The sequence below is a fragment of the Mustela putorius genome, unplaced genomic scaffold (assembly GCF_011764305.1).
Source record: "Mustela putorius furo isolate JIRA1106 unplaced genomic scaffold, ASM1176430v1.1 tig00003845_pilon_pilon_pilon, whole genome shotgun sequence".
NCBI classification, from domain to species: domain Eukaryota; kingdom Metazoa; phylum Chordata; class Mammalia; order Carnivora; family Mustelidae; genus Mustela; species Mustela putorius.
Window position 1 is genome coordinate 24,304,301 of NW_025421998.1, and position 72,089 is coordinate 24,376,389.

Genomic DNA, 72,089 nt, shown 5'->3' on the forward strand with positions numbered 1-72,089 from the left:
GAAATAAGAAACAACAAATCTACGACAGATCTAGAAAAGCCAGAAAACTATTAATAAAATGGCAATAGGAAGTCCTTAACCATCAGCATTTACTTTAAACATAAATGGATTAAATTCTCTAGTCAAAAGACACAGAATGTTTGAATGGATAAAAAACAAGATCCGGTTATATGCTGCCTACAAGAGACCACTTTAGCCTGAAAGACACACAGACTTAGAGTGAGGGATCCTGATACTAAAGCCAGAAAATGACATCACTAGGAAGAAAAAACAAACTACAGTCCACTATCCCTAATGAATACAGATGCAAAAATTATCAATAAAATACTAGCAGACCCAATTCAGTAGCACATTTAAAGAATTATTCATCATGATCGAATAGGATTTATCCCTGGGATACAAGGATTGTTCAACATAGATATATCAATGTGATGCATCATTAATAGAATAAAAGAAAAGAACCATATGATTATTTCAGATGCAGAAAAGACATCTGATAAAATTTAACATCAATTCGTGATAAAAACTTTTAACAAATCAGGTAAAAAGTAAATGTGTCTCAAATAAAAAAAGCTATATTTATAAGCCCACAGCTAATGCTATACTTAATGGTGAAAGGCTAGAATATTTTCTGTAAGATTAGGAACAAGACAAGAATCCCCATTCTCCATTCCCATCCAACATAGTACTGGAAATCCTATCCAGAGAAACTAGGCAAGAAAATGAACTGGAAAAGAAGTAGTAAACCTGTCTATTTGTAGATGACATGATTTTATATATAGAAAATCCAAGAAGACTGCACCAAAAAACTGTTAGATTTAATCTACAAATTCCAAAAGTTGCAGGATACAAAATTAACATACAAAAAGTAGTAGCATTTTTATATACTAACAAACTATTTGAAAAATAAGTAAAGAAAATAATCCCACTTATACTAGCATCAAGAGCTACAAAATACTTAGGAATAAATTTAACCACAAACATAAAAGTTTGCTACATGAAAACTATAGGACATTGATGAAAGAAATTAAAGAAGACACAGATAAATGGAAATAAATCCTGTGTTCATAGATCAAACAATATTAATTCTGTTAAAAAGTATTAATTCTGTTAAAATGTCCATGTTGCCCAAACCCATCTATGATTTAATGCAATTCCCCTCAAGATTACAGTGACATTTTTTACAAAAGTGGAAAAAAAAAACCCTAAAATTTTTCTAGAACTCCAAAGACCCCAAAGAGCCAAAACAATCCTGACAAAGAACAAAACAGGAGGCATCACTCTTCCTGATTTCAAGTTATAATATAAAGCTACAGTAATCAAAATTTCATGTACTTGCATAAAAACAGACACATACATCTGAGGAACAGAATGGAGCCTGGAAATAAACACATGCATATAAAGACTACTAATATAGGACAAGAGAGCCAAGAATACTCCATAAAAAATATAGTCTTGTCAATAAACTAGATATTCATATGTAAAAGAATGAAACTCAACTATCTTATATGACTCACAAAAATTAACTCAAAATGGATTGACGACTTGAATATGAGATCTAGAACCATAAAACTTTCAGAAGAAAACATACAGTAATCTCCTTGACATCAATGGTGGCAAAGATTTTAATATCGCACAAGCAACAAAATAAAAAAAAAATTAATGAGTGGAACTATAACAAACTAAAAAGTTTTTGCAAAGCAAAAATATCCATCAACAAAATGAAAATACAACCTACCTAATGAGAAAACATATTTGCAAACCATGGAACTGATAGATGAGACCCAAAATATATCAAGAATTCATACAACTCATTAACCTCCCCCAGTAATCCAATTAAAATGGGCAAAGGACCTGAATAGACTTGTTTTTCAAAGAAGATATGTAAATGATCAACAGGTACATGAAAAGGTGCTCAACATTACTAATTATGAGGGAAAAACAAATTAAAACCATGACAAGATATCTTCTTACAACAGTTAGAATGGCTATTTTCAAGAAGAAAAATGCTGGCAAAGATGGGGTAAAAAGCTAACCTCGGTGCATTGCTGGTGGGACTGCAAATTAAACAAACACTATGAAAAACAACATGGAGTTTTCTCAACAATTAAGTATTGAACTACCATATGATCCAGAAAGTCTACTTCTGGAAATATATCTGAAGGAAATGAAAACACCATGTGAAAGAAATGTCTGGAGCCCCATGTTCATAGCAGTATTATTTACAATACTCAAACATGGAATCAATCTAAGCAGCCACCGATGGGTGCATGGATAAACACAATGTGGTTGGCAAGTGCGCATACACATGTGCTCGTGCGCGCGCGCATACACACAAACACACACACACATCGCAATGGTGTATTATTCAACCATAAAAAAGAAAGAAATCCTGCCATTTGTGACATAACCTTGAGGTTATGATTAGTGAAATAAGTTAGAAGGGGAAAAAAAAGAGAAAGGCAAATACCTTGTGATCTTACTTACATGTAGAATCTTGAAAAAGAAAAACATTTGAAAAAGAGATCAGACTTGTTACTAGAGATGAGCAGGGAAGGGAAGGGGAGTTAGATGTACATGGTCAGAAGGTAGAAACTTCCAACTCATTAGAAGGATACATAATTACAGGGGTGCCTGGGTGGCTCAGTGGATTAAGCCTCTGTCTTTAGCTCAGGTCTTGATCTCTGTTCATGATCTCCCCTCTCTCTCTGCCTGCCTCTCTGCCTACTTGTGATCTCTCTGTCAAATAAATAAATAAAATCCTTAAAGAAAAAATAAAATACATAATTACAGGGAATTTAATGTGCAACATAATGACTATAGTCAACACTGCTGTATGTTTGATAGTTGTTAGAAGAGCAGATCCTAGGAATTGTCATGGCAAAGAAAAAAAAAAGTTTTAATTTAAAAAACATGGTAAATATGAAATGATGGAAATTAACTAAACTTATTTTAAGTTGTTAGCCATTTCACAATATAGGTAAATTGAATCATTATGCTATATGCTTTTACAGTGCTGTATGTCACTTATGTATCTTAACTGGAAAATAAAAATTCATATGTTCCTTCTAGTGACTCCTATTTCCCCAAGTCAATTCTAATAATTTCAATTGACTTCTTAAAACATCAGGGGCAACATCTGTATGGATAGCTATTTTAATTTGCCATGGAGGTTTTTAAAAAAATATATTTTATTTATTTATTTGAGAGAGAGTGAGAGAGAGAAAGAAAGCATGAGCAGGGTGACAGAGGGAGAAGCACTCTCCCTGCTGAGCAGGGAGCCCTCCATGGGACTTGATCCTGGGACTCCAGGATCATGACCTGAGCTGAAGGCAGACACTAAACTGACTGAGCCACCCAGGTGCCCCATGCCATAGAGCTTTGGATAGAACACAAATTATTACATTGAAATTCTTTGTTGCCCAAACTCTTTTTTCTATTAACAATTAGAATTAGGGTTGTATTTGTGCCAAATTCTGTGTCCTTCACCTTTCAAATGACTACATATACTGTGTTGGTGAAAAGTCCTACTTGGGGAGTCAAGAGCGATAAAGAAGCCAGCCATCTACACCTGCCTCCTGGTTCTGCCATTTCCCACTCTGTGACCTTGAGCATATTGCCTAGCTTCTCCCTGCCTCGATAATAGTTCTATAAACTGAGGAGAACATCAGTGACATCCTGCCCAGCTGTTGCCAGGGCTGACTTACCACGTTTGATGCACACAGTGTGTCCAACACGTAGTGAGTATGATGGGAGTTGTAGCTATTATAATGATCAGGACATCGAGGGTTATGATGCTGATAAATACATCACGGAGAACAGAGAAAGAGGAAAACTTCCCTTATCTCCGACAAAAGGACTGGTGGTGAGAGGGGCGAGTAGTGGCGGGATAGACAAGTGCTTAATTGTCGTTCAAAAGTGTAATTCAAAAGTGCGGTGAGCACTGTGGTGGAAATAGAAGCTGGGTGACCACCTGTCCTAGGACAGTTCTAGTTTATCCCTCTTTCCCCAGCATAGTCATTAATTTCACCCATTGCACCTTCAGAATGGACCTATGGTCCCTTGAAATAAAAGCATCCTGGCATGAGAGGCCAGGGGATGGGCTTAAGGCCTCATGGAGGAAAAACTCTTGAACTGATCCATTAAGAACAGTTAGAAAGCGGCGCCTGAGTGGCTCAGTGGGTTAGGGCCTCTGCCCTCAGCTTGGGTCGTGATGCCAGGGTTCTGGGATCTAGCCCTACATCAGGCTCTCTGCTTAGCGGGGAGCCTACTTCCCTTCCTCGCTCTGCCTCTCTGCCTACTTGTATTCCCTGTCAAATAAATAAAATCTTAAAAAAACAAAACAAAAACAAAACAGAAAATGAAAGCCATTTCTCTGTTCCTTGCCAAGTGTCTCCTAAAAGGGACCTGGATAGGGGAAAGCTAAGTTTTCCTTGCATTTTCAGAACAGAAAACAGGAAAAAAAAAAAAAACTAAACAAGACTGTACTGGTTTCCTTTTGCTGCAGAAAATTACCACCAAATTTTAGTGGGTTCAAGTAATACAAACTGTTCTACGGGTTTGGAGTCAGAAGTCTAACATTGATTGGTCCATGGGACTGCATGTCACTTGGAGGCTCTAGGGGACAATCTATTTGCTTACCTTTCAAGCTTTTAGAAAGTACCTGTGTTTCTTGCCTCACAGGCCCCTGCTCCCTGCAGCCCAACCTCTCCTCTCTGACTTTGGCCTCTATTTAAATATTTTGACCCTTCTGCCTCCCTAAGGAACCTTATGACTACATTGGGCCCACCTGGGTAAACTAGGATACTCTCTCCTATGTGAAGATCCTTGACATAATCTCATCTGCAAAGTTCTGTACACTGTATAATGTATCCACTGATTCCAGGGATTAGACCATAGACATCTTTGGGGAGCCATTATTCTGCCTACTGCAGAGACTTATTGTTTTCATTGCTTTGGTGGCAAGAGCATAGTACTTGGAGCCAAATACCATCCTATTAAAAATGAAAAGTTCAATATTTTAGCAACCTCAGGCACATGGCTAAGTCATCTAACTACAATTTCCAAAACTAGAATTAGGAACTCACTTACTGAGAAAATAGGGCTCTAAACTTCAGTGTGACTTTTAGACTTATGTTTAAACGAGAAGAATACCAGTGTAGGAAATCATCATATGAGAATAATAGACAGTGGAAAAGGCTTTTGAAGTGAATCCTTTTAAAACAGGAAGAAAAATGAGTAATAAATAATGATTAAGTTGACTGGATGTGTTCCTGACAGATGAAATTTAAGATTCTGAATAAAAAAACATAGCTTATATTTAACAAGATTTAGATTGCATTTCAACTGTGCTCTAATTTGTTGAACAAAGAGTAAAACAATATATACTTTCGGCATAGTACTTTTCCAAATAAGTAAAGAAGACAGAAGGGAGTTGGGGGAAATTGGAGGGGGAGACAAACCACGAGAGACTGTGGACTCTGAGAAACACACTGAGGGTTTTGGAGGGGAGGGGGCTGGGAGGTTGGTGAGACTGGTGATGGGTATTAAGGAGGGCCCGGATTGCGTGGAGCACTGGGTGTGGAGCATAAACAATGAATCTTGAAACACTGAAAAAAAAATTAAATTAAAAGAAAAAAGTTAAAAATCGAAAAAAAAAAAAAGAGTCTGATTACCTTCATAGTTGGCTTTTACAGGATGATCTCAAAAAGGTATTCTGAATACTAGAGGGCTTACACTATTTCTCAAGCATCTCTCTTAATAATTTACCCCTGAATAATTCATTTTGGTATCATTCTTATAATTATTTTTCTTTGTTAACATTTCTTATTCTGCCAGATCTTTTCTGTATCAGATTTGATTATAGTATTTTTCTATCATTATTTTCATCAGTTGTGTTAATTCTCATATTCTCCGTGGCATCAGTAATTTGCCTTCACAGTGGATTTGAGTACATTTGCTAGAACTTCAGGTAATAAAAGGCAAAGACAATAATTAAAAGCCTGGATGGATGAAGGTATTACTGTCCTATGGCGCAATGTGCTCCTATTAACAAAAGAGAGAGGTTTGAGCAGGGACCAAGTAAATCAAAAGTTCTAAATCAATTTTTATGACAGGATGACTTTTTATTCCCTATGCAATAGTTTTTACTTTTAATAGTTACTTGAGTAGAGTCATAATAATTTAAAAAATATATTGGGGGCTAAAAATATCACATTAAATTTGCCTTCAAATTGTATTCCTTATTTTACTTTAAGTGTGTTTAAGAGAGAGGATTACTTTCTAACTATTTATTTTTCTTACATAGAAGCTCCATGAGGACAGTAGTTAGGTCTATGTTTTTCACAATTGTGTTTCCAGCACTAAGATAGTACCTAATGTAGAACAGATACTCATTCAGTATTGGGGGAGAAAGCTTGATGTAAGTTTTTTTTAAGGTGATTATGTTGAGAAAATATTCACTAAACTATAGTATTTACCATAGAAAATTTGCTATCCACCTAGCAACAAAGAATCCAGGAGAATTAAAATATTTTATTACTAATATTTCATGTAGAAAATATTTGACTTCTTTTCCTTTTACCATGAGAACAGTATTGGTCATAATTCCAACTCAGTATTTCCCATAATTTCTCCACAGGACATATTATTATTCAAGAAAGACAGGTAGAAAAGAAGGGATGTTTTTGGTCAAATTTGGAAATGAATAGCATACCAGATCCTCCCCTTAGAGTTTTAAAGACACTGATAAGTCCTGATGCAAATTCTTTACATTTGCTATACTTCCCTAATAAGGAAGGCTCTGTTGCTTTCAAACACCTACAAGGACACAATGAGTATATTTAGAACATATTTGGGGAAAAATTTATTATTCTATAAATTTCTCACCCCATTTCTTCTCTATTAGTATGTGCTTTAAGAATTTGGCAAATAGAGAGTGAAGGTTTTAATTTAAAAAAGGAATGGGAAAGGTGAAGAAAGAGAGGAGAAGAGCAGGAAGGGAACAAACATTGAACAAATGCAGAGTACATGGCTACTTGGGAGGCTGCACGCTAGAGCCATGGTCTGGAGGAGACCTAGAGGTCTGGAGAAGGAGAAACCTGGAGGTTAAAGTGCTGGGAGAGGTGAGTGGTCATCATCCACAGGAAGGCTTTTGTGTGAGGAGACTCTCCCAGAGTCTTGTGATCTGATCACAAGTATTTGTGGTTGTTTGCAGAGAACAGCTAAGGAGGAATTGGTATTTTGGTCTTTTCCACTCCCAGAAAGCCCCTGGGGTTCTTATGCAAATGATCCTTCACTGCCATAGAGTTTTGCAAGACAGGGAGCCAAGAAGATTTTCTGACTGGTCTTGTACTTCTGGAGCTACAGAGCCCACTTAAATGATCCTTTTAGTTTTTTTTTTTTTTTTTTAAATTATGAATGTTTGTATGTAGATAGGTATGCACGAAACATTGAGCATAGTCTATGGTTTAAAGAAGAATAAAACCCATACTTGCGTCACCTGGGTTATATAAAGTTAATATCTTTGGAGTCCCCCATATGGCTAACTCTGACCATGGCGCGCTCCATCCTCTCCAGAGCTAACCTGGATCCTGAAGTTGGTATTTACTAATCTTTGCATTACTTTATTGAATTAGCACACATGTACCTCGTCTTTATATATTGCTCAGTTTTTCATATTTTTGAAATGGTATGTCATATATGACGTCAGATTGCACGTATTCTTTTAGGACTTGCTTTTGTGTTGTTGCTCAAACTTGTTTGAGGTTTATGAATGTTGACGTGTGTAGCTCTTGTTCATTTTCACGATTTTTAATCCACTGTAGGACAGTATCAATTTACGTACTCTTCTTTGCTAAACATTTTGGTCATTTTCCCGTCTTTCATCAATACTGCCATGAGCATGCTTGTCTTGAGCTGATCCTTAGGAAGGAGAATTAGGGAGTACAAGCATAGTCACATCTCCAAGCAGAATTACCTAGGATAAGCACAGTCACATCTTGAACTCTACCAAATGTGAAATTGTTTTTTGAGGTGGGTGTAGCAATTTGTACGCCTACCAGCATCTTATAAAACTTGCTGTTTATTCACATCACCAAGAGCACTTGGCATCATTCAACCTGTAACCAATTTGCAGCAGGGCAGCAAAATGTACTCTATGATCAGCTGCTGGGAGGCAGAGCATGTGGAATTTTGAGTTTACCCTCAAAGAACATCCCTGTACTCCAGCTTTCTTGTGAAACAGTGAGAATTCAGACCCCGCTACTGTGGTATACGGGGACCTGTTTTGGGGAAGTGTCTGTGAAAATAAGTATTTCAATGATCTAGACCATTGAAGCTGAAAACTGGTCACCACTCCATCCTGGGCAGGTATGTGGACCTGCAAGGGCACTTATGAAGTGACAAGAAGCATCTGACAGTGGGAGATGCCCATGACCAAACCAGTGGTGGACATGGGCCAGTCTGACCTTATAGATCTCTCTCCCTGTGTGATACGTGGAAGCAGAACTGATTTCCTTCGTATTGAGTAAGCCCTTTGGTTCCTCAACAATTTGTTGTGGGGTTGGGGTGGGTGTGTAGCAGAACATGTCAAAAAAAGTAAAGAGAGGAACTTATACTGTAGAAGGAAACTTGAAAACTCAAACAACTAACTAGAAAATAAGTGTGATTATATTTATGTTGCAAGCAAATGAAACAGGTGAGGCTAAATTCATACCATTTGGTGATATAAAACCCCTTCTCTTCTCCCCTATTTGATACTAAGTCTGATTTAAACTTCTGAGAAGCTGCACCATAATCCAGCCTTCCTAGAGTGAACCAGCCTTATTTCTCATGACCCCCTCCAAAACGGTCATCTTGTCTTATCAGTCTGTGGTTCTCACAGTTGTATGAATGTCAAGATTTTATTGTTTTCCTTCTCTTTAGAATAACCTCTCCTCACTTCTTTCTCTATATAAATCATCTGAGGTTCTACTTAAAACTGTAACTTAAACCAATTTTGTTTACGGAAATTACAATATTTGTATGGACTTCTGTTTTTCTAGAAATTTCCAACATTTGCTTTAGGTAAATTATGAAATATTTGTCCTTGGACTCACCCTTCAGACTCCAAGGGAACGATACCTCAAGTAAGGGTCCTAGAGGTCAAACTCCATTTCCAAACCCCTTTTTGCCCTTCGTGGAGCATGGCCCATGTGACAGTGCCAGAGACCAATGGCAGTTCTTCCCTGGTACAACAGGACATAACCCATCACAGCCCACTTTGTTGGAGGCCCTAGGAGTTCAAGTCTGTGGCTCATATGTACATCAGACACCTCTTCCTAAATCCCCAGTGCCATGCTCCCCAATGTCCTGATGAAAACTTCTGCCACTTCCTGCCTCCTCCTTGTGAAAAGGTCTATTAGTAAAAGCCTCTCTCTAAAAGAAACCAAAAGGAAATTCAAGCTGGCTTAAGTAAGTGAATAAATAAGTAAATATTGATTCATGCACCTGAGAAGTAAAAGCATGAGGTAGACTTTGAGAGCATTTAGATCTAGGGTCTCCAACTAAGTTGTCGGACTCGGTTTCCCTATTTCTGGGCTCTGCTTCCTTCTACATGACAACTTCATTGTTATGGAAGCCTTTCTATGGGACAGGAAAGAGGAATATGGTCAGCCTCAGCTCCTTATCTCCATAGTTCATGAACTAAAAGAAAGAGAGCCTCTCTTGTTCCTGATATCTAGCTAATCTCATGAAGGACTAAGATGTGCAGGTCTACCTGTCAGATTATCATACTCATTGCCTGGATAGGTTATCCTGAGGAGCTAGGCCAAACCCCGTGACTAGGAGAGGGTGGGATTTTGTGATTGACAGGCCGCCTCAGAATCACCATGAAAGAAAGAGGAATATTTCCTCAGTGGAAATAGTGATGAAGTGTAAACACATGTGCATGCATGTGTGGACACACACACACACAGTCCACTAAGCCCCTCTAAGATAAACCAAGTTAGGGATCCTACACTGAACACTTCCATGTCTCCATGTATAAAAGAAACTTGAAATGGTTAGGACATGAACCTCTCAAATGGTTGGTCTCTAAATTTTCCCTCAGTGGCAGAATGACTGCTTAGAACAGTTAAAAAGTTAAGAGGACAATGTGCCTGAAAAGATAACTTTCTTCTGATAAATGAGATCTTGGCAAATTCAAGTGTTTGTTCCTGGCTCAGCCTCCCTTACTGAGAGGAGTTTCTTTCTGAGGAACTCAGGCCTGAGAATAATCGAGATTCACTCACCTGGTTCCACTCGGGTCAGTCAATTAGGGTTTCATTCCTTGAGATCCCAGTCAAAGCGTCAGCACCTTTTCTCCTAAGAAAAGTATAAATGCGCTCACAGAGTAAAGATACCTACTAAAGCTACTCACTGACACCCAAAATCTAACTTTGGAAATGAATGGTGCCTCATTCCACTGTATTCAATATAAACTCAACCCCAAGTTCCAAGACTCCAAAAAGGTCTCATACTATTCTCTCTTAGGGCCAATTAAGGTCTCTCCTAAATCTTTATTTTCCTTATCCATTTTAGCTGACATATTGCTAGCTTTTTCTCTGAACGGGTATATATTTATAGTCCTTGCAAGGCAGAACATCTTTGCCCAAAGTGAATTGTATGTTCCACAAGAGTGTGTAGTTATAGAAAGATCAATATCCTATACTTATCATATTGTATGCTGCATACACTTAATGCATACTTTTTAATAGCCTTGAAAAAATATATATATAGGTCCCTATTTTTATATGTAGATGTTTGCTTTGAGCTCACAAAGTTCACATAGTTCAGAAAATGATTGATCAGATTCCTAAGGGATGGAGGCAATCTCTCTGCAACACCTCCTTCTCTTTTTTCTCTGAACTTTTTGGAGTGAAAAATTTACTCGTACTTTTAAGCCAGTGTTTCTCAAATTGTTTCAGTATATCAACAATTAATTCTGTAAGCGGTCTCTCAAAAAAATTTTTTTTGAGATTTACAAAGTACTTAAGCATAATAAACATTCTGAATGTGCCTATACTAAAGAAAACAGCTTAATTTGAACTAGTACCTCCCAAACATATTTGACCATGGAACAGTTTTATAGGACAGATTTATTAAAATTTTACAGATCTAGTGCTTAAGGAACAAAGTATGGGAAATACTGACAAGTAGGAAAGATGTGGACTTGCTTTAAGAGACAATGGCATCTCTGAAGTGTTTTGCCAAAAGATAGTATTTTCATGGAAGGTGAAGAGAAAAGGGTTAATGTGTCATGCTGGTATAGGAACAAGGCCATTTACATGGGAGGTCTGCCATCTGGATCCTAGGTCCATCACTGCAGCTAATGCACAACTTTCACTCTGACTCTATATTACCTTTTTGTTTTTTCTTTGCTGTATTTCTTGTCTATTTCTAATTTGCTATTTGGTTGTGTTCACAATCTTTAAGTTGCTTTAAAATCATTTTTTCATTTACTTAATAAAAGTTTATTGAAAACACTGTGTGATTGTGTGTAGGCTCTGTGCCAGATGTAGGAATAAAAATTTAATGATAAATATATGAACAATACCTTTTTTAATTTTCCAGTCCACTGGGAATTTGAGATAAGTAAGCAAGCTAGATACCAAAGTACTATAAGCAGATTCTAAGGAACCTCAGAGTGTTATCCCAAGCTTCAATGTCAGTTTTCTTGAAAGACATCGTATCAAAGACTTGGATGAATGCGTGATGGTGAGGTGACAACCCATCAGAGAGCATTGTTCAAAGTAGAGAGAATAGCATGTGATCTGCTGATAGGAGAAAAGTTAGTTTGAACCCAGCATGTTTTCTAAGAGATTAAACATTTAGTATGTCTGCAGCACAGAAGGAATTTGGGGAAGAGAATGGTGGATAGAGGAAGCAAGAACTTAGGCACAGCCTAGCAAACCATTTTTAAGAGTTTGGACGGGAATTACTCATGGAATGGAAGAAGAAATATTGTTAAAATGTCTATACTACTCAAAGCAGTCTACACATTTAATGAAATCCCCATCAAAATACTGAAAACATTTTTCACAGGCTTAGAACAATTCTAAAATTAGTATGTGACTACAAAAGATCCAGAAGAGCCAAAGCAATCTATAAAAAGAGAGACAAAACTGGAGGTATCACCATTCTAGACTTCGAGTTATATTACAAAGCTGTAGTAATCAAAGCAATATGGCACTGGCATAAAAATAGACATATAGGTCAATAGAACAGAATAGAAAACCCATGGGGGGCCTGGGTGGCTCAGTGGGTTAAAGCCTCTGCTTTCAGCTCAGGTCATGTTCCCAGGGTTCTGGGATCGAGCCCCACATTGGGCTCTCTGCCCAGCAGGGAGCCTGCTTTCCTTCCTCTCTCTCTGCCTGCCTCTGCCTACTTGTGATCTCTGTCAAATAAATTAAAAAAAAAAAATTTTAAAAAGAATAGAAAACCCAAAAATAAACCCAAAATTTTATGGCCAATTAACTTTTGACAAAGGAGAAAAGAATATGCAATGGGAAAAAGACCGTCTCTTCAACAAATGATGTTGGGAAAACTGAACAGCCATACACAAAAGAATGAAACTGGACCACTTTCTTAGATAATACACAAAAATATAAACTCAGAATGGATTAAAGACCTATATATGAGATATGAAACCATAAACATCCTTACAGAGAACAAACAGTCAGAAATTTCTCTAACATCAGGGCTAGCAACATTTTTCTAGATGGGTCTCCTAAGACCAAAGAAATAAAAGCAAAAATAAAGTATTGGGATCACATCAAAATAAAAAGCTTCTGTACAGTGAAGTAAACAATCAACAAAACTAAAAGACAACATAAAAAATTGGGTGAAGTATTTTCAGATGATACACCTGATAAAGGGCTAGTATCTAAAATATATAAAGAATTTATAAAGCTCAACACTCAAAAAATAATCCAATTAAAAAAGGGCAGAAGACGTGGCCAGACGTTTTTCCAAAGAAGACATCTAGACGGCCAAAATACTCATGAAAAGATGCTCAATATCACTCACCGTCAGGGAAATGCAAATCAAAACTACAATGACCTATCACCTCACAACTGTCAGAAAGGCTAAAATCAAAAATATAAGACACAAGTGTTGGTGATGATGTGGAGAAAAACCCTTTTGCTCTATTTGTGGGAATGCAGACTGGTACAGCCAAGTTATGGAAAGAGCCCAAGTGTCCACTGATGGATGGATAAAAAGGTGTTTTATATGTGCAGTGGAATTTTATTCAGCCATAAAAAGAATGAAATCTTAGCATTTACAAGAACATGGATAGAGTTGGAGAGTATAATGCCAACCAAATAAGTCAGAGAAAGACAAATACCATAGTCTTTTACTTATATGTGGAATTTAAGAAATAAGACGGGGGGGGGGGGGAGAGAAGGGGGGAGGGGAAGGAGAGGTGGGGAGAAGGGGATAAACCAAGAAACAGACTCTTAATTGCAGAGAACAAACTGATGATTACCAGAAGAAAGGGGGTAGGGGTCTGGGGGGAATAGGTGAAGGGGATTAGAGTACACTTATCACACTGAGCACTGAGTAATGTACAGAATTGTTGAATCACTATATTGTACACCTGAAACTAATGTCACACTGTATGTTAACTATACTGGAATTAAAATAAAAATCAATGTGAGAAAGGGTTTGGACATGATCAGATTTGTTTTAGAAAGATAATGTTGACTATACTGTGGAAAACTGATTGAAAGGGTTAAGACAAAAAGCAAGGACAGCTGGCTAATTTTTAAGTCAAACATAAAAGTTCTGCAAATAGGAGCAACTCATGTAAGCTACTCCGGCAGCCAATCCATGCTCTCTTCAGATCTCTGTAGGTTCAGCTAATGGGATCAGGAGGAAAAGCAAGCAAGTAGGGTCAACAGTAAAGGGCAGCAGGATTAACCACACATTAGTCTATGCTGCAGATACAGCCCATGCTTGACCTATGGAATAAGTACACGTAACTCATCACAGTGTTTCTCAGTCCTGCTGCTCATTTGAAACCCCGAAGAACTTTTAAAAATACTGATGCTGAGGCTGAAATTTTGATTCCATTGCTCTGAACTGGGGTCTTGAGAACAGTCTTGAATGGTATCAGTAGGCAGGACTGAGAGTCAGAGAACCAATGAGTCTACCCAGAAATTCAGACCTATCTTAGTTAATTTACATTCCATAGTCTAAGATAGTTCTTCTCAAACTGTAACAGGCATCAGAATTTTATGGGGGAGCTTGTCAAAACTCAGACGGATATGCTCTACTCTGAGTTTCTGAGTCGGTAGGTGTGGGTGGCACCTGAGAATCTGCATTTCTAACAAGTACAAAAGGGATGCTGGTCCAGAGACCAGACTTTGAGAACCACTAGTCTTAGGCAATCATTTTGGAAATGAGATTTTTTTAGAAGAATATTTTTTTTCCTGGAGGAACTAAGTTTTATTGCTTTGTTCTTTTATTAATTTATGTATATGGAATCTTTTGTTTCAGAATAAAGTCTTAATAATTATTATTTCAGAATAAAGTCTTACATACAGCAAAGAATTTCGATAGAGTAATTTATTAAAAATACAAGTTTTTTCTTTTCTTTTCTTTTTTTTAAGATTTTATTATTTATTTGACAGAGATCACAAGTAGGCAGAGAGGCAGGCAGAGAGAGAGGGGGAAGGAAGCAGGCTCCCTTCGGAGCAGAGAGCCCGATGTGGGGCTCGATCCCAGACCCTGAGATCATGACCTGAGCCAAAGGCAGAGGCTTAACCCACTGATCCACCCAGGTGCCCCCAAAATAGGAGTTTTAAAATAAGTTTGGCACGTTTTGTACAAACTATATATTTCCTTGCATCACTATTATTTTTAACAATGAAATCTGCTCAAAGGCTAAAAACAAATCATTATAGTCTTTTATTTCTAAAAATATACCAATATTAAATATCACAGGAACTATACATATAAAAGTAAAGCCATCAAAATAAAATGAAATGATGCAATTTTTAAAATTAAGGAACTGACTTCTTCTCAATTAGGAAAAAATCTGGCTAAACAGATGGATCCTGAACTGAGCCCTGAAGGAGAATAGACTTGGCTTTATTGGACCATGACTGTTGGCCATGGCTTTGCCCTTTCATTGTCATTAACTCTTAGCACTTTACCTACTTAGACTGGAATATTCCAGAAATAAGGTGACTCCTAAATTAGCTTTGGGGAACATCTTAACAACTGACAAGAAAAGCCACCAAAGCAACACCTTTTTTTTTTCCTTCAAATTTTAATTCAAATTCTAGTTAGTTAACATACAGTGTGATATTGGTTTCAGGAGAATTTAGTGATTCCTCACTTACATTTAACACCCAGTGCTCATCACAAGTGCCCTCCCTAGTACCCACCACCCATTTAGTGCATCCCTCCACCCACCTTCCCTCTAGCAACCCTCAGTTTGTTCTCTATAGCTAAGAGTCTCTTATAATTTACCTCCCTCTCTTTGGTTTTTTCCCTTCCGCTATGCTTATTTATCATTTCTGATTAAGTCATCAAACAAACGAGAATTTTTTAAAGATTTTATTTGTTGAAAGAGAGAGAGAGAGAGAGAGTGTGTGTGTGTGTGTGTGTGTGTGTGTCTGTTAATGTGTGTAAGCAGTGAAGGGGCAGAAAGAGAGAGAGAATCTCAAGCAGACTCCCTTCTGAGCATGAAGCCCTACTCAGGGCTCAATCCCACCACCTTGAGATCATGACCTGACCCAAAATCAAGAGTCAGATGCTTAACTGAGTCACACAAGCACCCCTAAACAACAGGAAATTTTAATTAAGTTTAGATGGTTTCTCAATTTTACCTTCACCCAAATTTTTCCTGATAAACCTTTCCTTAATAAGATGGTTCCTGCACCTGCCAAAATTCCATTCCAAAAGCAAGAATGTGGTTTCTGCAATCTGACAGTTGTCACTCCCATGCCCTTAAGAACTCTCAATTATTTAGAGCCATTTCTGCATTTCAGGGCAATGAGAAATTAGTTTAACATACAATAAAATCATAGGCAAAGATAACCAAAGCATCTGTAAGCACACAGATAGACTTTCACTTTTTTCAAATCATGCAAAATATGTTTTCAGTAATCATTTGTGTCAGAAGTAATTTGTGGGGTAACTACTCACTACTGAAGAAACATTTGCTAAACACTAATGGAAGATAGGGTACTAGACAGGTTCCCAACACAGGCTTAGTTTCATCGTAAGCATGTAGATCATGCATCATTACTTATGACATGTTTTAACTCAAAACAATCAAAAGCCAGCATGGTTAAATATTTAGTCCTGTCAATCACTAAGAATATTAGTCAATCACTACTGAATATTAGTATAGATTTTATGTATATTTTAAGTTTATGTATTTGGGAGAGAGTGAGTTCACACACATGAGTGTGCCCATGCATGTGGGGCAGGGGCACAGACTCCCCGCTGAGAGTAGAGCCCTATAGGAGGCTCAATTCCTTGACCCTAAGATCATGACTGAGCTGAAATCAAGAGCTGAATGCTTAACTGACTGAGCCACCCAGGGGCCTCAGTATAGGCTATATTTTTATAATAAAACATTCACTATTAAAACCATACAAGAAAAAAATGGAATACTTTGGATATTACCTATTTTTTGATGTTTAAGTAAGCAATATTTTCATTTGGAAGTATAATCTAATTCAGTCATTTTTTAAGACTGTCCAAGAATGCAATCATTATTTTAAGTATTTTGAGGAAAAGAAGAAAAATTTGTAAGAAATGGATCAAAATATGAACAAGTATTCAGAGCATTCTTCTCTTTCTCCTTTGCTCCGTGCCAACAAGGGGCAATAAAATTTAAATATTTTCCTCTAGCTAATGCAGTAAATGACATTATCAAGTAAGAGACCTATGGAAAACCCTATCATATGGTTCCTTGAAGTGGCTGTTTATAGGTTGATAAGACACAACCTAATTGTATCACTTTAGAGAAGTTAGAGACAATCTCTTTCCACACCCTCACTGACCCACGAGGAAAGAGAGGCCCAGAGCTAACACCGGGAATCTATAGATGTCCCTCTGTCATATGTGCCCTTGTAGCATACAGAGCACGGCTGGTGATACACTCTGGTGTGGTGTCTGTGTCAACAATGGAAAAACTGCTCGGTGGCTCTCAAACGTTAGTGTGCTGCTGTGTTTGTTAAACACGCCCCAGGCCCAGAGAGACAATTCACTAGGACTGAATGGAGCCCAGGTGTCTGCAGTTTCAGCAGGGATGGTGCGATCACTGTGCTGACGACGCAGGTCAGTCTTGGTTGGTACTGAGAAATGCAGAGAACTATAGAATGGTAAGTTTCAGAAAGGGGTTTTATGCTGAATGAGCACACTTTCCCAACCAAGTGACAGCTTTTTCATGAAAACGTAATGGCTTCCCCTTTCCTTTACAACTACAAGGAAAGAGGGAATGCTATTTATACAAGACACCAGAAAAACCACAGAGCAATAATGATCAACTTCTCGCACCTGACAATCAATCACCTGGGGATACCTGGAAAGGTACACATTCACCGGCCCTTTTTTGGAAGAGTCTTATTTATGGGGAGGTATGTGGTAGTCCCAAGGAAACTATAGTTTTCATAATCACTCCTGGTAATTCTTATAATCAACCCCCCTTTTTTTAATTTTTAAAAATTTATTCATGCAAGAGAGAGAAAGAGGGGGAAGGGAGGGAGGGAGAAGCTGGCTCCCCACTGAGCAAGGAACCCAATATGGGCTCTGCCCCAGGACCCTGGGATCACTACTTCAACACTTCTCAACATTGATCTATGAAAGGTGAAGTAAAAAATAGAGTTGTCCATGGTAAGGGGTTTTAAAAAATCATCTGGGAGGCTATTAATGAGGTGGGCCTTAAGCTAGTCATCACCAGGTAAATAATGAACTTCTGACCTGGGCCAAAGTGCAAATACTTCAAGGACTCTGTAGGCTCTGTAAACCAGGGACACAAGCATTCCCTTTTTGTCTTTAAAAACCACTGACTTTTAGGGCGCTTTGAGTGTCTCAGTGGGTTAAGCATCTGCCTTTGCTCAGGTCATGATCCCAGGGTCCTGAGATCAAGCTCCCGCATTGGGGGTCGGGGGTCCCTGCTCAGCTGAGCGTCTGCTTCTCTCTCTCCCCGCCCCATTGCCTGTGTAGTCTCTCTTTCTCTCAATCTTTTAAGAAAAACTCACGGACTTTTGTTCCCTTAGTGGGACATAATTTGCATTGCTCCCCAAGCTTTGCTCCCTGATTTAGAATTCTAAGACCCTAAATAAGTGCTTTTGTTTTCTTTCAGTTCTGCCTCTTTTCTCAGTCAACAGGTATATAAAATCAGCTCGGGGGACGCGGTGAGACACTTACCTCTGCAGCTTCTGAATGCGTAAGACTGGAGAGTGGTCTAAGAACTGGCATTGCTGCAAGTCCCCAGGTGATGCTGAGGATGCTGTGAAACCCCCCGGGCGGGACCACTCTGTGCAAGGTGAGATAGGAAAATGCCCAGAGGCCCGGGTAGGATCCCTGCTGATGCCGGGACGTATGCCCACCGATGCCGGAGTAGCAGTAATGTGGCTTCTGCTGCTTTTCTTGCCTCCAAGACTCAAGCAGGTGTTTCTGGTTCGTGGAACCTAAAGTGGAAACTCCTGGTAGAACTTCTAGACAACGAAGTTCCCAGGCTTCCAGCTGTTACAACCGGTGGTTGCACCCACGGGGGTGGGGGTGAGGCGGGGGCGGTGGCGGTGGGGGGTGGGGAGGACAGGGAAGACATTAGCGGAAGCTCAAAGAGGAGAAATTGTGCTCAACTGCTAACCCAAAAAGTAGCACAGATGTGCAGGAAAGTTTTCATAGTCATTTGTTCCAAACTATAAAAGTCCGTTTATCCCTGCCCATATTCCAAATTTAAAGGGATTAGGAGGATCTGAGGTTCTTGGAAAAACAAGAAAATAAGACCCTAAAAGAGAGGGGCGCCTGGGTGCCTCAATGGGTTAAGCCTCTGCCTTCAGCTTGGGTCATGATCTCAGGGTCCTGGGATGGAGCCCTGCATTGGGCTCTCTGCTCAGCAGGGAGCCTCCTTCCCCATCTCTGCCTGCCTCTCTGCCTACTTGTGATCTCTCTCTCTGTCAAATAAATAAAATCTTAAAAAAAAAAAAGACCCTAAAAGAGAGAAATTTCAAGGTTGAGGTAATCAGACCAGACTGTTCAATGTGACTAATAACATGCACACAGTCAAGAGGCTTACTTAACAAAACCTGAAAGCAAAGTGATCAATGACTCTTTGCTCTGTTGGCACGTACCCAAATGCAAAATCCCACTTGGACTTTGGAAACTATCCTTTTATGTGCAAGTGAGCTATTAATAGGGGGCGTAGGCTTTGGAAGCAAAGGCAAAGAGATCACAAGGAGGGCCACAAATCTGTGTTGGGAGAACAGAATTTTGCCCAGAGTGAGGCATACTTTAAGCGAGGGAAAGGAAGACTGAGAGATGTTCTAAGTATACAGAAGGGGATCTCACAGTCCCTAGGCAAGTGAAGGCACTAAGACGCAATAATAAAAATGAAAATAAGAAAGGAGCTTTGGGGACAAAGTAATAAATGAATGTTAAAGGGGTAACTATAGGGAAAGCAGCCACCAAGGCAATGAGCCTTGCATTAGAAATAAGAGTGGTGGGTATTATGGAGGGCACGTATTGCATGGTGCATAAACAATGAATTCTGTTATGCTGAAAAGAAATTAAAAAAAAAATAGAAATAAGAGTTTGGTGAACAGAAAGAAGCCAGTCATTAAGGTGTAGTTAGCTTGTCTGTCTTCCACCAAATCTGCCTCTGTACAGGCACCATTTTAAAATCAGGCATCAAAACAGAATACTCCTGGCATAAAAGATCTGGTTTCATAAAATGACACGAAACAGGGACGCTGAAACTGTCACCGATTCAGGGAGCCTGAGATCATCAGATAATCACATTAGCACAGAGCCAGACTTTCAAACGCTATGTTTTCTTCAATTTTCTCTTGAATCCTTATGTTGATAGTAACTCTATTTTGCAGAGTTGAAAAGTAATATTCTTTGCTCTCGGTAAATGACACACTCCACGTTGCTGCCATATCTAAAGACATTTTAGGTCCCATGGACAAATTTAGAAATGCTTAGATAGAAGAAATCACAAAGATAATAAACACAGGGTAAATTAAGCATACTTTAACTTGTGTTAAACCATAAGACCTCTTTACGGGAAAAAGTGTACATTGGAAGGAATGAGAGAGATAGTGAGAGAGGGAGCACAAGCAAGGGGAGCAGCAGGCAGAGGGAAAAGCAGGCTCCCCTCGGAGCATGGAGCCACATAAGGGGCTCAGTCCCTGGGCGCTGGGATCATGACCTGAGCCGAAGACAGATGCTTAATGACTGAGCCACCCAGGTGCTCCCTATGATAGATTATTGAATGAACAAAGCAAAAGCAGCATTATATATATGCTTAGGGTCACATCTAGTAAATTTAAAAAATAAACACATTAAACGGATAAGTGGGCATATCTGATAGACATTAATCTAGTAGACCAGGTGAGACAGGCAAAGGAGAAAGGAGGACTTAGAGTTTACAGGCTTTAGTTCCACTCAAGGATTATGAGCCTTTTATTTTTTTTTTTTTAATTTTTATTTATTTATTTATTTGACAGACAGATCACAAGTAGGCAGAGAGGCAGGCAGAGAGAGAAAGAGAGAGAGAGAGAGAGAGAGGAGGAAGCAGGCTCCCTGCTGATCAGAGAACCCAATGTGGGGCTCGATCCCAAGACCCTGGGATCATGACCTGAGCTGAAGGCAGAGGCTTTAACCCACTGAGCCACCCAGGTGCCTTTTGTTTTATAAACATAAAAGATTTATCATTTAAATATCAAAATGCTGGATTTAAGAAAGCTGATTACTTGCACATTTCATGACTTCCCTGGTTTTAGATATCTTCTCAGCATTTCATACAAGAAACCAATGAAGTAATATATGCTGAGTTGTAAGGAAAATAATTCGTTTCACAAAAATGTGACATTAATGTAAGATATCAGGAAGACATTCTCCATTGAGCAAATATGAAAGAGATATATAACTCATGCACTCCTCAGTACATATAGAAATTCATTAATCAGAAGTCACTGTGTAAAAGACCAATTATGTATGAATCTATAACCCATTGGAACACAGAATTAATACTAAAATAATATAGAATCTGATTACAGAAAAGAACACAAAACTTGCAATTCTGGAATTAAAAGCTACATAATTTTCTCTAATAGACCAAACTGCCCCTGAAATGGGAGACTAGAAGTGGAAGAACGCACGCGTGCAAAGGTGGCCTTGTCTTTCATGTAAGGAGTATAGCGCTTTGTCATCATTGGGAAGGCTGCCGGGAGTGCTGCCTGGTCCACAGCATGCTGGGGGAAGGTCACCAAGAAGACATGACCACCAGCTGACCCATGAGCTGGACATGGGAGATCCCAGGCTCCGGACCCCCACCCCTGTCTTTGGAACATGGTTTCTGCTTGCCTTTCCCACTTCCAGAGGCTTCTCCAAGGACAAAGCCTTGAGGCAGTGATGATGTGGTGTTGAGAACACCTGCGTGGGACCCGTGACTGATTCCAGTGAAGGCCTCTATATAAACTTTAAAGACTTGGCCAGCAGGCATGAGGATCGTTTTGCTTTACTGCCTCTACAAGAGAAGCCTCCTATGTAAATTCCCTCTGCTTCTGAAAACTGCCACCTACCAACATGGATGGCCTGCCCCTTCACGGCCTCCCTGCCCTCTGAGGACAGGGGCCATTTCACATCACACCTGGGAGCTCCTGAGGAACCCGAACCAACACAACTCTGAGAATGGCACCATGTGATGTGAATCACCTGGCTTAATTAAGGCCACTCCCCCTTTAGGGACAACCAGCATCTGGTGATGGGTCATCCGATTCCCTGCCACAACTCTGAAGGATCAGGTGAGCTTTAGAGCAACCCGTGGGCAGCTAAGGACTTGACTGTTACCGTGTAATGACACACCTTCCCCATGCACGCAGATGTGTTTTCTTCTTCCTGTTCCTATGGGTGGTCGTGCACAAGAACTCCCCCAAATCTTTGGGGGACAGTATAGTAGGTTCCAGCTAATAAGGTTAACAAGAATAAATATGCTCTAAATTACTGAAAAGAGAAGAACTGAAAAACCCTAAAGAAAATTTTAAAAATGCGGGGAGCCTGGGTGGCTCCGTCAGTTAAGTCTGTCTTGGGCTGCGGTCCTGATCCCAGGATCCTGAGACTGAGCGGCACATTGGGCTTCCTGCTCAGCGGGGAGCCTGCTTCTCCCTCTCCCTCTGTCCCCCACCCTGGTTTGTGCTCTCATTCTCCTGTGGTCTCTCTCTAATAAGTAAAACCCTTTAAAAAGAAAAATTTAAAAATGCAAAAACTCATAAAAATTCCGTAAAGGGATCAATACAAGATCAGTACAATAAAATCTACAGCGCTCCACATCTCAACAAATATTTGAATATATAATGGCAAATTTCTGGATAACAACAGAAAGATAAAACATCTTGGAAATCCACCCCAAAAGTAAAGGAAAACACATGGTATATGTGAAATAAATCTTGAAATTTAAAAAGAAGAGGGCAATGAAGAGGAAAGATTGTCTTATCAGTCATGAAAATGTTATATAAAACTTGAGTGATTTTATTAGTTTAATATTGGATGGCAAATAAAGAGGTGATGCAGAGAAGTGTAAGGACAGACTCATGAACATCTAAGGATTTAGTTTGTGATAAAAATAGCAATTTATGTAAGTGGGAAAAGAATAGTGTTGAAATGAGTGACTAAACATTTGCAAAACATTGAGTGAGATTTACAAGTCCTACTGTACGCTAAAATACAGCTTAGCTTTCCATGTAAACCTCTGACTCCATCCTTCCTTCTACCCCAGCACCTCATTCCATCCCTTTTCCTCACCTTTTTCTGTATGTTCCACCTCTTCCTCTCTTTTCCATCAACAGTTAAGCATATTTAATTTATTTATAATATTTTTATTATTTATATTTATAGAAATGTATTAAAAATATATAAAATATATAATATATATTTTAAAATATATATTTTTAAAAATATATAATTATATTTATATTTATATTATTTATAATATTTATCTTAAACTACCAACCAATTGAACAAAAGAAAAACTCTTATCCCAACCTGCTTCTTCCAGCTACCACCATGTTTCTTGACTTCTTGAAAGAACCCTCCATTGTTCCTGTCTTTGCTTCCCCTCCACTTTCTTACACGGCACACCGTGTCTTACACTGGATCTCTGGAATAGGTTCTGCAACCCGAGAATTCTGTACAAAAGGGTTTTCAGGATGTGCTCTCAGCAGATGCAGTAGAAGGAGGTGAAGAAGGCAGAACTAAGCAGATGGAGAAGGCGACCCACAGTGTAGGTCCTACTGAGTGCTCAGGTGATCCTGGGAGAGGGGGGCTAGAGTTCCAGTTGAAACACGGGGAGCGGGCCTTTCGATCCCATCACAGACAGTCACTGGCCTGGGCTGCCTTGTGCATGGCAGTGTCCTGCCACTGAGGGCAACTGCCCATGGCAGGTGGTGATTCCTGAGCAGAGAATCGAGTATTTGGCCTTCCAGAAGGGACTGGGTGGAGCAAGATGGTGTCCATTACATTAACCACTACATCGACTCGGTGAGGGGTTTACAACCACTGGCTTCTTAAGTGATTTCTCCCCATCAGGGAAAAGCTTGACCCGAATTCCAGTTACTCCGGTTTCCTGGGGGAAATTAGGTGAGAAGTGTTGGTAGAATGAGCTACAACCCCTAAGGCTCCACCTGTTCTCAAAACTACAGGAGACATTCATCTTCTCCTCCTCCACCACCCATTTTAGGTACCCTTTCCCTCGGCTGACACCTCTGCCAGCTGAGGCAGTTTGCTGGGTTGACTGACTCACCACCAATCCTGAAGGATTGGAGCCCCTGCCTCCTGGGCCACTCCCAGGCTGAGGCTGCTCTACTCCTTCCAAGAGGGCCATTGTGAATGACAACAATCAGAGCCACTCCCACTTAACTCTTTCATTTCCAAGCCCCAAATTCTACTTCTGTGGACACAGCTCCACAAACAGGTCCTGATTTAGGCTCCAACTGACATGCAGGAAGGTGACACCTTTCTCACAGAGTATCTTCCCCAAGCTGACACCTCAGCTACTCCTGGAAGAAGCCAATCCATGTCCATCAGGCTGATTGGTTCTGAGTCGTGTAGTAATGTGATAGGACCATCAAATCCCTTGTTCTTGTGCAGGACTGGAACTAGATAAGGCAAGTGAAGTCTTAGGGTACAACATTTAAGGGAACCATTCAACTGGGGTGCCTAGGTGGCTCAGTCAGTGAAATGCCTCATGTTTGATTTTGGCTCATGACCTCAGTGTTCTGAGATAGGTTAGCGTCTGGCTCCACACTGGTTGTGGAGCCTGCTTAAGGGTGCATGAGGGTCTCTCTTTCCCTCTCCCTCTCGTGCTGTCCCACCCTGCCTCTTCTCTAAAAAAAAGAAGGGTGGGGGGAGTAAGGGAAGCAACCTCAAGGGTGTTGAAGCTCAACCTCAAGGGTGTGACATATCTCTCAGACAATGTCTCTTTCCTGCAAAATGGCTGACCAGGCCCACTAACAGGAGGTCTACCTATCCAAAATTTCTTCTCACCAATTTCTTCTTAGGCCAGCCCTGTTACTTACAGTACAGATACAAACATTTTTGCTTTGCCCCCTGCCATACCAGCTGACTCAGCCATTAATCCTGCTCCCTTTTTTCTCCTGGAGAGAAGCCATAAAGAAATTTTGATGAGGCAGTAGGAGTGATCTGAGCAAGAAGGGCCAGACAATAGCAGCAAATGAGTCAGTATGGGATCCTTGCGTTCATCCTCTTTACTGGTACTATCCTGCTCTGTTCATGCTCAATTCCAGATGTACTCCTTCTGTCTTACCATGGGTTTCTGCTGGGCCTTCCCCTACTATGATTCGATGATTATAGTTCATGAAAGAAACTGGCCACTTAGTTACTTGATGCTATAGGGTCAGATGCTCACTCCTATTGCCCTTATAAGATCCACATAGTATTCATTTTCACTACAGATAACACAAGGACTATAGTGTCCCGGATTGTATGGCCAAGTCATAAATCATTTGCATCATACCCTGGCCTTGTTCTTCCTTGCAAAGCTCTTTTCTGTTCTTGTCTTCATTCAAAGATGGCAGTTCCCCATGTTCCCTGATAAATGGATTCCAGCAATATTTACAGTTACAGAGTTCTGGAAGTTCTATCAAATGTTGTTGTTTTTTAAAATGTTGTGAGAGATGTAAGATGCAATACGTTTATTTCGGAGAAGATGGGCCTTTTGCCAGCACATATTGTTTTCATTCTGAAGCTCCTTTAGTGTTTGGTTCTCTTTCCTTAGAAGGGGCAGCGTCTATCACTGAGCTGTGCTTGGATTTGGCCCTTGGTGTGGTAGCTTACAGGGGAAATAAGAGTAAAGGCTAAAGAGGGAAAGCACTGGATTGCGAGGCACCTGCCTTATTGGAGTCCTCAGCATAATCTTCAAGCAAAGGGACAGCCACTATCTTTTAGCAACAGGTAATGGACCATGTCTTCTGGTTTGGTGGTTTCATGGGACTCTGGGGGTTCAAGTCTATCAGCAGCATCTCCTCCTCTTTTCCTCTTAGCCCACCATGGTATGGAAGAGCTTTCAGAGCTGAGAATTCAACCTGTTTGAAATTTTCCTACTCTTACAAATAAATTGCGAGTCTGCTCCTGTCTGACTTCCAAGATTCTTACAAAGTTTCCCAGTTCTTTATTATCTGACCAATCCTTACTTTTGAAACTTCATTTCTCATCACTCATCAAGCTTTTTATTTACTACGGTCTTTAACTAGACAATTATTTCTCAGCTCTGAAGTCTTAGTTAATACTCACTGTTGAGGAAATGCTATCAACCATAAGTGATATAATATAGTGTGTTGGTTAATAGAATATGGCCTTAGAGACTGAATCATCAGTCTTTCTTAGGCCAGAGGCTTTACTTTGTACGGCCTGTGAATCCTCGGCCAAACTACAGATCTCTTTGTGTTCAGCTTCCTCTCCTGTAAAACAAATATAGGTATTCTTCTTCATGGTATTGTGGTGAGAATTAAATAAGATGACATGTGTAAAATATTTGTGATATGTGAGATATAGAAGACTGAATAAATGTTAACTATTTAAAAATTTTCTCTACGTTCTATAACTACTTTTGCTAAAGTTCACATACAGTATTATAATCGCCTATTTTTCCCTTTACGTTCTTCCCAGGATTATGACTTCCTGGGAGCCTAAGATATAATCTGTACAGTCTAGTAATAATTATACGAAGTTTGTAAAGAAGGCCATGGTGATGCTGTGAGTACATCTAAATCATTCTGAGAATTTAGGGAGCATTCAGGGAAGGAAGGCATGAAAATTTGAGTTCAGTTCTGAAGAATAAACAGGAGAAATGCAAGGAGAGCATCTGAGAAGAGAGAAAAGGGCACTCTCTGGATAGAAGACAGGATTGGTGAGGGTTTGGACGCAGTAAAGAACATTAGAAAAGACATTGCTAAGACAGGGGCAAAGGGCAAGCAGGGAAGTGGTGGAGGTGAGGCCAGTGACTGGTAGTCAGCAGGTGGTTACATGAGTAAAGCCTTTGTTTTCAGACACTCCTGGGTAGTAGAGGGTTCTTTGGAACCAAAGATTGGGTTTCTCAACATCCTGGCTGGCTGGAGAAATTGTGTTAATTGTTAATTAATTGTATTTAATTGTAATTCATTGTATTTAATTAAAATTGTATTTAATCTGACTGAAAGAAAATAGAAAATGTTACTTTTTTTCTATGTGTTTGTGTCTAGGGGTAAAGTCACATCAGTTGCAGCTTTCCAGAGAAGCATTAGCTACCTTGCCTTGGGTTTTAGATCAAATGGGAGCTGAGGTAGAGGTAATAGTGAATAATACTTCTTTAAGAAGGTGTATGGTAAAATATAGGATAGAAAAGTACTCTAATTACTAAGGAATAATAGGGAGCCAAGGACAAGCTTTTCGATCATGCTGGGTGGGAGTTGTCAGAGTTTGAATGTGGTACAAAGAGGAAAGCAGCGATGGCTGATGAACCAGTTTCTGAGGAGCATAAAGCTACAAAATCTAAAGAACAGGAGGATGAATTAGTCTTGAATGAGGGAAGAGGGAGTTAAGATACACTTCGTCCACTATGACAGGAGGAAACTAGAAGAAGATGTACAAGTTAAAGTTATTTTTACATGGGGAATAGGAAGTTTAAGAGTCTCAGAGAATGAGGTAAACGGTAGTGGAGTGATAGTATTCGTGAAGTAGGTACAAATTTGGAAAATCTCCTGAAGGGAACAAGAAATGAGTTGACTGGGGACACTTAAGATTATATATCTAGGTAGAATTAAAGGCAGATATAACATATTGGCAAAGCACGCAACTTAAAGAGATTTTGTTGGAAGGTAGATGATCTGAAGAATGGGAGGCAAGAACATCATGGTGTCATCTTTTACTGACTTTAGCCACACCATATTAACCTATCTGCTTATCTACCTAATAGCCAGGCTATAAAATTTATGTAGACAATGACCATGTCATTTTATATTTTTGTTTCCCCAGTCCTAGAACAGTGTCTTCCACATAGTAATCACTCAGAGGAACTGACCTTTTGGGAGATCTGCTTGCAAAGAGAACATTCTGCTTAAAAACAAAACAAAACAAAAAAGATTGAGGGTACATTTCCATTGAAATAGGAGTTTCAGGAGACTAAATAGAAAAGATGTAATAAGAAAAGTAAGTTGTAGGGGCTTAGACGGGGAGGAAGAAGGCCAGAACAAAGCTATAACAAAAATACTTGTAGGAGAGAGGGGGAGAGGGTCTGGCATTGGAGACAGTCATTAGGTAGGAAGAGAATGAGAAGCAAAATGGAAAGAACTGACCTAATGCTGGAATCCTGGCCTCAAACTGTTTCCACAGTAAAGCAGTTAAAGACGCTTTTGAGCTGTTCAATGCTAGATTCTATGTTTGTTTGGAGCTTAGTCAGCAATGTGCAGGCTTTTCTTAAGAATGTAAAAAGAATCGTGGGTAAACATTTCCTATAATTTCTCAGTATATAAACCATTTTCCTAGGTTACAGAGAGCATATTTAATTCTGAGCACTTTAAAAAATTTTAATTAATTAATTTATTTGTCAGAGGGAGAGATTGCGCACATGCAGGGGGAGTGGCAGGCAGAGGGAGAAGCAAGCTCCTTGCTGAGCAAGGATCTGGATGTGGGACTTGATCCCCAGACCCTGGGATCATGATAGGAGCTGAAGGTAGCAGCAGCTTAACTGACCAAGCCACCCAGGTGTCCCTGTTCTGAGTACTTTAGTGTCTTTTCTGCCTGTTCTCTCTTTTTCTTGTTGTGACTTTCTTTTCCCTTCTCTCTCTCTCTTTCTCTCTCTTTCTCTGGTCATAACTCTTCTTCCTATATTTTCTTTTCTTCTTCTTCTCCTTCTTTTTTTCTAAAAAATTTACTTCAATTATTTTCTCTCCAACCATTTCTCATTTGTTAGGAAGGGGGACATTCATGAGATAGGAGTATAACTGGAAAAACCAAGATGAAGGAAAGAGGGGTTTTGAAGTACAATGAGCATTTCTTTATTCTGGTATAAGGAAAAATGCCCCTCCCCCCTGCCCCAAGATTTGTTTCATTAGAAATAAATTGCATCATTTGTCCAAGGTGAACTATGGGTAAAAATGGAGGAATTTCAAGGTCACAGGAAGTACTGAGCCTGAACTCATACATACTTGGCTTCTCATTCTAGTTTTGTCATTTATTATCTGTGACTTATGGAAAGCTCTTTATCTTTCCTAAATCTCTTAATCTTCCTCACTTAACAAAAGGAAATGTTATTATCTAACTATGGTAAGCAGACATTTGGCTCTCATGATTTTTGCTCCCTATGAATGTTATTTTACATAGCAAAAGAAACTTTGTAGGTGTAACTAAGTTTACTAGTATGTTAAGTTTAAGATCAGGAGATTACCTAGATCCTAGATTAAGATCCTGAATTACCTAGATTGGTCCAATGTACTTGTATGAAGCCTTAAAAGCAAAGGAGAAAGGCAGAAGAGCAAGTCAGAGATTCAAAGCAAAAGAAGAGTTTGACATGCTGACTTGAAGATGGTGGTGGCCACATGGAAAGTCATCAGTTATATTTGCAAAGCAGTCCCAGCCAAAACTTTGATTTCTGCCCGCTGAGGCACTGAGCAAAATTCAAAATGCTATGCATCTGACCTACAGAAACTAAGAGAAAGTAAATTTGTGTTGTTTAGAGATACTTGAGTGTGTTAGATGGTTAAGTCGGCCTTCAGCTCAGGTCATGATCCCAGGGTCCTGGGATCGAGTCCCTCATTCGGCTCCTTGCTCAGTGTGGAGTCTGCTTCTCCCTCTGCCTGCCACTCCCCCTGCTTCTGATCTCTCTCTCTGACAAATAAATAAAATCTTTAAAAATAAATAAATAAATTTGAGCTGTTTAAAGGTGTTGCATTTGTGGTAATTTTTTATAGTAGCAATGAAAACTGATATTAATAATATTATAAGATTTAAGGAATTGACATATGGATTGGAGTTTTAGGAAGCCAGTAAGTCACATCCCTTTCATTTCTCAAATATAAGACTAAACTCTGAGAAGTAAGATATAAAGGGCAAATGGACAATTAATACTAATGTTATTATTGATGAAGGCTGAATTGGATGGTGTGACCTCAATGTGTGGCCACTATAGACTTTGTACAATTTCACTCAGGAAATAAATTCACACTTTTAGTCATCAACTGGGTCAAATGACCTTAGCACCTCTTCATAGGGGCAGACCACTTACCACATGTTTGAGAAGAAACCAGAGGGCAGCTCTCTCCAAAAATAGGCACATCTGAAAGACAGAGACCCCATGTATTTTGAGCTAAGCCTGATTATTTCCTCTTTACAAACTCACTAGTCATATGAGTCATTCTTATGTAATGGATAGAAAGAGATGAGGAGAACTATTCCAAATGAAATTCTTCCACATTGAAAGATAGCTCAGGAGAATGAGATTCCTTAACAAAAAAACTAGCATATAATAAATGCCTCATATATAGTTACAAAACAGTGGCAATCATTTGGCTTTTCTAACACATTCCATGTTAGTGTGACTTTTTTTTTTTTTTCCAGAATCCAACCCTATGCTCTCACATTGACCTTTGTACACTGAATCAGGGCCAGAGGTCTTCATTTTGGTGCCCAGCTAAGGCTTATATCTCTTGCTTGTATACTCTCGTGAAACTGCCCAGCTCCTTTCATCTTTTGTTCTGTTACCCTTTCGTACTGGCTTGTTGAATCTCATGATCTTGGGGCCAGATTCTCCATGCTTCTGTGAGTAGAAACTTGTAAAAATGAAAAGCAATCACTGAAGATGGGTTTTCAGTAAAGAGAGAGAAATAACTGGACTCCCTTTTTATCCCATTCTAGATATACTACATCTACCTTAGAACTCAAAAGATCTCTCACTGAACCTGAATATTCCTTAGAATTAATCAAATTGTAGCAGCCTTCTTCTAATGTCATGAAGCAAATAAAACTGGCTAATCAAATTTTGTATGTTGAACTCTTTTAAAACTTTGCTAAGTATATGTCATAATCTAGTGAGCAATGGTATCTAATCTGGCACAAAATCATTGGTGTTGTAATCGTTTTTAAAAAGATTTATTTATTTATTTCAGAGAGGAAAAAGAGAGAGAGAGAGCATGAATGGGGGTAGGGCAGAAGGAGAGGGAGAATTTCCAGCAGACTCCCATGTTGAGCACAGAGCCTGGGGCGAAGCTTGATCTCATGAACAATGAGATCATGATCTGAGCCGAAATCAGGAGTCAGAGACTTAACGGTCTGAGCCATCCAGGCACCCCTGGTATTGTAATTTCATGGTTAAACTTGATCAGTTCTTCATTATGCAACACCATGAGCACAATGATTTGTATGTCTTTTATCAGAACAAATTTGATTTAAAATAACGTAACATTAAAGTGATATTAATAGTTGGAATTTTAGGTTAAATAAGAGAAGATGTAGGACTATTGTTGCCAGAAAGCATTCTGAGGAAGCAGCATGCATTACAAAAGAGCCTCATAATCATAAACTTAGTCACTAACCTTAAATCTAGGCTGGCTATGACTATAATACTATTTTATGCTCCTCTTTCCCAGCCAATTAAAATTCCAGCAATTACATGGCATTCCAGTTGACTATTTTTGTTATCTGTGTAAAGGAAGGCAAACATCTTAGAGTTATAGGATTTGGAAGGGGAAAAGAGAATAACACAAACTCCTTTTATTTAAATAAAATTTATTTCATTGGGCTTCATAAGCACAAAGATGTATATTTATGTCACAATAATATCAAGACACCAAGGTCAGTTCCCAAATATTTGTGGAGACTGGAACTTTCATTGAAGAATTGTTTGTTCTTACAGCATTTATACAAGATACCTGAGAAACATCTGTGGAATCTTTGACAGATTATTTAATATCTCTGTGCCTCAGCCTTCTCATCCAAGAGTGTGGGTAATAATATCAATTTTATAGGATGTTTTTGAGTATTAAGTGAGTGTCTCTTTCTCTCTCTCTCTCTCTCTACACACACACACACACACACAGAAGTTAGAACAGTGCCAAACACATAAAACTATAAACTATTATTGCTGCTGTTATTTTTTAACACTATTTAAGTTGAATGACATGTGTTGCTGGGTCTCTCTCTGGAACAATCAGAGAGACAGTTCTTGGCATGAAACCACTCCCAGAAACTATACAGAGGTCAGACGGAAGTACACCTTCATTTTTCTGTGAAAAAGGCCTATTTACCAGTCGTGGAGCTTCAGCCTCAGGGCAGACTTCAGGTTTGCCATACATCTGGAGGCTATGGAAGTGTTGAAGCCAGGAAATGAAGCCAGGGGACTCCAACTTTGCCCTCTGACTCAGCCTGACCACAGCTTATCAATACCTCCCAGAAAGGAGCTTATAGTCTCATCTGAAGCCTTGATTTTTGCCACTGTTGCCCAAGAGATCCTCCAGGTATCCTAGTATGGAGGCCTGCAAAGTTTTATTGCAGACCCACAAGACTGAATATACTTAGATACTTTAAAAGTTGCTGTCTAAGTTTCTGGCTTCTGATCAGCCTGAAACTAGGTGCTGACTGAGAATTCTTCTTTGGAACTCTGGCAAATCTTGCACACCCTCATTAAATGGGACCTATTGAGAATAAATCAGGTTGCTTAGACAATAACAAAATCTCAAGAGAAAAACAAAAGCCAGGACAAGGTTGAAAAACAAGGTTTATCTCCTATACAAGGCCACTCCTTCAAAACTGGGAGAGGTAACTATTTTGCCTGATACATAGAAACAAACACAGAAAGTCAAGAAAAATGAAGAAACAGAGGAATATTTTCCAATCAGAAGAAAAAAAAATATAAAAAAAATAACTTTAATGAAATGGAGATAAGTAATTTACCTGATAAAGAGTTCAAAGTACTAATCGCAAATGTACTCACTGAACTTGGGAGAAGAATGAACACAGTGGGAACTTCAACAAAGAGACAGAAAATATGAGAAAGTTCCAAATAGAAGTCACAGAGCAGATGAATACAATAACTGAAATGAAAAATGCAAGGTGTAAAAAAACAGGGTGTAAAAGCAGACTAGATGAAGCAGAAAAAATGATCAGTGATTTAGAATATGGGACAATGGAACTCACTTAGAGCAGCAATAAAGAACAAAAAATATTAAAAAAAATAAAGATAGTTTAAGGGATATATGGGACAACATCAAGTATAATAACATTTGTGCTATAGGGAATCAGGAAGAAGAGGAGAGGAGAAAGTTTATTAGCAAAAATAATGATTGAAAACTTCCCTACCCTGGGAAAGGAGACAGATATCCAGATTCAGGAATCTCAGAAAATTCCAACTAAGATAGATGAACAAAAAGATATCTACGCCAAGACACATTTTGATTAATGTATCAAAGTTAAAGATAGAATATCTTAAAAGCCACAAGAGAAGAACAATATGGGCTGTGTAACAGAACCCCTATATGACTGCGAACAGATTTTTCAGCAGAAAATTGGCAGCCCAGAAAAAGAGTAGCGCAATGTAATCAAAGTGCTGAAATGAAAAAAAATTCCAACCAAGAATACTCTACCTGACAAAGTTATCACTCAAAATTGAAGGAGAGATAAAGAATTTCCCAGACAAAGCAAAGCTGAAGTTCTTCACCACTAAACTGGCTTTATAAGAAATGTTAAAGGGACCTTTTTCAGCTAAGAAGAAAGGACATTAATTAGTAACAAGGAAACATATTAACATATAAATCATACTGGTAAAGGTAAATATATGGTAAGAGTAGTGGGTTAATCATATATGAGGCTGGTATGAAGGTTAAAGGACAAAAATAGTAAAAATAACTCATTATAATTTAAGAAATGCACAAAATAAAAAGATGTAAAATGTGACATCAAAAACAAAGTTTGAGGAGGGGAGTAAAGATGTAGTTTTAGAATGCGTTAAAACTTAAGTTGCTATCCGCTTAAAATAGACTATTGTATGTATAGGTGGTTTATGTGAGGCTCATGGTAAAAACAAAGAAAAACATGTAATAGATACACAAAATATAGTAACCTAAAAACCTAAACTTAAAGAAAATCATCAAACCAGAAGAAAAGAAGCAAGAGAAAAAGAAAGGAACAGAGAGGAACTACAAAACAGCCAGAAACAATTAGCAAAATGGCAATAAGTACTTACCCAGTAATAATTACTTTAAATATAAATGGACTAAATGCTCCAATCAAAAGACATAGCATAGCTGAAAGGATTAAAAAAACAAGACCCATCTATATGCTGCCTGTAAGAGACTCAATTCAAATGTAGGGAATTGTAAAGACTGAAAATGATGGGAAGGAAGAAGATAATCAATGCAAATGGGAATGAAAAGAAAATGGGTAGTCATACTTCTTTCAGTCAAAATAGACTTTAAAACAAAGACTAAGAAAAGATAATGTGGGGCATTAAATCATGATAAAGTGGTCAATGCAACAAAAGAATATAACTTTTGTAAATATGCAATCAACCCAGGAGTACCTAAGTAAACATGTAAAACAGCTATTAACAGACATAAGAGGAGAAACTGACAATAATACAATAATAGTAGGTGACTTTAATTTTCCACTTACATCAGTGGAAAGATCATACAGACAGAAAATCAATATGGAAATACGGGCCTTAAACAACACATTATACCTAAAGAACTTAGATCTGTAAAGGACATACCATCCAAAAGCAGCAGAATACACACTCTTTTCAAGTGTACATGGAAAATTGTCCAGGATAGATCACATGTTAGGCCACAAAATAAGTCTCAGTAAATTGGAGAAGATTGAAAACACATCATGAATCTTTTCTCACCACATTATATGTAACTAGAAATCAATTACAAGAAGAAGAAGATTAGAAAAATCACACATACATGGAGATTAAACAAAATGTTACTGGAAACAAGTAAAGGGTTAAAGAAGAAATAAAGGGAGAAATGAAAAAATACCTTGAGACAAATGAAGATGGAAATACAACTACCAAAATCTATGAGTTGCAGCAAAAGCATTCTAAGAAATTCATAGTGATACAGGCCTACCTCAAGAAATAAAAGTCTCAAACAATCTGTCTTTACACCTATAAAAAATAGAAAGAGAACTAAACTGCCATATTAGTAGAATAAAGGAAATAACAAAGATCAGAACAAAAAAAAAATGAAATAGAGACTAAAAAGACAGTAGAACATATGAATGAAACTAAACTTGTTCTTTGAAAAGAAACAAAATTGACAAGCCTTTAGCTAAACTCATTAAGAAAAAAGAGAATGCTTAAATAAATAAAATCAGAAATGAAAGAAAAGTTGCAACATTAATACTAAGGATTAGTAAAATGTTACAACTTAGTAATATTAAGGATCATAAGAGACTACTCTGAACAATTATATGTCCACAAACCAAACAACTTTGAAGAAATGGATAAATTCCTAGAAATACACAATTTTCTAAGACTGAGTCATGAAGCAATAGAAAAACGGCATACACTGATTTCTAGAAAGGAGATTGAATCAGGAATCAAAAACTATCTAGGACCAGATGGATTCACTGGTAAATACTTCCAAATATTTAAAGATTTAATACATATTCTTTTTGAACTCTGTTAAAAAATTGAAGAGGAAGAAACACTTCCAAACTCATTTTAGGAGGCCAGCATTTCCCTGATAAAAAAAACCAGACAAGGACATCATAAAAACTGTATATATAGGCCAGTACCCCTGATGAACATAGTTACAATAATCCTTAACAAATATTAACAAGCTGAATTCGACAATACATTTAGAGGATCATACAGCATGATCAAGTGGGATTTATGTTAGGGATCCAAGGATGGTTCAGCAACCACAAATCAATCAACATGATATACCACATTAACAAAATAACAGATAAAAATCATATGACCGGGCGCCTGGGTGGCTCAGTGGGTTAAGCCACTGCCTTCGGCTCAGGTCATGATCTCGCGTCCTGGGATCGAGTCCCACATGGGGCTTTCTGCTCAGCAGGGAGCCTGCTTCCTCCTCTCTCTCTCTCTGCCTGCATCTCCAATTACTTGTGATTTCTCTATGTCAAATAAATAAAATAAAATCTTTAAAAAAAAAATCATATGACCATCTCAATAGATTCAGAAAAAGCATTTGACAGAATTCAACACTAATTTATAATAAAAAAAAAATCTTAACAAACCAGGTAGAGAGGGAACATACCTCAACATAATAAACCCCATATATAGCAAGAGCACAGCTAACATCATACTCAGTGGTAAAAAGCTGAAAGCTTTCCTTTAAGAGTACAAGCAAGACAAGGATGCCCACGCTCACCAGTTTTATTCAATGTAGTTTTGGAAGTCCTAGAAAGAGCAACTAGACCAGGCAAAGAAATAAAAAGCATCCAAATTGTAATGGAAGAAGTAAAACTGTCATTATTTCTGGATGCATTTTTTTACATATAAAAGACCCTAAAGACTCCACCAAAAAACTTAGACCTCACAAATGAACTCAGTAAAGTTGTAAGGTATAGAATCAGCATAACTGACAATAAACTATCAGGAAGTGAAATTAAGAAAACAGTCCCATTTACATTTTTATCAAAATGAATAAAATAGCTAGGAACAAATTGAAGAAAGTGAAAGAACTGTACCCTGGAAACTGTAAGGTATTGATAAAAGACATTAAAGAAGACATGAATAAATTGGGAAGATATTCCATGCTCACAGATTAGAAGAATTGATATTGTTAAAGTGTCCATATTACCCGAAGCGATCTATAATTTCAGTACCATCCCTATCAAAACCCCAATGGCATTTTTCACAGAACTAGAATAAACAATCCTGAAATTTGTATGGAATCACAAAAGGCCCCCAAAAGCCAAAGTGATCTTGAAAAAGAAGAACAAAGCTGGAAACATCATGCTTCTTGATTTCAAACTATATTACAAAACTATAGTAATCAAAACACTAATGGTATTAACACATAAATACACATAGATTAATGAAACAGAATAGAGTACCCAAAAGTAAATCCATGCATATATGGTCAATTAATTTATGAAAAAGGAAGTAAAAATATGCAATGGGAAAATGACAGTCTCTTCAACAAATGTTGTTGGGAAGCAAGAGAGCCACATGTGTAAAAATGAAACTGAATCACTATTTTACACAAAAACATAACATGTTGATTGATTTGTGGTTGCTGAACCATCCTTGGATCCCTAACATAAATCCCTCTTGATCATGCTGTATGATCCTCTAAATGTATTGTCGAATTCAGCTTGTTAATATTTGATAAGGATTTTTGTACCTATGTTCATCAGGGGTATTGGTCTATATATACAGTTTTTATGATGTCCTTGTCTGGTTTTGTATATATTTAATACAAAAATTAACTCAAAGTAGATTAAAAACTTTAAATTAAGACCCGAAACCATAAAACTCCTAGAAGAAAGCATAGGCAGTCAGATTCTCAACATTGGTCCTGGTGATATATCTTTGGATGTCACTCCAAAAACAAAGAAAACAAAAGCCAAAAAAACAAGTAATTCATCAAACTAAAAAGCTTCTGCACAGCAACAAAATAAATACTATCAACAAAATGAAAAGGCAGCCTGCTAACTGGGAGAATATATTTGCAAATCATATATCCACTCGGGGGTTAATATCTAAAATTCATAAAGAACTCATATAACTGAATAGCAAAACACACAATCTGAAAAATAGGCAAAGGACCAGACTAGATATTTTTCCAAAGAAGACATACAGATGGCTAACAGACAGATGAAAAGATGCTCAGCATCACTAATCTTCAGGGAGACGCAGCCCCAAACCTCAATGAGCTATAACCTTACAAGCATCAGAATGGCTATTATTAAAAAGACAAGAAATAACAAGTGTTGCAAGATGAAGATAAGGAGATCCTCCTGCACTGTTGGTGAGTATATAAACTGGTACAGCCACTACCTAAAACAGTATGAAGATTCCTTAAAGACTTAAAAATGGAACTACCATAAGATCCAGCAATTTCACTTCTGGGTATTTATCAGAAGAAAACAAAAACATAAATTCAAAAAGATATACACACCCCTTTGTTCATTGTAGCATTATTTACAATAGCCGAGATATGAAAACAATCTAAACATCTATAGATAGATGAATAAAGAAGATGTGGTATATTTATATAATGGAATACTACTCAGCCAAAAAGAGGAGGAGGAGGAGGAGAAGGAGAAAGAAATCTTGTCATTTGCAGGAGCACGCCTGGAACTTTGGAACTTGAGGGTATTGTGGTAAGTGAAATAAGTCAGAGAAAGACAAATACCATTTGGTCTCACTTATATTTGGAATCTAAAACAAACAAAACTCACGAGTATGGAGAATAGAGTGGTGGTGGCCAGAGGCTGAGGGGTCATGGTGTAGGCAAAATGGGTAAAGGATTCAAGAGGTACAGGCTTCCAGTTGTGAAATGAAGAGGTTATGCGGACATGGTATGAAGTATGGTGACCAATGTCAATGCTATTGTACTGCATATTTGAAACTTGCTGGAAGAGTGGATCATAAGAGTACTCACACAAGAAAAAATTTTTTTTCTATAGATTTTATGGTGGTGGAAAGTGGCTAGACTTCATGTGGTGGTAATTCTTCAGCGCACACAAGTGTCTAACCATTACCTTGTATACCTGAGACTAATATAATGTTGAATATCAATAATACCTCAATAAAAAAGAATATACTCTATGATAGTGTTTGTAAATACAGAAAAGCCTTCATATAGGAGGTGAGACTTAACTTTCACCTTGAAGAACAAAGGGAATCTGTTGAGTTGAAAGGGAATAAATCCAAATTGGAAAATCTATTCTGTGTCCTCCACTTAAAGACAAAATTGCCCTGGCTAATAATGTCTTTGTTATTAAGCACTGTTTCAGCCTTATCCCTTCCTTATGTAATAAGCTAGTCCAGCCCATAGCAACTGGAACTTCTTGTTATCTTAGAATATATACATTTTAAGCTCTCTCTCTGCTTGTATATAGAATTTTCAAATGTTTTATAGTCATTCGTTCTTCTGACGTTGGCTGTGGAATACTCCACAGGCAATACCTTTAGCGCTAAGATGTCAAGGGAACAAGGGTCTACCTAGAAAAGTTTAAATGATAATTAGTAGACACTAAAGGCCACCTTATTCCAAAACTCATGTTTTCCCAGAACCTAGCCCTAAGTAGAAGCAAAAGTAGAACTGGTATGCTATCTTCTTTCTTCCCCCATCTCCATGGAGGAAAAAGAGTAATCTTGACAGAAAGCTATCAGCTCCCTGCTAAAAATCCTCCAGTGGTCCACCATTCTACTTATGATAAAATCCAAACTCCATATGTTGGTCCACAAGGTCCTGGATGATTTGTCCCTGAGCTTCTTTCCTACATTAACTTGTGCCATTCTCTCCCTTCCTCTCTATGCTGCAACCACATTGCATCCTCTCTAATTACCCACAAATACTAATGTCCTTTCAACCATCAAGTTTCTGTTCTTGTTGACTCTCCTATCTCAAATACTCTTCCCTAGGCCTTTGCAATGCTGTGGCTTTTTATCAAGCCATTGTACAACATCAGAAAACCAGCTCTGATGACTCGGTCTAGAGTTGCCTCACCTTTGTCCAATTTGTCATATCATCCTGTTCATTTGATAGTATTTATCACCTTGAAATTATCTTATTTATGTATTAATTCTTTCACCATTAACATATAAGCTCTAAAAGGACAGCGGTTGGGTATATCTTGATCACCAACAAGTTTCCAGTGTCTTAAAGATCACTTGGCATATAGAACCCGTCTATGGATAACTGTTTTGAGTAACTAATGCTGACTCTGCTTATAATGGATAAAACACTATAAAGGCAATAAAAGAGGGCTCACCTTTGATAGCAGTGGGAAAAAAATTAATCTTCTATGCCCTCTAAGAGTGCATTTAAACTATAGTTGGGCTGTAGCACAAGCTGCATTGTACCATTTCTTGATAGTGGTCGTCATCATGGAATCAATTAAATTCCTGAAATTCTGGAAGTCAGATCTGTCTCTGCCTTCTCTTTATTTACCCACTACCCCCAAGGGCCTGCAGAGATGGAGAAGGGAAATTTTTATAACAGTAACAGATTTAATTGGTGGGGAGGAAAAAAAAATCCCCAAACATTCTGGGGAGATGAAGTAGCTTTATCCCAAATGAGAGGCCCTAAAGAGATTAAGGGGCAAAGCTTAGACTCTCTGACAAAAGTGGATGTTGTCGTGGGTAGCAGTAAATTTGAGTGAGTAAGTTCAGATTATTGTTAACATAAGTTTAGACTAAAGAGGAGATCAAAATTCCAGGAGGAAGAGTATGGATTTGATGCTGAAAATATTTGGGAACAAAATTAAGCCCTTGTACAGAGAAGTAGCCTAAAGATAGTAATATTTAGGAAGGATAATCTGTCAATTTTATTTTGGACAACTTCCATATGGGAGGAAAGAGAGGTTAGAAGGATACTTGGGATCCGTCATTAATGTTTCCATACCAAGAAGCTAATTGCCTTTACTTTGATAAATCTAAACATTAGTACTCGCATGAGTGCCTCTGCAGAACAAAAATTTTCTCTTAACTGCATTAAATATTGCTATTTCATTACTTAGAGAAAAAAAAAAGTCTCAAGTCTTCACAGTTATATAGAGAGTAGCACAGCTGATCTGTTGGCTGAACAGATTTCTTTTCTCTTCTCCCCTTTTCTTCTTTCTCTTTCACACATTCTATCTTCCATCTTCATTGTCTCCCTTTTTAGTAGACATTTATTTACAGAGTTTTTAACGTGTGTTTAACAAGATGCCAGGGACTGTGAGAGTACAAAAGCGAAAGAAATCTAGAATGTCTTCAGGAATTTGGAGGAGGAAGTGGTAAGTGTGGGCAGAGGAGGTGGAGAAGTAGCCGCAAATGTGCGCCTGATTACAGGTCTGCTTTGATTCTCTCACAGGCTTCTTTCACTTTGTCCCAGACAGACGTTTCTCTTTGTCCCCTCCTCCTCTGAAATTAGTAGCCCCAGTCATTTCCTAGACTGTAGAAAAGATAAACTCATGAGGTCATTTCAACTTTTGTCTCTTCTCACTCAAATCTATTTTCCACACACAAGTCAGAGGTATCTTTCTGTTTCCTAATAAGTTTTCGCTTGAAATTATATTATGTGTTCTGTAATACATGTGCATTGATTCTCCTATCTCAAATACTCTTCCCTAGGCCTTTGCAATGCTGTGGCTTTTTATCAAGCCATTGTACAACATCAGAGAACCAGCTCTGATGACTCAGTCTAGAGTTGCCTCACCTTTGTCCAGTTTGTCATATCATCCTGTTTATTTGATAGTATTTATCACCTTGAAATTATCTTATTTATGTATTAATTCTTAAAAATAACACCCAGAACTTTACAGATACAGCTGAAGTTCCCATTTGATCATTAACTTCCATGCTCTTCCTTTGTACTGTTTCGAGTTTGGTATCTCAAAGTTTATTATTGGAAAGAAATTATGTATGTGCCAGGCTATGTGTGTGTTCACACTCATAAAACAAATACGACATTGGTTTATCTAGGATGTATGGTTTTGCTAAAAAGGCATCTGATACTACATGTTACATTTCAACTTGCTTTTTTTTTTTCACTTACTGTTTGGTTTTTGAGATCTCTCAAGGTCAAATTATGTAAGTATTGCTCATTTTAACTGCTTTTTAGTATTCTGTTTCATAAGCATGCCATATTTTATCTCTTTATTCCATTTAAAGGTGCCAATTGCAAATTTTGATATCATGAAGAACATTTTAGTAAGCATTTATTGATTCAAAATATATTTATTGAGGATTTGCCAAGTGCTGGGCATTGTTCTGGTTGTTCATATCTGTGAACAAAACAAACAAAAATCTTGGCTTTCATGTAATTTGCATTAGACCAGAGTAGAGTGACAGTAAATAATAACATAAAAAGTAGAACAAGATAAGTGTTATGAAACAAAGAAAGAATTCAGTAATATAGGCATGTCAAAAATGCTAGAATAAGATGGGAGGTCAGGTTTTGTTTTTGTTTAAGATTTCATCCACTTATTTGACAGAGATCACAAGTAGACAGAAAGGCAGGCAGAGAGAGAGAGAGGGAAGCAGGCTCCCCGCCGAGCAGAGAGCCCGACGCCGGGCTCCATCCCAGAACCCCAGGACCAAGACCTGAGCCGAAGGCAGAGGCTTTAACCCACCCAGCCACCCAGGCACCCCAGGAGGTCAGGTTTTAAAACTAAATGGAGTTACTCAGTTTCTTACAAATCCAGAGGTCAAACTGATACAGTATGGCCCAAGTTTTAACCATGTATCACATTGTTAGCATAAACAATCTGGTTTGCTCGAAGGCCTCATGGATCCAAAGAGACTTCTAACAGGATATTGGGCTTAGAGGTTATCTCTCAAGAACCAGTAGTGAGCCAGCTCTTTGGAATGTGAAAGGTTTGAACACTGCAAGCCTGCTGATTAACTCTTGACCAAATAGTTTCAAATATGGTATGTGTGTGTGTGTGTGTCTGTATTTCATTTAAAATTTTATCTTTTTCTTTTCTTTTTTTAGTTTGCCTTGGTGAGAAGGTTCATCTGAAATAAATTAGTGTGCAATTGAAGAAGCAGGACTTTGCTTAGTATTTTGAAAATATTGCTGTATTGATGTCCTGTATTTAATGAATCTAATAAAATAGCAGATGAAAATTGATTTTTATACTTTATTTTGTTGTTTTTCTTCCTGATGGTTATAGAAGTTTCTCTTTATTCTTAACATATTGAACCTACAATGCGTACAATGTGCTCAGGTGTGAAGTTTAATTTGTTTCTTAATTGTTTATTTGTTTTGATTTTGCTTAGCATCACATAGACTTTTGCAATATGTGAAATCATACGTCTACAAGTCTCAGAAATTCTTTCCTATTATTTCCTCAAATACTGCCTTTCTTTATTTTCCCTATTACTTTCATCTGGAATTCCATTTAAATAAAAATTTGAACTTCTGGATTTATGCATCTGAACTTCTCTTAGACATTTTTCAGAGTTGACTCTTGTTATTCCTATAGTTATGTAGTTAAATAGTTATAGTTACAGAGACTTTATAAAGTCTTTGTAAGCATTGAATTAGCACACACTAAGCAATTGTTCTTAGGGGAAATATACACTTTTATATTTAAGAGCTATGTTATTCTTTAGCTAAGTTCAGTTTGTTATTTAACCTAACTGTAATGAATTTCTTTTTCATTAATTTCAAACAAATTTGCATTTGTTTGATCTTTAAGTTCTTTTTACCAGAAACTGTCTTTTTTTTTAAATAACAATTTACTTTTGTGTCATGGGTGGATTTCTCTTATCTATTTCTTTGTAAATTGTAACCATACTTATTCTAACTCCTTTTTTATTTCTATATTATATCTATGTTATTAGGTATAAATTCTTTGAGTCATGAATGTGTTGCTTGCTTTTCTCAAATGATTGATGATTCTTAGTCATGCATTGATCCTTTTCTCTTAATTAGGATCACCTGCTGACACCCTGGCTTTTCAATGTAGACATTTTCTCGGTGGTGTCATTAGCAATATATTGAGTAGTGGCAGCCTTTGTTCTTTGCTTTACTGATATAAAGGCATATATTTGTCTCTCTTAATATAGAAATGTATGAAATACTATTTTAATAAAATTTTTTCAAAATTTATTTTAAACTGATAAACTACAATACCAGTGTTGAAACAAGAAATTTTGGTATGCATGTTCAGCCTACCATCTTGAAATTAGAAGTCCCATGGAATTGTCAAAACTTGACAGGAGATGCAGCCATAGAAATAAAACTCTCTGACAGAAGTAATACCATTTAAAAAAAAAAAAGTAAAGGCATAATCAAACAGATTTTCAGAATGAAAGATATCTATCTCCTTCTTTCCAGTGCCTTTCTTTGAACCAGATCTAACCATAAGTCAGAGAGAAGGTGAGCCCAGGAATGTAATTCACTGAAATTTTTAGAGTGGAGCCTACAAGAAGAGTTAAATGGAGGAAACCTAATGTATCAAAATGCTTTTAACAATTAATTCGTCAACACTCTACCTTAATGCATATAGCACAGTGTTTAATTATGACCATATAATTGCTGATCAGCTTCTTATGGTACCAAAATTAACATACCTGTTCAAGTAATCTAACATTCTAATTATGCTTTTTGTTCTTAGCTAAAAATTTTTCACTAATTTTAACACCTATAATCTAGAATATATATGTAAATTATATACATATAATATTAATAAGTATATTTTAATAAATTATAATGTATAGATACAACTATTTTATTTGTGTCTTATTTAAGAAGTCTTATATATATGAACATTCACCAATGATCAAGAGATTGAGACTGGGGCTACTCTTGTACTAAAGAGAATTATCTTATTTTATTTTCTTGCTAGGTCTTCTTCACACAGTGGTTCTTCTAATTTTTTAGAGATAAGAAAGCAAAGCAGTTAAGGCAAATATTTGCTGTGCTTGACAATATTCTCATGTACTAATTGATTCTAATCAGGACAGCGAATGTCAGCTATCATTATGCAAAAAACAAAAGTAGCATCAGGAACACAATTTACTGATTTGCCAATCATGGTTCAACACCAGCCAGTAGGCAGTAACTAATGGCACCAAAAACAGATATGGAGATATTGACTGAATTATATTTAGTAGATACAATGCAATTTTTTTCTTTTTAATTTTTATAGTTGATGGCAATATATCATCTTTGGGTAGACTTGTTATCATTAATTTTACCACAAATATTATGGTGAAAATTACCAAAATATATATATATCTCCTGTGTGTAAAGTGCCAGATACATGTGCTGGTGGAAGATACGTTGATGAACAGTGAGTCCTTCTTTAGAGCCCTGATAATCTAGTAAAAAAACAGTATGTAGGCAGATAGGAGGTACACCAAATGATAACTAAAATAACACTGACACTAATACAACAAATAATAAAAGGAAATAATTATAATAAAACAACAAAGTATTACATAGCAAAAGATGAATGATATGTACTTTTTTAGCGCTTAATAACTTATGATATGTTTCCCTACATTCATTTCATTTAATGCTCATACTCTTTTGAGTTTGATAGTGGTATTACTATTTATTTATTAATTTATTTATTTACTTTTATAGATTTTTTAAAAGATTTTTTTAAATTTTATTTCACAGACAGAGATCACAAGTAGGCAGAGAAGCAGGCAGAGAGAGAAGAGGATGCAGGCTCCCTGCTGAGCAGAGAGCCTGATGTGGGGCTCGATCCCAGAACCCTGGGATCATGACCTGAACTGAAGGCAGAGGCTTTAACCCACTGAGCCACCTAGGTGCCCCAGGTATTACTACTTTACTGATGAAGCAAAAGAGGTACAGAGGCAATAAATATATAAGAAATAAATGAAAGAAAAAAATCAGGGTTCAGAAGGAAAGTAGCCCATAGAAGACAGATTGGACTCAACATCATTCAGGAGAGGCTGGGGAAGGCATGTGGGGTCAAGGGAATGGAAAAGTTTAGAAAAAGGAGTATGCAGAGCATATCGGTGAGCAGACCAGCTTGGCTAGAACATGCGTATAGAAGAAAAATAGTATATCCATGCATAGGAAATCTTCCATATCAAAAATCAGAAAATTAATTTCATCAATAGAGAAATGATTATGCAGATTATTGTGTATGAATGATGGAGTTATAAGAAGTACTAAAAACAATTGAATAAATATACAAAGTCATAGTAATGATGAAAATAATTGACTTATATAACTATTTTAAAAATATAAATGCATATGGTACAAAATCCAGAAAATATGAAATGGTTTGTAATGAAAAGTAATCATCTCTTTTCAGTATCCATTTCACCCTCCATCTAGTAGCAGTGTGATCGTAGATAACCTATATATCTCTCTAGATATGCATATGCATACATAGGTATTATACACACATATCTATTTTTATCTACAGATTACAAATAGTTCTTAAACTTGTTTTTTAAAAATATATAACAATAGATGGGTATTAAGGAGGGCACAAGTTGTGATAGGCACTGGTCTTGTATGCAGGTGATGAATCACTGCTTTCTATTCTTGAAACTAATGTTAGACATATGTTAATTAATCAGAATTTAAATTAAAATTTGAAACTACCAAAAAAAACCCAATATATTTTAGGAATTGGTTTCATTAACTGTATGGAGCTACCACGGTATAGATCCACTATAATTTATTAATAAGGATAAAAGTCTTTTCATATTTAAGATATTTATATTTTCTTCTTTAGTGAGTGGTTAGCTAAAATCTTTACTTACTTTAATTGGGCCATTGATTTTTTTCTGTTAATTTTAGAAGCTCTTCTAAAGTTTATTACTCCTTTTTAAGTTTTTATTTAAATTCTAGTTAATTAATATATGATATGATATTAGGTTCAGATATACAACATAGTGATTTAGCACTTCCATACAACACCCAGTGTTCATCGCAGCAAATGCACTCCTTGATCCCCATCACCTATTTCACCCATCCCCCACACACCCTCCTCTAGTAAGAGTCAGTTTATTTTCTATAGCTAAAAGTCTGTTTCTTGGTTTGCCTTCCTCTCCTTTTTTCCCCTTTGCTTGTTTTGTTCCTTAAATTACACATATGAATATTTCTCTTTCTCTGACTGACTTATTTACTTAACATAATATTCTCTAGGTCTATCCACCTCATTGCAAATGGAATGAGTTCATTCTTTTTGCTGGCTGTGTAATATTCCATTATATGCATATAATGCACCACTTCTTTGTCCATTCAATAGTCAATGAACACTTGGACTGTTTCCAAAATTTGGCTATTGTAGATAATGCTGCTATAAATATTGGGATGCATGTATCCCTTTGAATTAGTATTTTTGTATTCTTTGTGTAAATACCTAGTAATGCCATTGTTGGGTCATAGGGTAGTTCTATTTTTAATTTTTTTGAGAAACCTCCACACTGTCTTCCACAGTGGCTACACTAGTTTGCATTCCTACCAACAGTGCACCTTATGTTCCTTTTCTTCCACATCTTTGCCAACAGCCGTTGTTTCTTATTTTTGATTTTACTCATTCTGACACGTATGAGGTAGTATCTCATTGTAGTTTTGATTTGCACTTCCCTGATGATAAGTATTGTTGAACATATTTTCATGTGTCTGTTGGCTATCTCTCTGTCCTCTTTTGGGAAAAAAAAAAAGAGACTATTCATGTTTTCTGCCCATTTTTAAATTATATTATTCATGTTTGAGGTGTTGAGTTTTATAAATCCTTTAGATACTAACCTTTTATCCAATATGTCACTTGCAAATACCTTCTCCCATTCTATAGGTTGCCTTTTAGTTTTGTCAATTGCTTCCTTCTCCACGAAGAAGCTTTTTATTTTGAGGTAGTCCCTGAAGTTTATTTTTGCTTTTGTTTTTCTTGCCTCAGGAGACCTATCTAGAAGGAAGTTGCTACTGCTGATGTCCAAGAGGTTACTGTGTTCTCTAGGATCTTTAATGGACTCAGGTCTCACATTTAGGTCTTTAATCCATTTTGATGTAGTTCTGTGTTTCACTTAAGAAAGTAGTCCAGTTTCATTCTTTTGGATATTTTTATCCAATTTGCCCTGCCCCATTAGTTGAAGAGACTTTTTCCCATTGCATATTCTTTCCTGTTTTGTTGAAAATTAGTTGACCAGATAGCTGTGAGTTCATTTCTGGGTTTTCTTTTCTGTCAATTGTTCTATGTCCCTATTTTTGCACCAGTATCATCCTATTTTGATCACTACAGGTTTTAATGTAATTTGAAGTCTGGAATTGTGAGGCCTCCAGTTTTACTTTTCTTTTTCAAGGCTGATTTGGCTATTCACGGTGTTTTGTGGTTCCAAACAAATTTTAGGATTGTTTGTTCTAGCTCTATGAAAAATGCTGTTAGTATTTTGATACAGATTACATTGAATCTGTGGATTGCTTTGGGTAGTATCGACCTCTTCACAATATTTGTTCTTCCAATCCATGAGCATGGAATATTTTCCCATTTCTTTGTGTCTTTTTTTTTTTGTTGTTGTTTTATAGTTTTCAGAGTTCAGATCTTCCATGTCTTTGGCTAGGTTTATTCCTAGTTATCTTAATGTATTTGGTGAAATTATAAATGGGATTGAATCCTTAATTTCTCTTTTTGCTGTTTCATTATTGGTATATAGAGATACAACAGATTTCTGTATGTTAATTTTGTATCCTGTGACTTTACTGAATTTGGGTATCAGTTCTGGCAGTTTTTGATGGAATCTTTTGGGTTTTTTATATAGAGAATCATGCCACTTGCAAATAGTGAAAGTTTGACTTCTTCCTTGCCAGTTTGGATGTCTTTTTTTTTTTTTTCCTTTTTGTTGTCTCATTGCTGAGGCTAGGACTTCCAGTCAAATGTTAAATAGCAGTGGTGAGAGTGGATATCCCTGTCTTATTCCTGACCAGGGAGAAAAAGCTGTTTTTCCTCATTGAGGATGTTAGCTGTGGGATTTTCATAGATGGTCTTTATTATGTTGAGGTATGTTCCCTTTAAACCTACTTTGTTGAGGGTTTTTATCATGGATGAGTGTTTAACTTTGTCAAATGCTTTTTCTGCATCTATTAAAATGATCAGGAGTATCTGGATGGCTTAGTCATTAAGGGTCTGCCTTCAGCTCAGGTCATGATCTCAGAGTCCTGGGATCGAACCCCGCATTGAGTTCCCTGCTCAACAGGAAGCCTGCTTCTCGCTCTCTTACTCTTCCTGTGTTCCCTCTCTCGCTGTGTCTCTCTCTGTCAAATAAATAAAAATCTTTAAAAAAATGATCATGTTATTCTTATCCTTTCTTTTATTAATGTGTTGTATTACATTAATCGATTTGTGAATATTGAACCACTCTTGCAGCCCAGGAACAAATCCCACTTGATTGGTTTTTTTTTTTTTTTAAATGATTCTTTTAATGCATTGTTGGGTTCAGTTTGCTAGTATTTTATTGAGAATTTTTGCATCCAGGTATCCAGGATATTGGCCTGTAGCTCTCTTTTCTAGTGGTGTCATTATCTGGTTTTGGTATCAGGGTAATTCTGTCCTCATAGAATGACTTTAGAAGTTTTCCTTTATTTTCTATTTTTTGGAATAGTTTGAGAAGAATAGGTATTATTTTTTCTTTAAATGTTTGGTAGAATTTGCAGTCAAGTCATCTGTCTCAGACTTTTTTTTTGTTGGGAGTTTTTTGGCTACTGATTCAACATTTTCACTGTTTATCAGTCTTTTTAAGATTTCTAATTCTTTCTGTATCACTTTTGTTAGTTTATAATTTTCTAGGAATTTATACATTTCTTCTAGGTTGCCTAATTTGTTAGTATATAGTTTTTCATAATATTCTCATATAATCCTTTGTATTTTTGTGGTTTTGGTTTTTATTTCTCCTCTCTCATTTGTGATTTTATTTATTTGGGTCCTTTCTCTTTCCTTTTTGATAAGTCTAGCTAGAGGTTTGTCAATTTTATTAATTTTTGGAAAAACCAGTTCCTGGTTTCATTGATCTGTTGTATTATTGCTTCAGTTTCTATATCATTTATTTCTGCTCTAATCTGTATTAGTTCCTTCCTTCTGCTGCCTTTAAGCTTCATTTGTTGTTCTTTTTGTAGCTCTCTTAGCTCTAAAGTTACATTGTTTATTTGAGATTTTCCTTTTTTCTTGAGAAAGGCTTGTATTGCTATATACTTCCCTTTTAGGACCACTTTTGCAAAGGTTTTGGACTGTTGTGTTTTCATTTTCACGTTTTCTAAATTTCTTCTTTGATTTCCCTGCTGAACCATTCATTCTACAGTAGCATATTGTTTAACCTCCACGTATTTGTGGTCCTTCCAGATTTTTTCTTGTGGTTGACTTCTACTTTCATAATGCGATGGTCAGAAAGGTGAATGGTGTGGTTCAATCTGTTTTATTTGTTGACTCCTGTTTTGTGACCTAATATGTGATCTCTTCTGGAGAATGTTCTTTGTGCACTTGAAAAGAATGTGTTTTCTGCTGTTAAAACAGATGGAAAATTCTGCATATATCTGTTAAGTCCATCTGATCCAGTATGTCATTCAAAGACATTGTTTCTTTGTTTATTTTCTGTTTAGGTGATCTGTCCATCAGTGTAAGTGGGCTGTTAAAATCCCCTACTATTATTGTGTTATCAATTATTATTACTGTTTATCAATTTACTATTATCAATTATTAATTATTCTGTTACTATAAATTTCTTTTATGTTTGCTATTGTTTTATATATTTGGGTGCTCCCATGTTGGGCACATAGATATTTCCTACAATCATCCATGTTATGATTTTTATTTTACAATTTCTTCATTTATCTTGATCTTATTTATGATTTTTGTGTTCTGTAGTTATGTTTCATTTCTGTGTAGTTGAGTCAATCTTTTTTCTAGTATCATAGAACTTATTTCATATTTTCTTCTAGTGCTTTTATCATTTCATATGATATATTTACAACTTTCATCTGTTTAACATTTTAAAAATAATAAAGGCAAGGGGGAGAGATCCTCTCTAGTTATATGATTATCTGTTGAAAAATCTGTCATTTCCCTAATTACATGAAATGCCTTCATCTTATAGTAAATTGACATAATTTTAAGTATATTTCTAGAATCTCTCTTCCATTCATTGATCTGTATAAATATTCCTTACCTGTCGTTACCTAATTTTTTAAAATGTGTAACTGTTTAAATACTCAATCACTATCAATCACTATAACCAATGATCACATTGGCTAACTATCCATTATTACTTATGTTAATTTTCCAAAAACTTTCTATATATACACAGTGACTTAATATGCAAAGGTTAACAGAACAATGTGCTGTCTCCACTGCTACAACCAATTGACAAGTTACAAATGGTATTTATTTTCTCCATTCTCCATCACTGGGTTTTATACTTTTCATGCCACTAGCTAGAACTTCAGTTTAGATGGCTTGCTTTGGGCCAAACGTTCGGACCTCCCATTTGCTTTAATGTTGTCAGTTCGGGTTTATTACAGTTGCCCACTAGATTTATCAGTAGGCATGAAAACACCAAGAGAACTCCTGTTCCAGTGAACTCCTGCATTCTAGTTAGACTCCTGTATTCCCACATTGTGTGGCAGCCACCCCTCCTTAAGGTATTTAGGAACATGTCTGATGCTATGGTAATGTCTTTCTTGGCCTGCTGTTTCACTGGTATAACTTGAAAAGCTTCAGCCTTAATAGAACTCCTACTGTGTTCACAAAGAGAACCTTCTCTTTGTTGCCTTTCTTCCCCAATCCCATTTGCCACTAAGTCTTCTAATCCAGCAGAACCTAAATTTGTAGGGTCGGGGAGTAGAAATTCTGCAAAATCATCTCTGGAGGAGATGATACCATGAAGCTGTCCTACTTATCATCCCTGTTTCTTGGGCTCAGGTAGTCTGAGTATTGGGGTCCCAGCACTACATATCAGGTATTAGTACAGTACATGTGTCTCCTCTAGGGGATGCCCCAAGCTGTTGCTTGTTTTTTTTTTTTTTTTTAAATAGGTGTTCCAAAATTATATTAGATTAGCAGCTTCCAAGCTGGCCTATTGAAGGCTGGACCAGTGACTCCTACAGTCAGGCCCTCTGTGTCATACCTTCTCTCTTAGAGCAGGTCACTAGGTCTAAGGTTATGTTATGAAGGATCATATGTAAGTAAATTAGGCACTTTCTAAGTTTTTGAGTTGTATTCCTGATAGAGGCACTTTAGGCAGGAAAGACAAACTCCTATCCAGAGATTACTTCATTTCTGGCAAGAGATCATTGATCAACATGCCGTAAAGAGAATGGCTTGGCTCCATTGGGGTGTTGCCGTATATCAGGCTGGGCAATTTTTTTCTGCGGCTCGCAGATTGGGAATTCCCACAGTAGCAGTGTGTAGATCAGCGTCTTTGATGGAAATTTTGTTCTTTCATTTGCCATTAACCTAAGGTTATCCCACGGGAGGTTAACTCCTTCATGTACCCAGGCTTACACAAGCAACAGAAAGATGGAATAGGTGGATTCATGGAGTTGTCCCACATGGTGATGACAGGGAAGCTCCAGGCCAGATAAAGACATACTGAGTAGAGAGGGAGTGAGATATTGTCAGGTTATATCTGCACGCAGCTGGTTCCTGCAGCAATGGCCACAGCAAAAAGTTGGACTGAGGGGATGTGAAGCAGGGCAAGCAAGTAATTTCTGATCCTAAGACCCTCTTCAGCAGACTAGTCTTTGAGGATGTTATTTTGCTTTCAGTAAAGTCAAATAAAGCACGAAGGTAGAAGAATATCTCAAATACCAAGACTAGCAATTAGTCTCTTTACATCTAGGCAGGACGAAGGAGAGAAAGCCTCTACTTTTGAACAGCAAATATTGTATGCTCCTCAATAAACATCAGGTATGAATATTTTAATGTATGAATCAGCGTATGAATATTTTAAGGTCCTTGATACTGATTACTGAATAGTTTTAAAACATTATAGCTAGAGAGTATAATGCCAAGTGAAATAAGTCAGTCAGAGAAAAAAAGGACCATTTGATTTCACTCATGTAAATTTAAGAAACAAAACAAATGAACAACAACAACAAAAATAAACAAGCAAATGGGGGGGTGTGCACTAAAGAGAGAGAGGGAAAGAGACTCTTAACTATAGAGCACAAACCGATGGTCACCAGAGGGGGTGGGTGGGTTGAGTGAAATAGGTGAAGAGGATTAAAAAAGCACAGAGTGATGTATGGACGTTTTGAATCATTATATTGTACACCTGAAACTAATATAACACTGTATGTTAAATATACTAGAATTCAAATTTAAAATTTTAATTAAAAAACACAACAACAATAAAAAAACAAACGAAACAACGACAAAAAACATTACCAAAATGTATTGTGTAAGAGTATCCATTTCACTGTATCTTTAATAACAATGAGAATGAAAAGATTTAGTCCCACAGTTTAACAGGTGAACAATAGCATTATCCTTTAAATTTGCAAGTCTTTGATTACTAGTATGATTGTATTTTTGAAATATATACATAAACATATTCTTCTCTGAGTGACCAGTTCAAATCAGTTGCACATTTTTAAATTGCACCTCTTTATTTCTAGGAACTCTTTATATATTAAGAAGACTTTCTGTCTATCATACACATTGCAAATAATTGCCCATTTTTCCCTTGCCCTCTAATACTAATCATGATTTTGAATATTCAGCTCCTCCCTGTTTTTCCCAGGTTTTGTTGTTGTTGCTAAAAACTGACATTTGAGTTATCTTTTTCAAGTAGAGCCTTTTTTTTTTTTTTGCCAGGGTTGTCACTGAAAGCTAAGAAAAAGTCTGCAGGTCACAGTTAGATATCACTTATCTCTACTTATCTCTTATAATCTCCATTAGTAAAACATCATTTTTTATTTTTATAGTTAATGATAGAAACGGAAAGAGCTTAAAATATGCTCTGTGGAACAAAGAGATAATAAAATTATATTTTTATTATAACTTATCTCCTTTTAGTGGCTCAAAACAATTTTATTTATTCCTCACTTTGAGTAACATGGAATACCTTAAAATCTTAGATCTTTGTTTTTCAAACTGTAGTTTGCAGATAGTATCTCATACATGCTGGCAGAATCTCTGGCCTCATTCCAGATATACTAAATTAGAATCCACATTTTAACATGGTCCCCTAGCAATTCATTTGTCTGTTTTGAGAATCACCATTTTAAGTCCTACAGTCTATTTTCAGGGAGACATAAAACTAATTAATTTATCAACTTCCTGGATTACAAAATTCATAAAAACTAAAGTTGTAGAATGTCATAACAGAAATCTATATTACTTGTTTCTTTCCACTCCCATCCCCAGATTTTCATTTCAAATAGTTGAACACATGTATGACACCTGAGCTGTAGAAAATTTTTATTTTTGATAACCATCATTAAGCTTGGAGATTTTCAGCACTATATAGAATAGTCGATCTGTAGTCAAAGAAATAATTATAAACTAAGGAGTCACATAAATTTGTATCATAATCACACTCATTAATTCATTAACACATGAATTTACTGTGTATTTATGTACTGGGCACTATGCTAGGTGCTTTTGAGGATAATCTAAGAATAAGCAGGAGAAATAGGACAATATTATGGTTATCAATAGCAAGTACTCCTTGAATGCTTGCAATGCAGGGTATTTTCCTGGTCACTTGTACTCTGCAGTCCTCACAGACATCCTTTGAGGTTGGCACTATTATTATCACGGTCGTATAAAATTAGCATCCAAGCCTAGGAAAATGAAGCAAATTTCTCCAAGGTCACACAGCTAGTGAGTAGTGGGGGTGGAATTTCAACCACGCTTGCCTGAATTCCTACTACACATAGTTGAGTACCTGCTTTGATTCTATCAGTAGGGGGGCAGTTTGAAAAATTGATGAAATCATTCATTCGTGCTTGAGATTTCTTCCCTTTAAAGTTTCAGGTAAAGAACTTGAGGGTTTTTTTTTTTTTTTTCCATTAGTACGGGTGCTGCATACCCAAGTTATTTCTAGTCTCTTCGAAAAGCCAGAGAGAAAACATTTCTGAAGGCATTAAAGCCGTGTATTTTCACCTTGGGGCAGCTGAGAGACACATTATAAATGAACAGCATGAACAGCACTGGACAGACGAGGCAGGTTTCCTACATTTTCCCTTCCCAAGCAAAACTGTGGAGAAGAATTTATTTCTCTACCTTGTGAAGGGCATAGGTCATTATATGGTATTGAAAGTAAGACTTGTTATTTCAGAGAAGAATAACATGATCTATTAAGAGAGGACAGAACAGGGGCGCCTGGGTGGCTCAGTGGGTTAAAGCCTCTGCCTTGGGCTCAGGTCATGATCTCAGGGTCCTGGGATTGATCCCCACATCAGGCTCTCTCTCCACAGGGAGACTGCTTCCTCGTCTCTCTCTGCCTGCCTCTCTGCCTAATTGTGATCTCTGTCAAATAAACAAATAAAAAATCTTAAAAAAAAAAAAAAGGATGGAACATACTTGTGTGCGTGTGTGTGTGTTTGTAATGCATTCAAAAAGTTGTATAAAGTATTTTTCCTGATGTTATTTTCCAGTTGTGTGGTTGAATGAATATAACTAAGGAGAAATTTAAATAAATTTGGTTAAACATGCAAACACTGTGCAATCCCAGCCTCAATGTAGGATTGCCTCTGGTTTACTCTGATTTGGTGAAATTCCAATTCTTTATTCTAAACAAGATATATGATAAGGGTGTGGAGTATTTGCAATACAAATCCTACTAATTACATGTAGATTATTTCTAAAGGCATGAGACATTTTCTTTCAAGTTCTAGTAGTGGGAAGGATGTGAAAGCATCCCAGCAATTGACTTCGCGCCAGAAAAACTCCAATTGAGTCATTCTCCTTAATTGCTTAATTTAAATGATTCCTCCACAGTGGTTCCATAAATGTGGTATTGTCTTTTTTTCTTTTAAGGATGAAAACAAATTTTAATGGCCTATTCTAATTTCACAAATTAGGATAAAGAAGATATAAGCTGCATCGTGCGATAACATCCAGGGATATTACTTTAAAACAAACATTCTCACTGGAAGCAATATTTTTCCTCTGTGGGGCAAAAATTGGTTCTTGGGGAGGAAAAACCAACTTACCCATTCCGTGGCTAAATCAGAGACAGGCAGACAGTATGTCAACAAAGATATAGTATATCTCTGGTATTAAAATTTCATGGGAAGTGGTTAGGGACCAAATGTCTAAAAGGTAATACTAATAATTTCTAAAAAGGTAGAGAAACACAGCTTTAAAGCGTCCCTCCTCTATCTCAGGCCACCAAGTCCCTTCCATATTACTGTCACTAAGTTGAAGAGCATGGATTCTGTTCCTTCACTACTGTGTCCCTCCTGAAAGCCAGTGATAAAATAGACTACCTGCTACTAGTGAGCATCTAGACACAAAATTACTGTCAATAGGGAACCCACTGCCTTCCATTGCCCACATCCTGTGTGCTTTTCAGCTCCCTACTAAAATGGTTGAGTCTGTTCCCTGACAAGGTGCTAAAATGGGCGATTTCTGAACATCAGAAAAGAGGCAAAGGTCCACAGTGAGACCCTGCGAACATTATTATCCATGACTAACATTTACAATTGTACTATTATTTTCAAATACTCCAAGTATACGAGAATTAAGAGAAAGAGGCTCGACTTCACTACTTCACGTAGCACTCAACATGTTTTAGAACCTGAGAATTTTCCGTAGGGCCTGCACAAAATCATGAGGGTTTTTTCCACCAATTTCCTTTTCAGGCATTATTATACTCTGCTGTCTATCCTTCATCATAGAAACCCTTTCCTTATATTTACCAAGGGATCTCATATTATTTTATTATAACTTATATGAATTTTATGCAATATTTCATCTCTCCAAAGGGTATTTGCCTCTAATTAATTATGAAGTGAAGAGTGGTTTTTTGTGTGAAATATATTTCAGACATTATGAAGTATATAAAGAAAATGCTTTAGGGGAGATCTTGCAGTACCCCCAAAATAATTTCATGTAGACTATCTATTTTCTACTGTGCTGAAGTGTAATTGCAAGCTTGCTTTTAAGAATTGTTTGTCATCTGGCTGACAGTCTAAAAGCTAGAAATTATTAAAGGATAGAATAGCACATTTTTCTTTTTTCTGATCTTCTTGAAGAGGGATTTTATAATTCATATCCAATCCCAATCAATGAAGAGTTAGGGCCTAAACTCTAGGCAACCCCATTCTTTTATTTTTAATTTTGCTAAATAACAAGTTGGTATAATCCCTATTCTTCATTAACATGCAGATTAAGAAATGAATAGAGAAAGGAAGCCCTTCTCATGTGTGAGAACTGAGGCACAGACACCTGTTTTCCTTTCCAAACCTTCATTTATTTGCCTTCTTGTTTTTCCCTTTTCTGTTAAATTGTCCAATCACAGATCCAATGTCACTAATATCCCTAGTCTGGCTCTTTTCATATAATATTAAAACTAAAATGAAAATTCCATTTTCAAATTCAATATAATAATGCTTTTTTAATGTGACATATTTAAGTATTAAAATATTCAATGATGGGGCACCTGGGTGGCTCAGTGGGTTAAAGCCTCTGCCTTCAGCTCAGGTCATGATCTAGGAGTCCTGGGATCGAGCCCCACATCGGGTTCTCTGCTCCATGCAGAGCCTGCTTCCTCCTCTCTCTCTGCCTGCCTCTCCGCCTACTTGTGATCTCTGTCAAATAAATAAAATCTTAAAAAAAAAAAATAAATACAATGATGAAGCCAATTATACCCCCCACCTTCATGACCTTGAAAGGCAACAGTTCTCCAATTTGACTACATGCTGGAATCTGTTGGGGCATTCTAAAAGTATCCTCTGATGTAATAGATCCAAGGATGTATGTGGGCCATCAGTAAGATTTTATAGTTTTTAAATTTAAAGTTTGTGTTCTTTTCAAGCCTTATTTTCTTGGTATTTTATATTATATTTCATTGACCCTAAGATGTCATGCTTGTTATTTTCACATTTAGTATCTCCAAAATCAAGATATATCAGCGGCAACCTAGATAAAATGAATTATCATAGTTTTTCTGTCATTACTGTGAACTGAATATTTTACCCTAAATTTACTATAATTTAATTTAGAATGTTTGTCTTTATAGTCAATAGTGAAATTAGCCAATAGATTTTTTTGTTTGTATTCTTTTTATTTTTATCAGGATATTATAATCAAGTTAAATTGGGAATCTTTCCATTAATTGGCCTAGTTAACTTAAATGATATTGCAATTATATTTTTGTTAGAAGTTGAATCCAGCTGTCCAGCTTATCATTAGTAATATCATTATTATTAATTGAGGTATAATTAACATATAACATTATATCTCTTTCTAATATACAATGTAATGATTTAACATTTGTCTATATTCTGAAATGATCACCACAATAAGTCTAGTTAACATCCATCATCATACAAGGTTACAAAAAACTTTTTTTGTGTGTGATAAGGATTTTAAGATCTACTCTCTTAGCAACTTTCAAATATGCAATACAGGATTATTAACTATAATCACCACGCTGTACCTTACATCCCCTGAATTATTTATTTTGTAACTGCAAATTTGTGCCCTTCTCTGTGGATTTTATTTTTTATTTTTAAAAGGTTTTATTAATTCATTTGTTTGGGGGGGAGAGGAGAAAGGAGCAGAGGGGGATGAAAGAGACAGAGAGAGACTATCCAGCAGACTCCATGCTGAGCATAGAGCCCCCACATGGGGCTCAATCCCATAGTCCTGAAGTCATGACCTGAGTGAAAAACAAGAGTCAGAGGCATAACTGACTGAGTCATCCAGGCACCCTGTGATCTCTGCTATGGATTTTAGCTTTTCCACTTCTTAGAAAAATTTTGAATAATTTATCATTAGCTGGCATGTTGCTTGGTGAATATGGTTATAAAAGTTTTCAAATTATAGTTTTCTTAGTACATATTGTAATTTATCCTTAATTTTTCTTTTATCTTAATAGTTGGCCTTGTGTGACATTAACATTACAACTTGCACTTTCTTTTTGTTTGAAATCACAGGGTATCTTTTGGCCTATTCCAATATTTTCAAACTCTGTATACCACTTGCTTTCAGTATATTTGTTTGATATCCCAAAATGACAGTCTATGTATTATTTTAGGGGGACAATTCGTGTCTTTCACATTTCACTGTGAAATTTATACAGGTAATTTTATTCCTAATATATTACCTCATGTTATTTATTTTAGTCTGAGATTTCTTCCTTCCTCCTCTCTTTTTACTTATTTTTTGCTACTTTGATCTGCTATTCATTCCCATTTCCTCCATTTTATCATGAAAGTTCTTCTGAACTTTATTGCATCAGGCTTTATCTTCCTTTCCCTAGAGCTTATAATCATAGTGCATTTTCTACTCCTTTCTGGAAACATGATATGAATTTTCAACCAATCAAAATGCTTTATTACTCCCAGTATCCACATAGCATGATGATGAGACCTTTAGAAGACTTTGACTTTCCAAAGACTATTTCCATAAAAATTCAAACTTGTACTCTACCTACTTCTCAGAAATTTATAAAGGAGAAGATGCTTCAAATCTCATTATTATGCCAAAGAGAAGTACAACACCCATGTCATAGGCTAATTATGGTATAATATGCATTATTGCTTATTGTAATTTTGCCATCATAAATTCAAATCTAAGACATCTGAATCTATATAATCACAGGTCATAGTAAAATGGTAGCATTGGTATTTACTTGATCTCATTGAACTTGTTCACAAAATATCATGTAGCCAAAAAGCAAATTTACAGTTTTATTGTAACTAAATATTGAAAAATTGAAAAGTTCTATGTAAAAAGGAGATTTTGTGACTCTACAGAGATATCATTTTCCTGAAGAATCAGTATAATAAAGTATTCATATACATTCTTTTAAAGGGAAGGTTGCTATTGGTACCCTATATCCCCATATGTTCAACAAATAATTTAATACCATTAAGGTAAAGAAGGTTCTATTTTTAATTTTCAAAATAAATTTTAATTTAGTTAAGCTAGCTTATATTTAAGCTGTTAGCATCTACATGGGAATGATAATGGGTCTGCAAGCCACAAAGGTGACAAAACATAAGAGGATTATATTTCATGAATGAAATATCTCTATGTTTTGACCTTGTCCTTTTTTCTCCTGGAAATTTTTATTCTAAATAATTATATTTGCAATTGTTTCTTCTTTTTACAAAATTTGTACAACAATACATAGACTATGGGGCTAGTTTTTAATAAGTGTAATGATTTTCTATGCTATTATAGGTATTCAAATATTATAGAAATGCAAATTATCACTTACAATGTGCTAACAGTGTACATGAAAGTGAATACAATGGTGTTTCCTACTCTAGGTAGTTGACAATATCTAAGAGAGTAAAACAAAATTCTAAGGAGCAGAGCATATTGTTTACATGGAAAGAGGGCAGATTTGGAAATCTGGGGCTTGAGTCAAGTTTTGAAGGCATTTTGATGTATCAAGAAGATGGGGGAAGGCAATGAAACACTCAACCAGGTAGAAGCACTGACAGCTGAGAAGGCTTAGAGATTTGGAAGACCTTGAAACACTGCAAGAATTGCAAGTTGTTTCTCACAATTGATGCGAAGAGTATGTTCTATGATAGGGTTAAAGGATATGTACAAAAAAGTAGACCAGACCCAACAATAAAAGGCATAATGTATTAAACCAACTGTTCACATTTTGGTCTTAGGATCTCTTTATTGTGGTTTCAAAGAGATTTTGGTTATATGGGTTATATGTCCTTTGATATTTATACCATGTTCAAATTTAAGCTAGGAATTTTTTTAAAAAAGTTTATTAATTCATTGGAAAATAAGGAGAAACCCTGTTACTTTTACAATAATATTTTTCTAAAAAGTAATTATACTCCCCCCCAAAAAAACTAAATGAAAAAATTTTACATTTTTCCAAATCTCTTTAATATCTGGCTTTATAGAAGACAGCTGGATTCTTATATGTGTTTCTGCATTCAGCATCTTATTTTGACTGAGATAATGAAGAAAATCTAACCTCACAAGATAAATATTTGGAAAAGGAAAGAGTTTCTTAGTAGGCTTCTTAGGTAATTATGGGTATTTGTTTTTGGAACTACATCAAAACTTAAGGAATGGATGGGAAGACTTATTATTATTAAGATGGTAATATTCCCCAAATTAATCTACAGATTCAACTCAATTTCTGTCAGAATTACAGCTGCTTATTTATAAAAATTGTCAAGCTGATTCTAAGATTTGCATCAAATTGCAAGGGACTCAAAGTAGCTAAAATAATCTTGAGAAATAAAGTTGGAAGACTCACAGTACTCAAGTTTAAAACTTACTGTAAAGTAACAGTGATAAAATAGTGTGGTACCAGTATAAGGTAGGCATATAAATCAATGAAACATATTTAAGAGTCCAGACACAAACCCATGTGTCTGATTTTCATCATCTGATTTTCATGTCATCTGATTTTCACCAAGAGTGTCAAGATCATTCAGTGAGAGAAAGAATGCCCTTTTCAACAAATAGTGCTGGGACAAGTGGCTAGCCATATACAAAAGAATGAAAGTGGACTCTTATGCCATACCATATACAAAAATTAACTTAATATGTATCAAAGACATATGTATAAGATCCAACCTAAAAAGTCTTAGAAGAAAAAATTAGGATAAAGTTTCTTGACTTTGGGATTGTCATAGATTCTTATATATGACATCAAAAGCATATCACAGTACTAAGATCTAAAACTTACGTGCTTCGAAGGACAATAACAAGAAAGTAAAGAGGTAACCCCAGAGGGGAGAAATTTTTGCAAATTTTTTATCTAGCAAGGGAATTGAGTATAGAATTTATAAATACTCCTACAACTAAACAATAAGAGAAAAACTATAAAAACGGGCAAAGTAAGTCGTTCTGGTCCAAGATGGCAAAAATAGGAAGACCCTGGACTCACCTCCTCTATAAGGCATACCAAATTAAACCTGTTAATAGAAAAATCCTTCCCAAAGAAGAACTGAGGGACTGAGGACTGACTGCACACTTTGAACAGCCAAAGATAGAACAGCACAACAGCAAGAGACTTATACATGGTGTATACATGTCTCAGTATTTATCTGTATCTACATATATATCATGTATATATACCATGAATATATACCATGCATATATATAACATATATACACTTCTCTATACATTAAATAAATAAAGAAATAAATAGAAAATGGGCAAATGATTTGAATAGATAAGTCTCCAAAGAAGATAGAGAAATGATCATAAACACATAAAAAGATAATTGGTGTCATTAGTCATCAGGGAAATGAAAATCAGAATCACAGTGAGATACTACTTCACATCCAATAGGATAGCTATAATTAAAAAGAAACATAACAAATGCAAGTTGGTGCAGCCACTTTGGAAAACAGTGTGGAGATTCCTCAAGAAATTAAAAATAGAGCTTCCCTACGACCCTGCAATTGCACTACTGGGTTTTTACCCCAAAGATACAGATGTAGTGAAAAGAAGGGCCATATGTACCCCAATGTTTATAGCAGCAACGGCCATGGTCGCCAAACTGTGGAAAGAACCAAGATGCCCTTAAACAGACGAATGGATAAGGAAGATGTAGTCCATATACACTATGGAGTATTATGCCTCCATCAGAAAGGATGAATACCCAATTTTTATAGCAACATGGACAGGACTGGAAGAGATTATGCTGAGTGAAATAAGTCAAGCAGAGAGAGTCAATTATCATATGGTTTCACTTATTTGTGGAGCATAACAAATAGCATGGAGGACAAGGGGAGATGGAGAAGAGAAGGGAGTTGAGGGAAATTGGAAGGGGAGGTGAATCATGAGAGACTATGGACTCTGAAAAACAATCTGAGAGTTTTAAAGGGGTGGGGGATGGGAGGTTGGAGGAACCAGGTGGTGGGTATTAGAGAAGGCACAGATTGCATGGAGCACTGGGTGTGGTGCAAAAACAATGAATACTGTTACACTGAAAAAAATAAATTAATTTTAAAAAATTTTATTTTATTTTAAAAAATAAAATAAAATAAATATATAGCTCTTTAAAAAAAAGAAGAAAAAAGAAACATAACAGGGGCACCTCGGTGGCTCAGTGGGTTAAACGCCTCTGCCTTCGGCTCAGGTCATAATCTCAGGGTCCTGGGATCGAGCCCCACATTGTGATCTCTGTTCAGCAATTCCACTCCTGGTGACATACTTATGAGAAATGAAAACATATGTCCATATAAAAATTTGTATATGAATGTTTATAGCAGCATTATTCATAGTATCTGGAAGGTAGAAATAATCCACATGTCCATCAATGTATGAAGGGATAAACAAAATGTGGTATAGTTATATAACGGAATATTATTTAGCCATAAAAGAGAATGAAGTCCTGTTGCATGCCACAAACGGATGAATCTTGAAAACATTGAAAAAAGTCAGATTAAAAAACGTCAAATGATAAAATAAAAATAAGAATCATAAAAGGGAAAAAAAGTCAAATGTTGTCTGCTCTATTTATATGAAATGTCAACGAGCAATTCCTTTAACACAGAAAGTACATTAGTGATTGCTTACGGCTGCAGTAGATGGGACAATAAGGAGATGATAACCATAAGGTATGAGATTCTTTTTTGTGCTCATGAAAATATTCTAAAATTGGGGACATGGTTTCACGTATCTGGGAATGTACCAAAAGCCACTGCACTGTACATCTGAAATGTTTGAGTTGTACTGTATATGAATTTTATCTGTGACTATATCTATTTTTACATAAAAGCCAACGAGTATAGTTTCTTAATGGTTAGATGCACTGTACAATCTAAAAAAAAATCAATAAACATTTCTTTTTAACTTAAAATCACTGAATGGGTCTATTACTTGTGCATGATTTTGATCTTGTAGATATTTCAAAAGACCAAGTGTCCCGAGAGTACAGTTGGAGAACTGCTGTCCTAGGTTACAGAGTTTGAAATCCAGGGGGGGCACAATCTAATTGAAAGGAAAATAAAGAAAGAAAGAAAGGAAGAAAGGGAGGAAGGAAAGAAGAGAAGGAGGAAAGAAAAGGAAAGAAAAAAAGAAAAGAAGAGAAAAGAAAAGAAAAAAAAAAGCCAAGCCAAGCCATCCCTTGAATCTTACGAACTTTTGGAGTAAACTCTCTCTAGCTAGGTTCAAAATAATGTATAAACATTTTTAATTTTCTAAATTTTTAAAAGACTTTATTTATTTATTTGAGAAGAGAGTGAGTGAGTGAAAGAGAGAGAGAGAGTGTGTACAAGCAGGGGGAGAGGTAGAGGGAGTTGAGCAGGGAGCCCAACAGAGGGCTTAATCCCAGGACCCTGGGATCATGACCTGAGCCGAAGGCAGACACTTAAGCAACTGAGCCACCCAGGCGTCCCTGTACAAACGTTTTTAAGATAGAGTACATAAACATTTACATTTCTTTCAGTCTAGTAATAACAATGACAAATGTACGTGACACTCAAGTGAGGAGATTCATGAGACTGGAAAGAAAAATCTGGGGGAAAAATAATTTCATACTTTCCTAGAAATTATGAGGGCCCACATGAGCTGAAACATTCAAGAACAGGAGAGAGCTGAGTCTAAGTAGCTTTGGAAATCTGACTGATGAGTAGTGTACAGTGTAATTCTCCGGGGGAGCCCAGGAAGCTCCAAGTTCATGTTCACTGGGCACAGGAAAAACAGCTTCTCAAGAAATGAAAGAATGGGTTGGGGACCACATGAATCGCCTTCATTTCATTCAGAAATGAATGTTTTTTTTTCTTACCCAACAAGCAGAAATAAATAGTTCTTACTTATAGCCAAAGCTTAAATTAAGGGTGAACTTTGGACAGCTTATAATATAGTAAGATATTTATTTTTATGTACGTATAGTCATGAGACTAATAAAGGTAGAAATTTTTTTTTAAAAATAGCATATGAATACATTTTCCTGGAGACACAGCAAGAGATGAGGGTTATAAAGAAGAGATTGGAAGCCGAGACTTGATCACTCAAGGGACAAACTCCCCCAACTTGGAACCTAGTGTCCTAGATGCCGTGGAATTTTTCCTACACTCTTCTGTTTTATTAGGTCATAATTGATTATATTTCTTCACTCTTCCAAGTCACTCTATATTACTCAAGACCAGACCTTCAAAGTACATCCGAACTTATCTCTAGTTTATGTGCTTGTTTGATCCTAGTACAAATAACTTAAAGGCTAATTTAGATTTTCATCTTGTCCCTTGAATTTGTTTCTTAATGAGTCATTCTTTCAACAAATATTTGAGGACTATTTACAGAGTGTTACTATAAACAGCAAACTTGCTCTTCTTCCCTGAGCAAAACACAGTTGTAAAACTTTTATTGTAGGGGGACACTAGAAATGTGTAGTTATCCATACCACAAATACTTCCGCCTCCCAATTTTTAACTTCAAAGAAGTAACTGCTACATAACAAAGGGTGCTTTATTGAAAAGGGGAAGGACACTGACCTCTTTCAAGAACACATCGATTCCTGTAAAATTAACTTTTGCCATGAGATCAGTTGTTTTTGTATCACATTACAGAAAGGCTTAATTATTCATTAATCAAAACTATTTATTATATAAAGCTCTCACTTAGAAAGCAGAGGGCCAGAGCTTGGGCCTAAATTTTAATATACTGTCTTTCAAAATGGATTCATATTCACTTTAGTTTTTCTGGGCAAAGGAATATGATTTTGTGAAGTGGAACAATATTCTTTAGCTTCCATAGGTCTTAGTTGCTTATTTGAACTCCATATTTTAGCTTTCATGATTCAACAGCTAGATTAACCAATTCTGAAGTCTGTTTCCAGCTTTTATATTTGATTCTTCTGATGTCAAAATGGAGACACAATTTTTTAAAATCAAGCAACAAAAACAAATGACAGGTTAAATGTGCTTCTCTAAAATGAAATACCACCCTTCTCTGAAGGGTAAATTTTTAAGGAAGTGATTGAACGTGCTACTGTAGTCATGATGTATTACTATCACTGAGCACACCCAATAATGCAATTTCAAGTTTTTTATGGATTTTTTTTTGAAGTGTGTGTCTGTTGTACATTTTGGAAGCATGCATTTGTGCATTTGATTTACTTATCTACTGGCTCAGATAATATTGAGTGATACTGTAAAAGGTTTTGATATCAAGATTTTAGTAAAAAGGAAATAGAGATACTTCAGAAGTCAAATAAAATTTTTGTCAGTTTACAAAGTCAAAACTTAAAAAAAAAAAGAGAGAGAGAGAGAGAGAACTACCAAAAAATCATGGCTAGTAGGACTATAGACACCAAACAGAGTAGTAACAGTTACACTCAATGAATGAACAGCGCTCTGAAATTCTCTATGCCTCTTTTATTTGTTTATCTGATGGATGCCCACTGTTTTCCATAAAGATGCAAAAGGGGGGGCACCTGGGTGGCTCAGATGGTTAAGCCTCTGCCTCCAGCTCAGGTCATCATCCCAGGTCCTGGGATGGAGTCCACACGAGTCTTCCTGCTCAGTGGGAGTTTGCTTCTCTCTCTGCCTCTGCCTCTCTCCCGTGTGCATGCTGTCTCTCTCTCTTTCAAATGAACAAATAAAATCTTTAAAAAAAAAAAAAAGACACAAAATGGAACATAAAGCAGAGCCATAAACATAGAATTCACATATGAAATCCTTCTATCTTAATAAAAAGAACCCTGAACTAATTAGATCTCTTTGTCCACATTTGACTCAGAAAAATTTATGGAATTTTAAATTCTCTTACACAGACATGTAATTTTACAGACCTCATTTGGTGGTGTCCAGCATGATGTCAATTTGAATTTCTTTTCTAATAAAAGCTTTTGCCTTTATTATTTTGTAAGAAAGAAATGATTCTAAAATGATTTGAATTAATACATCGCCACGTGGCAACTATGTTATTTATGTCTCTTAAATATTGTTTTGTTGCTTAAAGAGGAAACAGACTACTATCTCAGTTCTTTCTTCCTGTTTTCCCATTAAATGATTAGATTCGCCTTCACCCAGGGGAGCTTATCAATGGCGTGGTGAGGAGTTATCGTCTAGACTGGTTAGGGAGATTAAACATCGAAGCTGTGGAACCAGGGCGGATGCAACTCTTTCTGGCCACTGATGCCTGCCAGAAAATATGTTCAAGGTTGGTCCATAAATAGTCAAGCTTTTTCCTGCATGGTTTTTAATAGCAGCTTAAAATGGATCTTTAGAAGGACGTGTGGATTGAGCAACAGGAAATTTTAACCAAGTCATTAATAGCTAATGATGTGAACTACAGCCAACTATCCATGACGGGTGGTAGGAATAAGAGGAGAGAAAGGCCAGATCAAGGCGAGGGTATGCGGCAGCATTTACTGCTGCAACTGTTAACCTTTTGCTTCATATGTTATTCAGATGGTAGACATAGCTTACTGGGTCAATGACTTTTCTTTTGATTTGTTTATACACACACATATGTATGTATAAACATAAATACTTATATATTCATGTTTATATATTATTTCTAATCAACAGTTTTTATTTTATCTCTCTTTTCCTGTGTTTTGTATTACTCTAAATAAATATAAAATACCCCAAATATTCTTTTTCTTTTCCCATTAAAGGCAGGTGAATATTTGTTTAAATGTACACTATTAAGAATTATATATTTGATAAATAACTTGTATCCAGAATATATAGAGAACTCTCAAAACTCAATCATAGGATAAATAATTAAATAATTAAAATAGGCAAAAGATTTTAAAAGATACTTCACCAAAGAAAGTAAATAAACAGATGAAAATATGCTCACTATCCTTTACCACTGGGGAAATGCATATTAAAGCCAAGAGTTATCACTATCATCTATAAGCTTTTTTTAAATTTTAAAGTTTGCTTAAGTATTAGGGAGTATGTGGCAGAAATGGAACCCATATATATAGTTGTATATATATTTAATATATGTTATATATCGCATAAATACATATATAAAATATATTTTTATATAAATATGTAAGTATATAATATTACATATATATAATTATATATATAAATATATAAAAGTTATAATATATAAATATATAAAATTGCAAATATATAATATATAATTATATAAATATATTACTTATATGTAATATGTAATATATTAAATGTATATTTATATATATTTATATATAATATAAATATATAAAAATATAAAATATTTTAATATTATTTATATCTTATATATATTGATATTATTTATATAATATATTTTTATATATTATTTATATATTATTTTAATATTATTTATATATTATATATAATAATATGATTATTTATATATCACATTTATATATTTATATATTATATATTAATATATATTATTTAATATTATTTATATATCATTTATATATTATGTATTTATATATATTATTTATATATTTATATCTTATATCTTATATTATTTTTTTTTTTTTTTTTATTTTTTATTTTTTATAAACATATATTTTTTATATACATATATTTTTATCCCCAGGTCTGTGAATCACCAGGTTTACACACTTCACAGCACTCACCAAATCACATACCCTCCCCAATGTCCATAATCCCACCCCCTTCTCCCCAGCCCCCTCCCCCCGGCAACCCTCAGTTTGTTTTGTGAGATTAAGAGTCACTTATGGTTTGTCTCCCTCCCAATCCCATCTTGTTTCATTTATTCTTCTACCCACTTAAGCCTCCATGTTGCATCACCACTTCCTCATATCAGGGAGATCATATGATAGTTGTCTTTCTCTGCTTGACTTATTTCGCTAAGCATGATACGCTCTAGTTCCATCCATGTTGTTGCAAATGGCAAGATTTCATTTCTTTTGATGGCTGCATAGTATTCCATTGTGTATATATACCACATCTTCTTGATCCATTCATCTGTTGATGGACATCTAGGTTCTTTCCATAGTTTGGCTATTGTGGACATTGCTGCTATAAACATTCGGGTGCATGTGTCCCTTTGGATCACTACATTTGTATCTTTAGGGTAAATACCCAATAGTGCAATTGCTGGGTCATAGGGCAGTTCTATTTTCAACATTTTGAGGAACCTCCATGCTGTTTTCCAGAGTGGCTGCACCAGCTTGCATTCCCACCAACAGTGTAGGAGGGTTCCCCTTTCTCCGCATCCTCGCCAGCATCTGTCATTTCCTGACTTGTTGATTTTAGCCATTCTGACTGGTGTGAGGTGATATCTCATTGTGGTTTTGATTTGTATTTCCCTGATGCCAAGTGATATGGAGCACTTTTTCATGTGTCTGTTGGCCATCTGGATGTCTTCTTTGCAGAAATGTCTGTTCATGTCTTCTGCCCATTTCTTGATTGGATTATTTGTTCTTTGGGTGTTGAGTTTGCTAAGTTCTTTATAGATTCTGGACACTAGTCCTTTATCTGATATGTCGTTTGCAAATATCTTCTCCCATTCTGTCAGTTGTCTTTTGATTTTGTTAACTGTTTCCTTTGCTGTGCAAAAGCTCTTGATCTTATTTATATTATTATATATTTATAAATATATTATGTTTATATAATATATTTAATATTATGTATATGTGATATTATATATTTTAATATTATTTATTTTAATATTATTTATATTATATATTATATATAATATTTTAATATTATTTATATATTATTTATAAATTATATATTATTTAGATATTTATATATTATATTATATTTATATATTATATATTTATATATTATTTATAATTATATTTTAATATTATATATTTATATATTATATTTTAATATTATTTATATATTATTTATATATTTATATATGATATATATTAATATATCATATTATATATTATATTTAATATTATTTATATATTATATATATTTATATATTATTCATATGTTATATATGTCATAAATATATTATATTTACATTATATTTATATGATATACATTAAATATATATGACTATATATATGGGTTCTATTTATCATATATACACACACACACACACACACACACACACATACACATATGTACTTGGGGATAACAGTGTGTTGGTGCACATCCAGCCTTGGTACCAAATGCACCAATCTGGTGAGTGATGTTGACAATGGGGGAAAACACACGTGTATTGTGCAGGAGCGTATGAGAAATCTGCACCTTTTTCCTAAATTTCTTGTGAGCTTTAAACTGCTCTAAAAACTGAAGTCTTTAAAAAAAGAATACTAATCTTTCATTAGTATGCAGGATACAATTTGTAAGAAAGACAAAGATCAGAGAAATATATAGGAAAGTAGTGAGAACCTAAACCTGAGACCACAGAATCAAGCTGAAGAAGGGGGAGCAGATAACCAGACAAACGTCAAAATTTAATTCTATAAAATGAAGCATCAAATTTATGACTCAGTTGGTTATAGAAAGGAGACTGTAGATCTACATAATTTGAATTGATTTCATGTCAGATAAACTGCTCATTTATATTTATTAAAAGAATCTTCAAAACAAACCAAATTTTGCTGTAATTAATCAATAATTTGACAAAATTAATGATGAATTTTATTAAATTATACATGTGTTGGAAAGGTTTCTCTGTTCCTGCTTTCCCTTTCACCAGAATGTGGAAACTTACTGAATTTCACCAAACTATCCCAATAATTTTATATTTTCAAAATTGGAATAATACATATATTAAAAATTTGGAATGTAAAAATAGCCAAGAAGTACTTACTTGGTAGATAACTTAATATAATCGCTATGTAGCCAAAATAATAGAGTTATTTTCACATCAACTGCGTTGAAAAATTTGAACAAAATTTGAATTTGAATCTTGACATTTTCTTGAAACTTGGGCATTCTTCAGAGAATACCCATCTAGCACTAACTGTATTTTGATGAAGAACTTTTAAGTTTCTTTTACTGTTGCTCTTCTCTTGTAATATTTTTTAATTTTTAAATAGAGACTGAGTAAATTACTTTGATCCATTAGCCCTAATGTCTTTGAGAGTATTTTTTCCCCTTATTTTCTTTGGTTAGGACATAGAATAAAAAGTAATAAACAATATCCCAGAACTTGAGTAGAATTTCACTGCATTAAATAGTGTCTTCAAAGGCAAAGCCAGACTATAAGCTCAATTCAATTTCAAATTCTTTGAAAACTCATGTCATTTTGTTCTCTTCTATGTCAGGCCATTGACCCAGCAGTAGCCAGATAAAAAGGCTTAGCATATGAGTAATTTAGACCACATCTGGGGAACTCAGATGTGCACTCTGACTGCATCATAAGCTCTTCCCAAAGTAGAAAATGAAACAAACAGAGATAATTACTGCTGCTGAAAACTTCAATGCTCTGCAAGACAGATTTATCTGGACTAGCGCATAACACAGTACATTTGTGGACCAAAAGACAAGCTCACTTTTTAGAGCTTGTTTCCACAGTCTATGTGGCGAATTTATTTTCTAACCTGGGCATCATCAAATGCAATTAGGTCTTTTTCCTTCCTCTGGCATTTTCCTTCTTTCTTAAAGATTAACAGTAAAAGAAAGCATCAGGACCATTTTAATTTACTTATCAGACATGTGACTATTGACTTTAGTTATTTAGCATGTGCTGAAAAAATACAGGCATATAGAATGGAAAATAATGTCAGAAGAGTGCGAAATTCTTTTTTTTTTTTTTTTTTTTAATTCATGGCAGTGGCAAAACAGTTTGATTATACTCAATGTTGGTGAGAGTTTGGGTGAACAGACCCTCTTACACAGTCATGGTAAAAAGGTAAATGGTTTCAACATTCTCAGATACTAAGTTAGCAGCATCTATCACCTTTTAAAATCCACTAAAATTTGACCCAGAAAATCCCCTGCCAGGAATCTGTACAACTATTTTAAAGATACAAGGCCATATGCTACAATATTGTCGGTATTTGCAAAACAATGGCACTGATCCAAAGTGTCCTTTGTAGGGGAACAGTTAAGCCAAAATAATTTTGGTAGAAGTCTTAATAAAGTAATTATCTATGCTGGTAAGGAGAGATGACTGTGACGGACTTACGCTTGGACAATCTGCCCCAAAATGTGACATTACATATGGAGTACCTGAAGATGAAGGGCTTTAGGAAAACCGCAGAAGCAAAAAATTCCCTCTGACCTCCTCTCTGGAGGAAAGGTGCGCTCCCTACACCCAGAGGAAAAGAGTAGCCACAGCCCTGAAAAGAAAAGGATGCTGGGAAGAACCCTGACAAACGGGCCTTGCTGTTCTCTCCAGTTTACAATTACGTCACTCCTTCATCTGCCAGAGTCCTCCACTACTGCGCATACTTCCTTAAGTCTAGCAGAGGATTCTCAGGTTGAGGATTGCCTGGGTGGCTCAGAGGGTTTAAGCCTCTGCCTTCGGCTCAGGTCATGATCTCAGGGTCCTGGGACTGAGTCCCACATCGGGCTCCCTGCTCAGCGAGGAGACTGCTTCTCCCTCCCACTCTGCACCTAACCCCATTAGTGTTCTCTTTGTCTGTCTCTCTCTCAAATAAATAAATGAAACCTTTAAATAAAAACCCTCAGGTCCAACTGTTTCTTGGGTCTTCATTTCCTTAGGAAGGCTCTCATGTCATGTAAGA

The 72,089-nt window shown here is 36.2% G+C and overlaps 1 long non-coding RNA gene across 2 annotated transcripts; it reads right to left on the reverse strand.

The window, feature by feature from the left end:
* Positions 1-7,509: 7,509 nt before the first annotated feature.
* On the reverse strand, positions 7,510-24,076 carry LOC106006634. 2 transcript variants are annotated; one of them, XR_006609611.1, is made up of 5 exons: positions 24,011-24,076; positions 23,254-23,833; positions 18,412-18,674; positions 10,272-10,344; positions 7,510-7,923 (listed from the first exon to the last, which is right to left on the reverse strand). It is a non-coding gene; the product is annotated as an uncharacterized LOC106006634 (long non-coding RNA). The 2 variants fall into 2 exon arrangements; XR_006609612.1 differs by lacking the exon at positions 18,412-18,674.
* Between the last annotated feature and the right edge of the window lie 48,013 nt (positions 24,077-72,089).